The following is a 67,538-nucleotide window of genomic DNA, read 5'->3' on the forward strand; positions in this document are numbered from 1 at the left end:
GCCCCCAGAGGCTACCACAGGACCCAGCAGCCCCGCCGAGGGCCCCCGCAGCTCAGGAGCGGCCAGCCCAGGCAGGAGGCCCCGCAGCCAGCCTTCATGCTGGCGGAAGAACAGACTGCTCTGTCTTAGAGACTGGCGCACCCTCTTTTCTTTCCTTAGGCCAAACTGCAGCCACCACCCCTGGGAAGGTTCAAACCATACAAGTTCCAGCCCCAGGGCCACACCCCCCAGCTTTACCTACACCCTAGCCCTGCTCAGGAATCCACAGCTGATCGCTTTCTCCCCTTCCTTTCTTCCTGCCTCCTCCTGGCTGCCTAGGATCTAGAATTCTGATAAGGCATTTATTTGTTCAAGAGAAAACAAAGAGGGATTCCTCCTACCAGATCCGGAAGCAAAGAGCTGGATCCCAGAAGCCAAGACGCCCACGACAGACAACCACCATCAGCTGGCTGGATGCAGGTGGGGAAGGTGATGGGCGCAGGCTGCGTGGGGCCTGGTGGCTGTCCAGGACAACTAAACATGCCACTGCCTCCAGGCGGCCTCCGGGGGCCTTTCTGGGGAGGCCTGCAGAGTATGCATCTGGACACAGGCGCTCCTGACAGCAAGAGTTCAGCCTAGGTTAGAGAGGTCCCTATTCTGATGATTTCTCTTTAAGATCAATATGTATCTTTGAAAAAGACAAAGTGAACGTACGTGGCTGTCTTTTTTAACTAAAAGGTTTCACTGAGCCACTTAAAATCTACTTTACCTTTCTTTTTTTCTAACTTTTCATCCCATTTTATTGGAAGATCTGAAAACGAAGGCAAGTGTGGCAGCATCGTCAATTCCCAGAGAGTTTCAGGGCCCTCTGTAGCGAGACAGCACATGCAACAGGAGACTTGGGGTCCTCCCCCACCCCGCGATGCTCCACGGCTGAGCACATCTCACCCCTGATTCCGCACCTTTCAACGGCGAGTGCCCTCTCTTACTGCCCAGGGTCCCTGTAGCCCTTACATACTATGACCCTGTGCACCAGGAGCAGTAGGACGGGATCAGCGTGGACGCTCTTCAGAGCCGCGAGGGTCTCTAGGGCACTGACGGACCCAGGGCAAATGGAAAATTAAACCAACGATTATGAGCAACTATGGGAAGTGCTATGAGGAGACAGTTTGAGCCTGACTTTTTTGAGGGATAGGCCTCCTGTCTTCTGTGGATATGTTCCCCCAACCCCTCACCTTCACCTTACACCTTTGTTTCTCACACCTTCTTGGTCACCCCGGGGACAGAGAAACCCAACAAGCGCTGCCTTTCTGGGACTTCAGAAAAGAGAAAGGTCCCTCACTTTGCTTAGAGGATGGTTCTACCCCAAACACACAGCTCGCTTGTGGCCTGAGGCTGGAGTGGCCACAGTCCATAGTGTGATAGGGAGTGCGGGAGCCCCCCATGAGGATTTGCTGGTGATATAAAACTATTACAGCAGATTCCTCAAAATGTGGAGCACCTTCCTCGAACCTGGTTCATTCTGTGCCTGGCTCATTACACACACAGAGGCTGGCTCCCTTGGCTGTACCACGCTGCCCCTTTCGGCCACTTCACCATGACCCTGCATGGAGACCTGGGGGGACAAGGTGAGGAATGCCTCACCCCCACAGAGGGGGCCCGGGGATCTCTTCTCTTGTCATATTCTGCTCCCGTCAGGTACCCAGCACCCCGTCCTCCCCTTAGCCATGTAACTTTGAGATGGACACTTCCAGGATGTGCAAGGTTATCTGACCTACCTATATACTTCCAGCTCCTTCCCCTACTCCTGTATGGCTGCTGGGCTTCAGGATCCCAGGAGTTTGAGTGCCCTTCCTTACCTCTATGCTCTGAATATGCTCCTGTTAGCCTTCTGCCCCATACGACAGAGGTACCCCGATCTGTTACTTTGGGCTGACGTTTACACTGTCTCATCCACCTGGGCCACCGTCAGCTACATCCATCTGTTAGCATCTAGCCATCTCTAAATTCACTTATTTGTTGAGTACTTGTTCATTCATTCAACAAATATGTAGTGAGACCTACTATATACCAGGCACCATACCGGTGCTGGGAATGTAATGGCGAACCAAACAGACATTGTCCCCGCTCCCAAGAAGCTACAGTCTAGTGGAAATTAATAGTTTATGTTTGTTGAGCACCTACTACATACAGACTCTGTACTAATTACTTTATATGGATTATCTGACTTAACCTTTCAGAGAAACTGCTTCTTTTAGGGAGTACATCAAACGGGGCCATAGAGGAATGAAGGTTAAGTTAGCCACAGGCTAAGGGGCAAGACAAGATTCCAATGCCTAGGTTGATTAATGCCAAACCACCCTTCCTTAAGCACAGCGCTTTTTTTTTCCCCAGCTCCACTCAATCCCATCTCCTCCAAGAAGCTTTTCCGGATCCTCCTCCCAGACTAGAGGACTTCCTTGGTCCCTCTAAAGGAGACCTAGTATTTAATTCACCCACCTCCTTGTCCCATCAGGGGACCCAGACCACAGAATAGTAGCCGTCCTTGCGTCTTTCCTCTGGAGCAGTTGCTCCAACGTGTCTACTCAATTTGCTGATCTGACCCAGCCCTTGGTTCCTCCCCCTGGTGTGGCTTTTCATCTCACAGTATCACTGATCTTCCTCCCGAAGAGGTCTCCGCATAAGGCCCACCCATCAAGACGCCCATTTCACAGATGAAGGAAACACAGGTCCTGAATGGTTGCAAGTCCCTTCTACCTCCTTGCTGACCAGGTCAGCTCCCCTTTCTTCCTGGGAGTCTCAGGCTCTCAGACCGAGGCTTGGTGGGGGAAGAGAGCGGGACAAGGGTATGACCTGCCTACTGGATACCCGGAATATCAACCCCCCAAAGGCAGGTTAGTTCTCGGGGCGCTTCTCCGCGCTTGGCTGAGCGTGTTCGGCACTCTGGGCACCTTTACGCGTGCCCCATCCCATCTCCAAAACCCACGCAAGATGATCAACTTTTCTCCCACCGGCTCCGATGGCTGCCCTCGCGTGCCCACCTCAGGCCCTTCCTCCCACGAAAGTGGAGCAACTCGGGGAGCCCTCATACCCCACGACCGGGCTCTCCTGCACCTAGCGCGGTCAGCAGGTGGACCTGGAGCAGCAGCGCCCAAGCCTAGCAGCCCGCGCTCCCTGCAGCCCCGGGCGTCCCGGAGTCCCGCGACCTCTTACCTGCCCGGGCGAGCCGCCCGCCCTGCGCCGCCGCCCGCTCGCCCTCCCGCCGGCGCCACCGCTGCAGCCCGGGCTAAACCCGCCGGGGATCCCGCCCCCGGCCCCGCCCTACTCGGCGCAGGTGATCCTGGGGAGAGGCCGAGCTCGCCCCTCGGTCCCGGGGCCTTGAGGACCGCCCCCGGGGGGCGCCAGGGTCGGGACACTGGAGTGGCGGCGCCTCCCCGTGGTGTCCTCGCGCCTCTCCCGGATCTGGGTCCTTTTTGGGATTCCAGGTGGGGCACCACGGGGACGCTCCGTCCCGTAGGCCACCTATGCCAGGTCAGACTTTTCCAAGGGCCAAAAGGGAGAAAGGACCTTGGAGATACCCCAGGACAGATGGAGGTAGGTGTCTTTAAAGTGGGATTGCGTTAATCCAATTGAAAAATTTGGGGGCAGGTTGGGGTTTAGACCTGTCGCAAGGTGTTAGACCAGGTTTGATAGCTCACAAGGGTCAAAAACTCTGCCCTGTTGAATCAAGGCCCATTTCCTCTATAGGACTGTGTGGTTCATTGCTGTATATCTCCTCTTGAAACCCCAACCCCCCATCCTTCCCTCATCCTCACCACCACACTAAGCCAGCACACCATAGCCTTGCAGAAGGGGTCTTAGAAGAATCCCAAGCCCTCTCCTTATATAAACAGGGAAATTGAGGCCTGGGAAGCAGAGGTGAGTTGCCCAAAGTCACACAGAAGGTCAGTAACAGAACCAGGAACACAGTCAGATTTCCTCATTCTGTTTTCAAGTGATTTCCTGAAAGTGTAAGGTTCTGGGCCACTGTGTTGCCATGGGCCCGCTGTGAGATGCTATCCACACCTTGACAGTGTCCTCCCAAGTTGCCTGAGAATGAAGAGTCTACTGTGTTTTCACAGGAAACTCCATGGTAGTATTTATTAACAAAGATTAAGAAGTGTAATTCTGGGATTCTACTTCCTCACCAAAGACATAAGACAATCCTTGGCTTCAAATAGCTTTCCATGTGATGGGAGAGGCGGACCTGTCCACGAAGCAGGGACCATGAAGAAAGGAGGGGAGCCCAGGGAGAGACCGCTCAGGTTCTGAGATCTGAAATCTCTGGGGCTACTTCCAGATGCTATTAGAAGCTCTTGCTGGAATCTGCTTGGGGTCAAGGCTCAGCAGTCAGTAGTCTCAGGTTCCTATCCTGACTCCATTGCAAGACAGAATTGGTTTTTTAAACCTCGCTGAGACTCCGTTTCCTTTGGTCGGATGAAGATAATATACTCACTTCAGCACAGTTGTGATGGGACTTAAAAAAGATGATGTTTGTAAAATACTGAATAAATGGGAAACTTCATATGCTAAGTGATAGGGGCTAGGGAGGGGGGTGTCCTGACACAAAGGGGACTTTGGCATCCCTGGGTTGGTCCACCTGTATGGGATTTGATGGCCTTCAGCCTTCTGCCATCCATGACTTGACCCCACCTTCTGCTCTCTCTGTTAACCCAGGCTAAACCAGCCACAGGACACCTACCACATCAGAAAGCCTTGCACACACCTACAGTGAGGGATTTAGGAACAGAACCCCTCCCATCTCCAGCCTCCCCCCCCCCCCATAAAGAGTTGCCTAGGGTCAGCCAAGCCCAGTGAAGCAGAATTATGAAAGAGAATCTTCATTTTTCTGGGTATGCAATCATTAAGTCCTCCCGAATGTTCATCTCCGGCTGGGCACTCTGCAAGGCAGGCCAGAGTCAGTGGAGGTCGTGCCCCACCCTCTAGACCTCACCTTCCAGGGGAGGTGGGAGAAACAGCTGATACTCTAGCACAAAAGATGGCAACACAAGAGAAAGACAATCTGTGAAAAGTCCCTTGAAGCAAACAATAACATGCTGTCACTGGTCACTGTAAGTGGGAGACAGGGTTCCTTTAGAAAGGGAGGGAGGGTAAGGACCATCTGCCAGGGGAAGACAGGTGAGCTGGGCCTGAAGGGTGTTAAGAAGAAAACCACAGGCCCAAGATGGAGTCACTTATGCTAGGCCTTGTCACCGTAGTCAGGCTTAAACCTAACCTAACGGCAGTTTCAGCCTCCCCCAGAAATGAAGTCTTCACTGGTCTGTCAGGAATTTTCTGGTTGGCACCAGAAAAAGTGAGGAAATCTGTCACATGGGCCTTCTCTATCCCCCAAAGGAAGATGAGGTAATGTGCATGATAAAACCCCCTGTTCTTCCCCAAGCCCACAAGGAAAATGACCTTGCCTGGAACAATACTTTTTTTCTTTTGCTAATAATGTCCTTTCCCTACCCTCCTTCCTATAGAAAACTTCCGTTTTGTATGACTCCTCAGAGCTCCCCTCTACTTGCTAGATGAGATGCTGCCTGACTCATGAATCACTTAAGAAAGCCGATTACATCTTTAAATTTACTCTGTTATATTTTTATTTAAAAAAATTTTTTTTAAAAGCAGGACAAGTAAGGAGGTATAGGGAGCACTGGAGCTGGAGCATTCCTGGAGGAGGGAAAGTCCATAAGGCTGATGTGGTTGACCAGAGTGGGGGCTGAAGGCAGAGTGGACAGGATGAGGTCAGAGGCAGGCAGAGGTCAGATGTTGTGAGGTCTCACAGGTCACTGTGAGGAGTACATTTCATTTCATGGACTTGGAAGGCCAGGCAATGACCTGCTCTGACCTATGTTTGTAATAGACCTCTCTGGCTGAGAAGAACAGATCAAGGAAGCCCAGGTGGGAGGGTGGTGTGGAATAATGGAGTGGCAGTGGAAGTAGTGGTCAGATTTGGGATATATTCTGGAAGACGGGCACAGAGGAATTGCTGAGGGGGAGGAAGATTCGAAGAAGGCCATGGGGTGACTGCTGATGAGTCATGATGCCCTGAGCAATGGAGGCTTCCATGACCAGGATCATGGACCCCTCTTTTGGTTGAGCTGGACACAACTTGGAGACCTTCTCATCTCTCTGGGATAGAGAGCCCATATAGCCCCAGCCCAGAGAGTTGAGGAAGCATGCCCACATCCTGGGTAAAAACAGAGGTCTCCTAGCTCCCAGTCCAGAACTGGTCTGATCATGAGCTTTCATTTATTTCTTGGACAAAATCAGTGCAAACCTCAATAAAGGAAACCTCATTTGACGTGGAGTCAGGAGGCCAGAAGAGGAAGTTCTCACCCTTTACCATTCCTCATCAATTGCAGAATCAATAGAAAGACACAATACCTTGCATTCCCCACAGAAGGAAGCCTGTACTTTACTTCCCAGGCATGAAGAAGGAAGATTTTTCTCCTTGCCCGGCAACAGCCTAGCCAATGAGAGACTGCCACAGCTCATCCAGGGAAAAGCCACTACTCTTAGAACTCCCAGTTTCCTCCAATGGAATTTTTGTTCCTAACAGCCCTTCCCAACACCCTGCCCTTTCCTCTATAAAAGAAGGTTCTTCTTTGTTCATTGGACTTGCCTATGGTTTTTCCATAGCCTGCAGGTCCCCGAGTTGCAATTCTCTGCTATTATGGAATAAACCTTTTTTTGCTGGTAAAATAACTGACAGTTTTATTTGTGGGGTTAACACTAGGAACAGGGTATCTAAGGTGCCACATCAGGCCACATGTAAAAACTAGGAATGACCATAGTTCCAAATGATGGAGAATAACCAAACCAACTGTGCTTCATAACAGAGGCACCAATCATAGAAATACTCAGGCTTCTGCAATTTATGGAGCTGTGTGGGGGTGATACTGTGATTTATAATAAGAAATGTATATTTTGGTTTTCATCCATGGTTCCTGGATTGCAGCTCCCCAAACCCTTAAAATTTCCTGATTAGAGCCACAGTGTCATCTTTGGTTATAATAGTTGGCTTTGTCCTCAGTTCTTGAAATAGCTTCAGAGTAATAAGGGGGAAATGGATGTCATCTGTTATTCATAACAAGCCCCTTTCAACCACACCTGAGTGCATGCTTATGAAATGATTTTTGGAAAGTCCCTAGTTCACCTGAGGATGGAAGCTGGTTGCTGGAACCAGCCAAGTTAGAGAGTTGGAACTTTATTGCCCCTCCCCATCCAAAGAGGGAAGAGGGGCTGGAGGTTGAATCAATCACCAATGGCCAATGATTTAATCAACCATGCCTGTATAATGAAGCCTCCATTAAAATCCAAAAGAATAGAGTTTGGAGAACTGCCACGTTGGTGAACAAAAATATGTCCCCGTGCCAGGAAGGTGTCACACCCCAAAATTCCAAGGGGACAGAAGTTTCTGTGCTCAGGACCCTCCTAGACTTCACCCTATATATTTCTTCACCTGGCTGTTTATCTGTATCCTTTAATATCCTTTTTAATAAATAGGTAACCTAGTAAGTAAACTGCCTGAATTCTGTGAGCTGCTTTAGCAAATTAATTGAACCTGGGGAGGGACCATGGGAACCTCTGATTTATACCAGTTGGTCAGAAGCAGAGGTAATGATCTGGACTTATGATTGGCAACTGAAGGTGGGGAGAGGGAGATAGTTTTGGGGAACTGAGTCCTTAACCTGTGGGATATGATGCTAACTCCTGGTAGATAGTGTCAGAATTGAGTTAGATTATAGGACACCTATTGGGTGTTGCAGAATTGCTTGGTGTGGGGACGGCCTGCCAACACACACACATTTGGTAACCAGAAGTGTCAGAAGTAAAGGAGTTTACTGAGAGTAGAAGAGACACAAGAGTGTGTTTATCCATAAGAGAATCCATAAGTAGAGAATGAAAATGGCACAGGCCAACTCTGACAACTATATAAAATGTATGTCCATATACTGATTAAGATTTGAAGGGAGGGGCACCTGGCTGGCTCAGTTGGTATCTTAGGTGCTTGGAGATTGAAAAATAGCAAACAGGGGCGCCTGGGTGGCTCAGTGGGTTGGGCCGCTGCCTTCGGCTCGGGTCATGATCTCAGGGTCCTGGGATCGAGTCCCGCATCGGGCTCTCTGCTCAGCGGGGAGCCTGCTTCCCTCTCTCTCTCTCTCTGCCTGCCTCTCTGTCTACTTGTGATCTCTGTCAAATAAATATAAAAAAAAAAAAAAAAGAAAAATAGCAAACAGCTGCTCTGTCCATATGGAAAATACTCAAATACACCGAGTCATTCATTCTTCATTAGCCAGGTCATCCTTTCCTTGTTATTACTACAAACTAGCCTCCTGAGCACCTGAGATTGTACCCCGTTGGCCAGGACCGTGCAGCTCTCACTTCTCCCTTCAAAGCCTTAATCTGCTGTTTATGGCTTTTGGGATGGTTGCTGGGGGAAACCAGACAAATGTCATGTAGGATTAGAATGCAATTTCAGAAGGAGGGGGGAGACAAAGCACAGAGAATTGTGAATCCAGAGAAATTCAAACCCACACCAATTAATCCAGTACAAAAAAAAAAAAAAAAAAAGGAAACAAACATACCTAGGCCAATTGATTTTGAAATCAATTCCTTGTCTCTCAGTCAAGAGATGGAGAGAGCAGCAAAGTCCGAAAGACTCAGAAATAATACTTCTTACTTATCTACAGGGCACATACTGTGATTTTTCATGTAGCTGTTTCCCAGATAAATGACTGTGAAGTACCCAGGGATGCCATTGTGAAACTGAGTAAAGGAAAGCTCGTATGAAATGGGAAAGAGAGGCCAGCCGGGGTCGCTTTCACCTCCTACCAGAGTCCTCAGTTGCAGAGCAAGCAGGACTTTATTAACCCTGCGTGAGGAGGGAAGATTTTTCTCTCGGCCTGGCAACAGCCCAGCCAATGAGACTGTTACAACTCAGCCAATGAAAAGCCAGTACACTCGGAACGCCCAGTTTCCTCCAAAGGGCTTCTTCTTCTTCTTCTTTTTTTTTTTTTATTTATTTTTTTATTTATTAGACAGAGATCACAAGTAGGCAGAGAGGTAGGCAGAGAGAGAGAGAGAGAGAGAGAGAGGAGGAAGTAGGCTCCCCGCTGAGCAGAGAGCCTGATGTGGGGCTCGATCCGAGGACTCTGGGATCATGACCCGAGCCAAAGGCAGAGGCTTTAGCCCACTGAGCCACCCAGGCGCCCCTCCAAAGGGCTTCTTAATGACAGCCCCTCTAGACTACCCTCCTCCCTTCCCTTATGAGAGGGTGCTTCTCGTCTGTTCTCCAGACTTGCCTATGGTTTTTGTAGCAGTTTGTGTGTCCTGAGTTGCAGTTCACCTTCTGTTCCTGAGTAAGCCTATTTTGCTAGTAAAATAACTGACAGTATTATTTTTAAGGTTAACAGGATCCAGTAGAGGGAGGCATCCCTCCCCATGAGCTGTTGTTCTGCATTCAGGTTAGTTCCCATGTCAGCTCTGGGAGCATCTGGGTGATGGAGAGTAAGGGAGGGAGAGAGTTACAGTCGTTTGTAACCCCTGTAAGCCACCTGATTTCCCTGGGCCTCTTTTTCATCTGTAAAAAGGCATGTTAGCCTCTTTGGCCTCTGGGGCCTCTTCCATGGTAAGTTTGATGATCTTGACTGCCTCTTTAGACATCCAGCCTGGGTGATTACCAGGCAGCTTCCTCATTCTCATGCTACATTTTTGGGAAGCCCCATGATTCAGTGCATTAGCCCAAACCAATTGCAGGTAATTACAAGGGAAAACTTCTGTTCCCAGAATGAAAATGAGAGGCTATAAATTAAGTTAAGCCTTTAGTGGTGAGCAGAAGCTGCTCTCCCTCACCTTGGCAAGGAACCTGTACTTTATCTCGAGGGTTCTTGGAACTCTTACTGGTGGCAGCTAGCTTACCTGCAGCTATCTCAGCTTCTGAATTCCACGTCCCCTCGTACCTCCTGGGTCCATTCTAACACCAGAGTCACCCTAGGAAGCCCTGAACAAGGGCAGACAGAGCAGAAAGAACACAGAAGAGGCGGTTCAATAGCTACTCCATTTACTTGCTGTGTGACCTTGGGCAGATCTTCTAACCTCTCTGGGCTTTAGTTTACTCTTCTATGATTCATTAATTCATTCAACCAATATTTACTGAGTGCCTGCGATGTGCCAGCAGCAAATGAAAGAGACAGTAATCCCTGCCTGGTTGAAGTTGATATTCTTACGTGGAGAAGACAAAAATAAATGAGCCAATGATAAGATACGCTGGAGGGTGGTGAGTGCTCTAGAGAGAAATAAAGGGGAGGGGGGATAGTGATATCTGCCCACCACCCATCCACGGGTTATGATGAGGATTGAATGAGTTTTGATGCCCATAGAATTACTTCATCAAACAGTAATGGACTATGCAACTTTAAGGGGTAATTATAATACTGCAAACGGACATTTTATTACATGAAGGCATTTAGAGAGATTCTAAGGGCCAGAGAATGTGGTGATCCAGGGGTCCAGATCCCAAGTCTAGGGTTGACTCGTGGACTGGGGCTGGAAGGGAACGTGAACATCCTCTTGCCCAGGGGTCGCAGGCCTGGCCATCCCTTAGAATCACCTGGGTGCTTTGGAAAACAACTGCTGATGTCAAGGTCACCCCCACTGAACCAGGAAATAGTCATGAATGAATTGATGAAACACAGCCTTTGGTCTTGGTTTCTTGGATCACCAGATAAGGGCAAATAATAAAAATTGAAATTTTAGGTCATGTTTAGGCGGTGTGCATGATGTGCGTAAGTTACTTAATTGTCTAGATAATTCTATAAGGTAGATACTAGTATTTACTGCATTTTACAGACTAAGAAACTGGACAGGACATATCATTTGCCCAAGGTCACCCAGATAGTCTGCTCCCGGGGGTTTCAGGTATATCCACTGTGGGTCAGCACTATGGTAGGGTTTGAACCAGAAAAAGGTTTCTCAGGACCTGTTCATCTCTGTGTCCTCCATAGCACCACGCATAATTCCCTAAAAATTTGGTCTTCATTTTTCACCATCCAACTTTGATTTAAGGTGAGATATGAGGAGTAAATTTTAAGTGTGTCTTACAAATATACCCAAATCACTGGTGGTATAGACACTGATCTTCCATATTTACCACAGAATTTTATAATCTTGATGCTGAGTGACAGACAACACCAGCAACAGAGTCTTCTCTGTCACACTCAGAGACACATGCCATATAATCAGAATCCATAAAGAACATTATTTTATCACTCCCATAAATTTTTTTTTAATTTTATTTATTTTGACAGCGAGAGATCACAAGTAGGCAGAGAAAGAAGGGGAAGCAGGCTCCCCACTGAGCAGAGAGCCCAACCGGGGCCTGATCCCAGGACCCTGAGACCATGACCTGAGCTGAAGGCAGAGGCTTTAACCCACTGAGCCACCCAGGCGCCCCGACTCCCATAAATTTTTGATAAGGTAAGCCACTTTCTATTATGATTTCCTGGTATTGAATTTCTTTAAACACTTAAAGATCCAGAGAAGAAAATAACACCACAACTTAACTTTTCTTTAGATTTTCCGACTTTAGAAAATTTTACTCTCATACTTTATCCTTCCATTCCTTCTTCCCAGTATAAATTTTTATTCGCAGGATTGCAAGACCACCGTCAGTATCAAATTCCAGAACTTTATCACTTCTAAAAAAAATCCCCTATACCCATAAGAGGTCACTTCCCACTCTCCCCACCCTCCCCGCCAGCCTTTGACAATCACTATTCTACTTTCTGTCCTACAGACTTGCCTATTCTGGATATTTCTTATAAATGGGATCACACAACATGTGGCCTTTTGTGTCTGGCTTCTCACTTAGCACGTTCTCAAGGTGCATCCATGAATTCTTCATTCCCGTTTGTGGCTGAAAATACTCCATGGTATGGATTATATTTATTCATTATATTTATATTTATTCATTCTTGAATAATGTTTATATTATACCACATTATATTTATTCATTCACTGACTGATGGATGTGGGATATTCCCACTTTTTGGTTATTATCTATAATGCTGCCATGAACATCATGTACAAGTGTTTGTGTGGGCATATGTTTTCAATGCATGTAACTTCTTGAGGAATTGCCCACTGTTTTCCAAGGCAGCTGTACCATTCTGCATTCACACCAGTAGTTCATCAATGCTCAGTATCTTTTTTATTTTAGCCATTTGAGTGGGTATGAAATGGTACCTCACTGTGTTTGTGATTTACCTTTCCTTGATGACTGATGATGGTGAACGTCTTTTCACACACCCATAGGCTGTTTATCTTTTTTGGAGAAATATCTATTCAGCTCTTTGACGGGTTGAATAATGTCCCCCCCCCCAAAAATTCATGTCCACTTGGAACCTGTGTAGATGGCCTATGTGTGAAATAGGGTCTTTAATTACAGATGTAATTAATGAGAGGTCATACTGGATTAGGAGGGGACCCTGAATCCAATCTGACTGTGTCTAAGAAGAGGGAAATTGGACACAGACACACAGAGACAATGCTACACACACACACACACACACACACACACACACACACACACACACAGAGCGAGGAGTGCCAAGGAGTGCCAAGGATGGTCAGCAACCCCCAGAAGCTGGAAGAGGGGCATGGAACAGGTTCTCCCTTGGAGCCCCAAAGAGGAACCAACCCCACTGACACCTTGATTTCAGACTTCTGTCCTCCACAAGTGTGGAAGAATATATTTTTATTGCTGTAAGCCATCTAGTTGGTGGTGACTTGTTCTGTTCACCCTAGGAAACCATCAGCATCTCCTCTGCCCATTTTTAAATTGGATTATTTTCTTTTTATTCCCAACTTCAGCTTAGAGTCAGAGCATAATGCATGTGACTTAATTCCTTCCTTATAGTTATGTTTTTTCAACAAGAGTCTGCTTTATATCAGTAACTTCAAAAGCAAATTCTGTATTTTGGTTTTAAAAGACTACATATGTACCTTTTTCTTTATTTTTATCCCCCCCCCCCCCAACTTGGTCTCCTATTCTTGGAATGACTTTATGTATTTATTTTTCCTTGCAATGATTTTAAACACATATTCTTATATTTGTTAGGAAAAGTTACACAACTTGTAAGGAAACATAAGGGAGAAGAGGGAGGATGCATGTGGTCGAGTGTCTTTGAGTAAAAGGCTTTACTCTGGTCTTGGCACTCATCCATTCATTCAGTTATACAACAAGCATCTACTGTTTGTCTTCTCAATAGATGACAAAGGCATCCACTCTGCCCTTGAGCATGTATTCTGTGGGGGAAACCTGACCTATAGATAGATATTTTACCATCACTCCCAGAATTAGTTACTTCTATAGAATGAATATTTGTGACACCCCCCCCACCCCAATTCATCTGTTGAAATCCTAATGCCCAACATGATGGTACTAGGAGGTGGGGTCTTTGGGGTGATTAGGTCATGAGGGTAAGGGACTCAAGAATGGGTTTGGGTCTTCGTAGAAGAAGCCTCATGGAGCTACCTGGGTCCCTTCCCCATGTGAGGAGATGGCAGAAAGACAGCCTACTGTCCTGAACTAGAAAGTTAGTCCTCACCAGACACCAGTAGTGCTGGGACCTTGATCTTGGACTTTTGGTCTCCAGAACCATGACAAGTCAATGTCTGCTGCTGATAAACACCCAGTCTATAGTATTTTGTTAAAACACCCTAAACAGAAGAAAACTGTTACTTTCCCTCTCCTAGGTTCCTTTACTAAAACTAATGCATCAAATTTAGTACTAAGCTTTGAAGGTGGTAGGTCATGAGGTTGTTATCTGAACAACCTTTGAAAAAATAACAGACTTTGCTTTTTTTTTTTTAAATTTTTATTTATTTGACAGACAGAGATCACAAGTATGCAGAGAGGCAGGCAGAGAGAGAGGCGGAAACAGGCCCCCCGCCAAGCAGAGAGCCTGATGTGGGGCTCGATCCCAGGACCCTGGGATCATGACTCGAGCCAAAGGCAGAGACTTAACCCACTGACCCACCCAAGCGCCCCCAGACTTTGCTTTTTATTTTTTTTTATTTTTTTTATTTTTTATTTTTTTAATTTTTTTAATTTTTTTATTTTTTTAAAGATTTTATTTATTTATTTGACAGACAGAGATCAAAGTAGACAGAGAGGCAGGCAGAGAGAGAGAGGGAAGCAGGCTCCCTGCTGAGCAGAGAGCCAAATGTGGGACTCGATCCCAGGACCCTGAGACCACGACCTGAGCCGAAGGCAGCGGCCCAACCCACTGAGCCACCCAGGCACCCCAGACTTTGCTTTTTAGAGCAGTTTTAGGTTTACAGAAAAAAGAGCAGGAAGTATAGTTTCCATATATCCCCTTACCACTTCCTGCTTCCCCATTAATGCCTTTAAAAAATCTTATTACCTACTTGTCCACCCTAAAAAACAGATATAAACCAAAAGAAGATAAAGATTATCCATAATTCCCTTATTCAGACAGAACTATTAAAAATATTTCAACGGGGGCACCTGGGTGGTGTAGTCAAAGCATCTGACTCTTGGTTTTGGCTCGGGCGATGATCTCAGGGTTGTGAGATCAAGCCCTGAGTGGGGCTCCAGGCTCAGGGCGGAGTCTGCTTGAGATTCTCTTTCCCTCTGGCCATCCCTTCCACCAGCTTGCTCGCACTCCCTCTAAAAATAAATTAATTAATTAAAAAATATTTCAGTGTCTAGCCTTCCAAACCTTCCTGTGTAAATATGGCTTTTTTAAAATAAATGAAATACTATGATACATATTTTATAATCTAAAGCTAGCTTTATTGTACTTTTCATGTTTTCCTCTTTATTATTAGAATCCTAATTTCTTAAAAAAAATTTTTTTTAAAAGGTTTGCCATCCTGTAGAAGGGCCTGACCTATAAGCAAAACAGGATTATCTTAAGTTACCCATAACCAGGACCAAAGTACAAATGTCTTTTTTCCCCTGGAGCAACCATGGGAAATGCAGGGATTTACGGAATCAGAACAGGATAAAAGACAGTCTCCCCAATTTGAGTCTTGCTTCAGGGAAAGCAAGATATTTCATCATTACATATTTCCTGATTATATTTTGGCTATAGAACAAACAAAGAAAGATGTTGTCAAGACGTAAAAAATACAAACCAAACCAATCTGGCCAGAAGAATTTTCACTGGAGGCTGACTTGGTACAGATGTGGTTTTCCTAGGACCAGCCGAGGACAGGACCTGTCTCACAGGTTAACTGTTAAGAAAAAAATGACCCATGTCAATTATTTCTCAATAAAACTGGGGGCGGGGGATGAAGAAGAAGAAGAAAGAAGAAGAAGAAGAAAGAAGAAGAAGAAGAAAGAAAAGAAGAAGAAGAAGAAGAAGAAGAAGAAGAAGAAGAAGAAGAAGAAGAAGAAAGAAAGAAAGAAGAAGAAGAAGAAGAAGAAGAAGAAGAAGAAGAAGAAGAAAGAAAGAAAGAAGAAGAAAGAAGAAGAAGAAAGAAAGAAAGAAAGAAGAAGAAGAAGAAGAAGAAGAAGAAGAAGAAGAAATAATAATAAGGACACAAGAAGTAAGGACAACTTGGCAAACGTGGCTGGTCAGTGTCAAGATGCCCAAACTTGACTCGAACCCCCCAGTCCCGGCCTTTCACCATAACGGAGTCAGTGAGCCCGGTGAGTTGTTAAATGCTACAGAAGTGGAGGGTACCTGGGTGGCTCAGTGGGTTAAAGCCTCTCCCTTTGGCTCAGGTCATGATCCCAGGGTTCTGGGATAGAGCCCCGCATCGGGCTCCGCCGGAGCCTGCTTCCTCCTCTCTCTCACCTTGCCTCTCTGCCTACCTGTGATCTCTGTCAAATTAAAAAAAAAAAAATCTTTAAATGCTACAGAAGTGGAGAATAGGACTTGAACCTTGCAAGCTGCCACAGACGGGGTTCTCTCTGCTCTGTGACAAATTTAGTTCACCCTGTAGAGTGGGATAGAGGGAAGGAAAAGAGGCTCGCCCACACAACCCTGTAATCCGCCCACCCTGAGAGCGGTCTCCAACTATAGTTCTGTGATCTTCAACACCCTTGGGTGACTGGGTCATTTCCACCTAATCTTCTGGGTGCCTGATAAGTAAATCCCAGAACAAAAAGCAGCCAATATCTTTGACACTGGGAGAAGGTGGAACTGCTAAACCAACGCCCAGGGGCTGCTTCTCATTTGCAAAGGAGAAGAAACTTCCCTTCCAGACTTTCCAATAGTTGCCAGACATTTCTAATGGATAGTCTGGGAAGTGACCAAAATTATCAAGGAATTAATAGAAAATGAGTAAATTTGTCCCTCAAAGGTCTTTTATTCACAGGATTCATTCAGGCAACTTCCAAGAAATCATTTTTGGTCTGATTACCTCCTTTGGGGCCACGAGGCCTGGTAAAATCTCCTAGGACAGAAGATTATATAATTTTCCACTAAAGATCTCAATTATTTGAAAAACACATTGAAGGAAGACAGTACCAGGCCAAGGATGAACTTGATTACTTCTTCAAAGCAAAAGGAAATGACTCTAGAGTCGAACCACATGCAATGCTTATTTGTAGCTCAGAGAAGAGTGATGATAGGTACATTTCCCCCCTCCACATGGGATACATTTCATAAAGAATCTACATAACTTAGATGGAGAAAGAACTTATGTATATGCACCTACCAACAGAACCGGTGGTACCTGGTGTTTTTCTGAAATATTTATCCAAAAAGGCATAAACTCGCCAATAAAATCCAGATTTCACCTAAATAAATCACAGCAAAATATTTTGTTCTAAAGCAATAAGAGAGAAAAATAACACACAATTTTAAACTAATGTAGACTCCAGGGAGGAAAGAGAAGGAGGTATTAATAGTTTTTTAATGACCACAGAAAGATTATAGAAAGTCTAATAGTAAATCAGACTTCTCAGTTCAATTTTTTTAATTTTTTTTTTTTTTTAAGATTTTATTATTTATTTGTCAGAGAGAGAGAGGGAGAGAAAGCGAGCACAGGCAGACAGAAAGGCAGGCAGAGGCAGAGGGAGAAGCAGGCTCCCCGCCGAGCAAGGAGCCCGATGTGGGACTCGATCCCAGGACGCTAGGATCATGACCTGAGCCGAAGGCAGCTGCTTAACCAACTGAGCCACCCAGGCGTCCCAGACTTCTCAGTTCAGAGCACATTATCATCACTGATGCATAGGAGATGCCTCTAATATGTGCTCATGTGTGTTTAATGTATATCTTTTTGTGTATTCTTGTACCATGCACTACTCTGCATTTTATGTAACACAAGTGTTACACACATCTCACACACATCTCACTGATTACTTTTGTCCCTCGGGTCTATTTTTAAGATCCATCCATGTAGCTGGTATATGGCAACTCCGTGGTATTGTTCTCCATAGTTCAGTTTCCCAGGAGGGGACACCAGCTTGCTTCCGTAAATAATGATGAAATAAACATTCTCATTGTGTCTCCTGATGGACCTGAGAATGCATTTGGGATATTCTTGGGATATATAAATAAATAAATAAATAAATAAATAAGTGTGTGTGTGTGTGTGTGTGTGTGTGTGTGTGTGTGTATAAATATATATATATTCATTCATTCATTCATTCATTCCAGGAGCAGAGCTGTTCAGTCAGAGATCTCTTCTTACTGATACGGTTAGATCAGATAGTAACTAAACCAGTCTACACTCTCGCTTGTGTTACATCAGGTGTCCCATACCCCTACCCTTTGTCTATACTGGGCATTATTCGCTTTTTACATTTTTGAGGCTCTAATAGGTATAAAGTGGCATCTTGTTGCATTAATCACACTAATCGGATTACTGGGTTTGAATGTCTCTCCAAGGCTCACTTTACTTTTCTGTCAATTGCTGTTCATAGCCTTAAGCCATTTTCCTATTGGGCTGCTTTCCCTTTGGATTTGCCCAACTCTCTTGTATATTATGGTTATTTATCCCATATTAAGACTGCAAATATCTTCTCCCTGTTATCTGTCAACATTTGTCTGTGGCATTCTTCATGGACTCTAAATTGTTCATTTTGATATAATCAAATTATTACCATATAGCTTATGCTTTTTAAAGTTTTGTCAAGTCTCTCCCTTCCTCTAGGTCACAAAGATATTCTCCATTTTATTAACTTTGTAGTTTTATATTTTGTATTCGTCTTTTTTTTTTTTAATTTTTTTATTTGACAGATAGAGATCACAAGCAGGCAGAGAGGCAGGCAGAGAGAGAGAGAGGGGGAAGCAGGCTCTCCACGGAGCAGAAAGCCCGATGTGGGGCTTGATCCCAAGACCCTGGGATCATGACCCGAGCCAAAGGCAGAGGCTTTAGCCCACTGAGCCACCCAGGCGCCCCCCCCCCTTTTTTTAAAGATTTTTCTTTATTCGACAGAGATCACAAGTAGGCAGAGGCAGGCAGAGAGGGAGAGGGGTAAGCAGCTCCTCGGGGTGCAGAGAAACAGATGCAGAGCTTGATCCCAGGACCCTGAGATCATGACCTGAGCTGAAGGCAGAGGCTTAACCCACTGAGTCACCCAGGCACCCCTGTATTCCAGTCTTTAACCCATCGTGGAGTCCAGCTCTGTATGGAGTGTTTGATGGGGAGCCCAGTTTTATTGACATACATATATTAAGCCCATTTTCCCAACACCATTGACTAGGCAGTGTAGCCTTTCTCTGTTTATTTACGATGGCTCTTTATTGTACATTAATTCCCTGGTGTAGACGTGGGTGGTCTCTACTCTTTTTTAAAAAAAATTTATTTGACTTTTCTTGATTAAACTCATGTGAGTTTGTAGGTTGTCTTAGGATTTGGCAGGACAAGTCCTCCCATCTTTTTTCTTTTTAAGGTTTTCTTAACTTCTTGTTTCTTTATTCTTCCATCCAAGTATTAGAGTAAGTTTAATGAGCATTGTGTAAAAAATATAGCTGGAAAATTGACAGAGATTCCAATGCATTTATAATTTGGGGAAAAAAATTTGACATTCCTAAAATATGAAGTTATCCCCTTTAAAAGCATGTACTTAAATTATCCAAGTCTGTATTATAGTTTGAAAGTTTGTTTATGCTGATGTTTTGTTCTAATTACGAATGTTAACTTACTGCTTTTTTTTTTTTTAAGGTTTTATTTATTTATTTGACAGAGAGAGATCACAAGTAGACAGAGAGGCAGGCAGAGAGAGAGAGGGAAGCAGGCTCCCTGCTGAGCAGAGAGCCCGATGTGGGACTCGATCCCAGGATCATGACCTGAGCCGAAGGCAGCGGCTTAACCCACTAAGCCACCCAGGCGCCCTATCTTATTGCTTCTTATATTTTGGTCATTGATGGTATAAGGAAATGTTACTGATTTTTCTAAGTTATTCCTGTATTTGGCAACTTTGCTGAGCTTTTATAGATTCTAATAATTTTAACAACTTGGTTTTCCCATTTATTAAATCAGGAAGGCTCCTTCTGATGCCCATCTCATAATTCTCTTGCTTAGAGAAATGAATAAAGAAATTTTAATTCACAGACCTATCCTTCAGTCAGGCCCCAAGATTTTAGAATGTTTCTGTAAATGTTCGTCGAGCAGCAGTACAATGAAATGCTTCTGGGCAAAAGGGCTCCATAGCTAATTGGATTTGATAAAAACTATATCCTATTGGAGACGCAGAATGCACAAATTAAAAAGGTCCAAGGAACAGTGCAATACAGAAACCGTTCAACTTTTCCAAACATTTCGACCACAAGCTTTTCCCAAATAACATTATTATCTAAATACCTACTCCGCGAATTACTTATATGTACACCTTCTATGTCTCTGAAGACTGGGGGACGTTTGGCAAGATTTGAGATGTTGCCCGTGTGTTTAAGAATTTTAATCCTTTCTCCTTCTAGATTCGAACCATACCGTGATGTGTTCAGAGAAGGCAGAGGGAATTTCCGCTCAGTCCTGCTTTCTAGTTTAGCATGTGTCTTCATGATAACTGGACTCTGACACATACACTGTGGGCATTTAACTTTCAAGTCGGGCTATTTTAATGAAGCAAATTACTTAAACCTTTATTCTTGTATTTTTCTATTCTGCATTCAAAAAATCATTTTATCCTCAGGTTATGAGCAGCAGTTCCACAACTTGCTGTTTCAGCCCAGGAATCCTCAGCTCATGTGCAACTTCATGCCAAGACCATTGGGCACGAGAATGGTGCGGGGGGGTGGGGGGGGGCTTGAAGCCAGGTGCAAGGTCCCAGTGACCTGGAGTCCAGCTCCCCCTGGAGGCAGCGCCAAGGAACACAGCTTGGAAAAGCATCTTGTTAAAGGAGAAATGTCCCCAGGGTTACTCCAGGACCTCAGTGCAGCTGAAACAAACAAAAGACTGACAATTCTGAGAACCTTTGAATCCCAATACGTTTCTCCTGAAAAATGAAAGATTTCAGTTTAATTAAGTAGTGGAGCAGGGTCCACCTGGGATGGAGGCAGGAAACTATGTTTCTAGTCCCCGGTTAGCTACCATCCAGATGTGTGAATTTGGCAATGCCTCCTGGGACATTTACTTGTAAAGGTGCCTGTGGGGAGGCCCCAGGATAGACGGGTGTTTGGGACTGCGCTGTTGAGTTCTCACGGTGGGGCGGGGGGGGGGTGTTGGGAGGTACCCTCTGGGTCCCCATGTCTCCCTCACCCCCTTCAAAGGGAGCAGGTGCTTACCTTTTTGTTGGTAAAGTATATCAAACTTTATGTAAGATTTCATTTGAACAACAAATAGAGTTCTATGGCATAAACATATGTTTTAAAAAAAAATCACTGCACTAGATAACCTTTCAGTCATTTTTAGCTTCGATACTCGGATTTAGAGATTTTTTTAAACCGAGAGAAAATAAGCCTTTACCTGGAATGAATCATTTTTCACCGAGGATAAACTGGGATTAAAAACTTTTCTTGCTAAAGAACACAAACCATTGTGGTCATTTCCCGAGTTGGCAGGGAGCCACCACCTTTGGCACCGGTGCAGCTCCGTAAGAACACACACCTGGAAACCAGTTAAAGGAACAAACATCGTTATTTCCCTTTTCTGTCTTTTTTTTGGGCTATTACCTAAATGTAAATGATATTTATTGAAAATACTACAAAGAACTCAATTCAGCGGACTGATTTTTAAAAAAAAACCCTAATTTTATTTTTATTAGCTTTAAAAACAAAACTTGTTACAAGTAATCACAAGGATTCCAAAAAAATTACATTCTGCTTTTGTCCCTTTGCAAGGACGAGGAACATTTAAATGTCCTAAAAATACAGGAGAGCCAAAGTCGACAAATAACAAACTACTACAAACTATGGATTGTTACATCAGGCACACTAAAATACGGAATACATATATATAAATTACTAACCAGGTTTTTGAAGTACAGTGAATATTCACTACAATTTATAGTACCAGAAAAGCAATGTTCCCCCAGAATATAACACAAGATCACAAACATGTTCAGATAAAATAATAAATTCACCTCCTGGGTTCAATGAAGAGAGAAGTGGAACGAGTGAAAAACTTTCCTTCAAGTTGGAGGACATGCACGATACAGCAGAAACGTAGATGGCTTCTCTCTGGGTTCCCCACCTCAGGGGAGAAGCAGCAGGCAGAGGATGGCAGCAACAGAATTAGCTACCTTGGTCTCTCTCCTCAGTCTCCAGTCTGAGTTAGGAAGACTGGGGACTGCATGGGAAACGATATGGAAAAACACAATTTCTCTGCATAGATAGAGATCTTCCAGATAACAAGAATGAACATTCTGTCAAAGTTATGCAGGAACGTCCAAGAGTCTGCAGGACATGGTTTTGCTTCAAAAGGAAAACACAGGTCACAAGATAGACCACACAGCCTAATTTCATTAAAGGTCCTTATGCTTTTGTTTCAGTGGATGGAGACACTTTGACTCGCCCCAACGTTAGTTCTTCTTAACCTTGGCTGGAAACTTCTATTTGGAACATGACCATTTTTATCATCTTTTTGGTCAGTAAAACCTAGCCGTTGTCACCTTCTTCTGTTGCTTTGCTGCTTGTGTGTTCGGTATTAATAACAACAGTCTTTAAGTTACTAACATTTCCCGATTCCTGGGGGAGACAACAATGGCATTCCAGTGAAGATGTTCCCGTGAGCCCACCCCCAGGGGAGGTTATAAAACAAATGGGTATTTATTAAACTGTTGAACAAGGTTCATAAACTCATAAACTTACTAAGTTTATTTAACGTTTTAAAAAGTGAGTTTCTGTAACAATGGACTTCCCTCAACGAGGAGGCAACTAATTCCCTCAACTGTTGTTCCTTTATATTGTCACATTTGTAAGTAATTTGTTTGCTTTTATGCAGGAGGACATAAAGGCAAGTGTGTACACAAGGAGCACGGTGAGTGGGCAAAGGAAGGCTGACCAAGTTCACCCACGCGATAGGTATGAAAGTCTACGACTCCAGAGAAAAGAGAGACACCAGCAGACAGGGAACTTTGATGCACCAAAAATTTCATATATTTTCCGCTGTTTAATTATGTCTGAGATCTTCCCTCCTTAGAATAAAGCTATGGTCTGGATAAGAGTCTATATAGAAACACGAAGCACAGGTCCATCTTCAATCTTTCCCAGAGCTGTTTTACAAGCAGAGTGCCAGGGTCATTCCACTGCAAACGATTTTCAAATCCTAGAGGATCTCAGGCTCCTTTTTTTTTTTTTTTAATTTTAAAAAAGATTTTATTTATTTATTTGACAGAGATCACAAGTAGGCAGAGAGGCAGGCAGAGAGAGAGGAAGGGAAGGAGGCTCCCTGCCGAGCAGAGAGCCCAATGCGGGGCTCAATCCCAGGACCCTGGGATCATGACCTGAGCCAAAGGCAGAGGCCTTAACCCACTGAGCCACCCAGGCACCCCAATCTCAGGCTCCTTGCTCTACTAGACTCACATCTCGAGTCTGGCTACTTGTAATTTAATCTCACTACTACTAAACTCTAGGAAAGCCCCATAAACACGATTGCCGGCTACCAAAATAACATTATTTAAGTAGATTCCAATCCCAACAGTACAATGATAACAAAAACACAGAACATGGAACATTAATTTCATTCAAGAGACTGCTAAGTCACCGCCTTCATCAGCTGTCTCTTCTTCACTGTATTCCTCCAGGGGAGATAGAATTCTTTCCCCCTTTTTTGTCTATTTTCTTTTCTTATTATTTATTTTTGTCTATTTTCTTTTTTTTAAATTTTTTAAAATTTATTTGACAGACATAGATCACAAGTAGGCAGAGAGGCAGGCAGAGAGAGAGAGAGAGAGAGGAGGAAGCAGGCTCCCCGCTGAGTGGAGAGCCTGACGTGGGGCTCAATCCCAGGACCCTGAGATCATGACCTGAGCTGAAAGCAGAGGCTTAAACCCACTGAGCCACCCAGGTGGCCCTTGTCTATTTTCTTATGACAAAGATTCATGGCTTCTGAGAGGCCAGTGCAAGAAGAAAGGAAAAAAAAAGCCTAGCGCAGGAGCTGGAATGCCAACCCAGTCCCCGTGGCCTTCGAAGAAAGATGCCTCATCTCCATTTTGTCATCTGTGTCACACAAGGAGTAGACTACATCACCTTCAGCACTATGACTGAGATTCTGAGGAAATCTAGTCTCTTCACTTTTTTTTTTTTTTTAAAGATTTATTTATTTACTTGACAGAGCTAGCACAAGTGGGGGAGTGGCAGGCGGAGTGAGCAGCAGACTCCCCCGCTGAGCAGGGAGCCTGACACGGGACTTGATCCTGGGACCCCGGGATCTATCAAAACATTTTGAAGAGATGGAGTTGCTGTGAGTGGGAAACAAAAGGGCTGTTTTCTAGAAGAAGGATGGTGCTGCTCCCGCCCTGTCTCCTGGCAGTTCTGATTCAAACATACCATGTTCTGTTTAAGCCTTTATGGGGAACGTAAAACTTCTGGGCTCTCAATTCCGTGGCTAGGTTGAGTGTATAAGTGTGTAGAAGCAAAATGTGGGAAGATGAGTTTGCTTTCCTCCTGACATTCAGCTCCCCAAGGCTTCAAGGGAACTGTTTTTACTGATTCTTAGTACTTTCAACTAGCTGATGCTCACACAAGCACACTTTATAAATGGGCCTATTTTAAGTGCTAGATTTTCTTATTCTTCACGTATGCTTTTTTCCTAACACGAAACATCATCTTCTTTCCTCACAATGTTCTAAAGAATTTGATTCCCAAGATGAAGTAATGATTTCTGAGGAGAACAAGGCTACTATACTATCAGGGTTAAATCTGAGTAATAACTCAATTTCCAAAAAGAAAAACATAGCTAAACTTATTTAAGGAACTTTAAAAAAGTACACAAGACTCACCTCTTATAAGATGGTTATGTGAGCTGGATAGAAAGTAGCTAAGAAAGGACGGAGTCCATACGTAATACTTGCTGAGATCCTGGTTGATTTCACCATATTTAAAAGTTAATGGGCATTTAGTACTTTTCCTTTTATTTGAGTTCACCTTACGGAAACAGTATACTAGAAAGAATGAAAATATTAATGTTCTCCACTCAGAAAAGTTTAATATATGTATATATTAAATAATATATATTTTGTATTTAATATATATTTATTTTGGTTTAAGTTTTTCTTCAATTTATTCAATACTGCCAAAAAAAAATACAGAGAGGGGCACCTGGGTGGCTCAGTGGGTTAAGCCTCTGCCTTCAGTTCAGGTCATGATCCCAGCCAGGGTCCTGGGATCGAGCCCCATGTCTGGCTCTCTGCTCAGCGGGGAGCCTGCTTCCCCCTCTCTCTCTCTGCCTGCCTCTCTGCCTACTTGTGATCTCTGTCTGTCAAATAAATAAATAAAATCTTTAAAAAAATACAGAGAAAAAGAAATACCTAGGTAATCTGCACTGCTTGGCTTTAAAAACAGGTTATGTAAGGTAGGGGCAGACTATTCTTTAATTGGAAGGAAGACCATGAACGCCAAGCTAATAATAAGACATCATAGATTTTGATCACTTAGAAAATTATGGTTAATAAATATTACCTAAAAGGAAAATTTTAAATCCTCAACTGTTGAAAATACATACATTTCCTGATGTACAGGGTCCATTCTGCAAATGATAAGTTAGTGCAACCAGATAAGATCAAACACTAGCAAAGGGGTGAATTCAGAGTGCGAAGTAAATTGATTAAGTTGCTGTCAGTTAAAGTGCCAAATGATCTGAATTTAATACACTGCCTATGGAATCAGATTTCAACTGTATTTATATAGAGGCTGAGCGGGGGTAGACATATATAAATAGGAGAGCTTATCATCTCAGATTATTTGAGGGCAAGGAAAAATAGAAAAGTTTTTTTGGGCAATATGGTTTAAGTCCTCAGAAATACATTCTACCATAATAAGAACCTCCAAACCATGAAACATGCTACCAAAAATGGACAGACACCATGGCGTGAATTTCTGCATTCTTCCTTCTGGGTAGTTTGCTTTATGAGTGCAAACTCCTATGTGCACCCCCTTCACACACATCCCGGGGAGCTCCAGACATGTGACATACAGAGAAGACAGCACAGCGAACAGAGATCAGCAGAGCCCTCCGACCTAAGCCAAGTTTTCTTCATTATGAGACTTTTCTACAAAGGGACTGCCAAGTCTGAACAGACCACAGAAAGGTGAAAAGATGCTTGTTTCTGCTTCAGGAGCCTCAACCATCCACTCCTGAAACACAGGTGAGGAAGAGTTCTGTTTTAAGGAAAAGGCCAACTGTCAGCCAGGGTAAAGTATTGCACCAAAAACAAGGTCTGATGAATGGAATGATCTCAATTTCCCACATCTTTCCTGGATTCGTAGAAAAAGAGTATGTGTGCCTTTTCTTTCAGAGCAAACTGGAAAATGTTTCAATCGACAATTAAAAAACAGTCTTCAGAGAATCTTATTATTACCTTTTCCAATTTACAGTCTCTGAATGACACACATAGCATGTATAACATTAAAAAACTCAACTGGTGGCTGAGGATGGTTGGGGATGCCACGGGCTAGCACACGGTCACAGATGGCAGACCACGGTGGCCCCCAGGGGTTATCATCAGTCAGACTTACGGGTGGCCTGTCCAGCTTCCAAAGTGGCAGTTCTCTGGGAGGGACGACGCATCAGGGACAGTGGTCTGTACAGCACTTTCCTCTTTCAAGCAAGAGTAACAGGGAAGAGAGTCACATGCACACAGATTTGTGCCACTTGGGTCCAATGGTCAAAGAGAATTTGGCATTTCCTCCCCAAAGCTAAAGAAAAAAACAACACGAGAAAAATGACTCCCTATGAATTAGTCTAGATTTCAGATCTCTTCTCGCACAAAAAAAATTTCATGTATGTTGAATAACCACATTTGATCAACAGATAGAGTAGCTGGGAGCTATCATAGCATTACTGAATGTCCATGTTAGATTGTTAAGGTTGTGAGACTGTTTTTTGAGGTCATAAAAATGGCACTCGGGACTACAGCTTTAGTTTTTGGGGACCCCATAGGTATATGGAATCAGGGAAATGAACATTGCTGGAGGAAGCCAGGAATCAGAGACATTTCCTACTGCTTAAAAAATGGTCAAGAGTTGCAACATGTTGAGGGCTAATCCTTTCCTTTAAAGTGCTGTTCAGAATCTCTGTGAAAAGGTGTGACAGGTAAAGTCATCTGCTACTCTCTAGGCCGTGTCTGCAGCCGGTGGGCGGTGGCGACACCCAGCCTCCCCTCCACCCAGGCTGAGCAGCGCTGTGCCAGGGAGGACACGGACCTCCAGGGCGGGGCCCCAGGGGGGCAGCGGCGGGCACCCCAGCCAGACCCCTCACAGTGCCCCATCGAAGGTCTGGGGCTCACTCAGTGCTGCGGCTGGAGGTTCGGGGCGCCTCGTCTGGGTAATTTTCTGTTTGGGGTTTTTTGTTTCTTCTTCCTCTTCAGTTTCACTTTCGCAGACGTGAACCACCACGCTTGGCGTGGACTCCGTTCCTGCGTGGAGCTCGTATTTCTCTCCTGGGGAGAAAAGTGGCAGAAAGAGGGGTTGGTGTCTCGAAACTTTGTTCTACTTGTCTTTTAATTGCTGCTGATTGGCTTTTAAATCCTATGTCAGAGCACTTAGCTTTGGCCTTAGAGATCTGATTCTGTAAGGTTCTTATACAGTTTTGCTCTTTGAAGAAATGAGCTGGTGCAGAGGACTGACATGTCGGGAGGTAAAATGGAAATGCTAATTACTGTTCTACAGACAGTGTGAGTGAACCTGCTTAACTCCAGAACGGTTTCAGTTTTCCCTCGGGAGACACCTGTAAGGTTCCAGGCAGCCATCTCTTCATTACAGGACCGCACACATCCATGACATTGCTCTGATGTATACGAAAACACCTCCCCTCCCCTCAAAATGCCTCTTGTAACCCCTTCTAAGAGATAACATTACTGTAGGTGGACAACTAGTCTGAACTAGCCCAGTACTGAGTTCCTAGATTATTTTAAAGGGATGAGAGAAATCAAAGAGAAGAAAAAGAAGAAATGAACAATAACTCTAAGAGAAGGATTTGGAAGGAGTAATATAGTATCGCCACCAGTTCCTTGAAATGAGTACTCAATGGAGAAGTCTGTCTGGTACTTTGATGGGAGGTGGGAGAAGGTAACTAACATTCACTAATGGCTGGCTGTGTCCTAGAAGGATGTATAGCAATTTAAATTGTTGTTATGTTTATTGAGTATCACATTTAATTCTTTTTTTTTTTTTAAGATTTTATTTATTTATTTGACAGAGAGAGATCACAAGTAGACGGAGAGGCAGGCAGAGAGAGAGAGAGGGAAGCAGGCTCCCCGCTGAGCAGAGAGCCCGATGCGGGACTCGATCCCAGGACCCTGGATCATGACCTGAGCCGAAGGCAGCGGCTTAACCCACTGAGCCACCCAGGCGCCCCTCACATTTAATTCTTATTAACCACACTGAAAGGTAGCTATTATGATTGGTATTTTATTTATTTATTTATTTAAATTTTTTAAAAAGATCTTATTTATTTATCTGACAGAGATCACAAGTAGGCAGAGAGGCAGGCAGAGAGAGAGGAAGGGAAGCAGGCTCCCTGCTGAGCAGAGAGCCCGATGCAGGGCTCGATCCCAGGACCCTGGGATCATGACCTGAGCTGAAGGCAGAGGCTTTAACCCACTGAGCCACCCAGGCGCCCCTATGATCGGTATTTTAGATGAGAAATCGGGCTCAGAACCTGAAGCTAAATAACTTGCTCAAGATCACAAAGTTAGCAACTCTTGGTCTCTGGGTTGTGGGTTCTATCCCCACACTGGGTGTAGAGAAGACTTAAAAAAAATCACAAAGTTCCAACACTAGAGTTAGAACCCAGGTTTGTGTGACTTTATCCTCCACTCTGATCATGCTGCCATTGGCTGGCTAGCATGCCAATCGCCGAGTGTGGTCTTTAATACAAAAATTTCTTGGGAGGGGGAAAAATAGGGAAGGTAAGAGTTTATTACCTGGTCCCAGTTTGGAAACTGCACAGAGTAAGTCATAGTTTATAACAGGCGTGGCGTCCTCCCCCTGCTTCCACCCCACAGGCGGGGAGGCGGGAGGGGAGATGAGGAACTGTTTGACGGGCTGCGGCGGCAGTAAATAGGACTTGTGCCGGGTTTCGCTGGACATCTGGACCTGCGGGCAAGGAGAGGCTCAAAACCAGCGCGTGACTGGGTTGTTTCTTCATTCTCATCGTGAGGCTAACTGTGACCTCTTTGGAGAAAATGAAAGCATTTTCCCTGGCAGCCTGCATCTCCGGGTGGCCGGAGCTGGGTCTGTGTGGCTGACTGCCCAGTGCAGGGGGCTCAGCCCAGTACCCAAGCCCCCGGGGGCCAGTAAACCAGAGCCCAGTGAGAACCTGAACCCGTAAGGAGATGAACAAACACTGAATGGCACTAAACCTGAATCCCAATTTTACTTACCTATTTTCTGAATTCTAGTTTTAAAACAAATTAGGTTTTACTGTCTCCCTCTCAAGCAGCTCTACCAAGAAACATCCCGACAACTTTCATTTATATTTTCATTTGGAGCATGAGACAATGGACAAACCTCCTTTTTCAAATTTGGTTGAAAATAAAATACCGCACTTAATAAATGAGTTAAGGTCGAATGCTTTTATGTCGTCAATTCTTCAGAGGAGAAACTGGTTCGCCAGCGCGCGACCCAGCAGGATCCAAATAGTAAGCAGAGCAGATTGGTGGAAACCAGCAGGCTCTTCTGCAACTGCAAAGGGCCAGCCTTTCCGCGGAGCCGGGTCCCTGGTCAGCCCCAGGCTGGCAGCGATCTTCAGTGGGGTGACATGACTTCAGCGACTATTTTCTCAATTCTCCCAAAGCTGTCACATCCCAAATGCCCTTCTAGACGCACAAGAGGGAAGTCAGCTCACTGATCTTTTTTTTTTTTTAATTTAAATTCAATTAGCCAACACATAGTACATGATGAGGTTTTGATGCAGTGTTGAGTGATGCATTCGTTGTGTATAATACCCAGAGCTCATCAGGTCAGGCGCCCTCCTTAATGCCCCTCCCCCAGTGACCCCGTCTTGAGGAGTTAGGGCTTCACCCTTACAGAACCCCAGTGGAGAAAAGCTGCCAGAAAGATGAATTCCTTTAACGTTTAGCATAAGCACAACAAAGTCAGGAAGGCAAATATCCTTAATATTTATATATCCGTAAAACAAAGAAAATATGTTTTTACATCCCTTGCTGATTGGGATTATTTCAAAGACATATACTCATCAAGAAAACGGAGGACGGAGGGTATTTCGGGATGGAGGAAAAGGTTGAGAGAACAGCATGGCGAGGTACCTGTGCAAAATACAGCTTCAGCTTCTTCCCGTTGAAGTCTGTTTCGTTGAGTTCTATTCGCGCTCTTGCTGCTGCTTCTGGTTTGCTGAAATTTATTCTGACTCTCCGAAAGCTCTTAAATAACTGAAATGTCACCTGGTCATCATAGATAGTGAAAAGTGCTTCAAATCTCTCCTAAAAATTGAGGTTTAATAAATGATCAGTTTAGAAAACGGAATGTAACAAAACAGACCTAAGAAAATTCTCAGTACCTTAAGAAATACTCCTTAGGCTTGCCCATGGTAACATAATAAAGGAATCTGTCAATTAGCTTTGTTTTTGGTTTCTGCAAAGATCCTGCAACTATTTGTTGATACTGACGTAAAAATAATTTGTTAACTTTTCTCAATTTGAATATTTTCCTACTGCTTTGCAACATTTCTCCGGTTTGACAAAATATAAAGTGATTTGTGATCAAATATGTATTCTTCTAATGTTCAGATATCCCTTATAATTCAGAAAACATCATCTGCTTAAAAATTATATTATTTTTGCTCATTCATTTAAAAAAATACATATTAAGCAGCCAACTACATGTGAGACCTTTACATTAAGTGCCGGGCTTCCAAAGTATCACAAGCTGCTTCAAAGGAAGGTGAACAGATCAAGTCTGTTTTTATTTATTATCTCTATGTATTAAAGTAATATGTACAAATACTTATTATAGATATAGTAAAGACTTTTACATGGCACTTCGGTTCTTAAAAATAAATGTGCACAGGTAAATGTATTAAATCCTAATAATTATTAACACTTCTAGGTATATTTCAGTTTCCTCAGCATCCATTTCAAAGATGGTTGGCTTTGTCACTCTTAAAAAAAATTAGAATTGAGACTTTGTGAAACTGCATTTCATTTAATTCTTGGCAGATGCTAATACTTTGAATATTAAGTATTAAAATTCCCACATGAGATGGTTAAGAAATGTCAACCCTGAGGGGCACCTGGGTGCAGTAGGCTAAGGATCTGACTCTTGACCTACACTCAGGTCATGATTTCAGGGTCATGAGTTCAAGCCCTGTGTTCATGAGTATAAGCCTACTTGGAAGGAAGGAAGGAAGGAAGGAAGGAAGGAAGGAAGGAAGGAAGGAAGGAAGGAAGGAAAAGGAAGGAAGGGAGGAAGAAAGAAAGAAGGGAAGAAGGAGGGAGGGAGGGAAAAGAGAAGAAAAAAAGAAAAGAAAAGAAAAATATCAATACTGAAGGCAGAGGAAATGGAAAGTAGGGAAGAATGAATTAAGCATGGTTTATGTTAGTATTCTGTCATTCTGTACATTAGTTTCCCTTGCTGAGGGTAAAGGACCATGTATTTATTCCCAATTCCCACAACAATGAATTTTTTAAAAAGATTTTATTTATTTATTTGACAGAGATCACAAGTAGGCAGAGAGGCAGGCAGAGGGAGAGAGGAGGAAGCAGGCTCCCTGATGAGGAAAGCCTGACATGGGGCTCGATCCCAGGACCCTGAGATCATGACCTGAGCCGAAGGCAGAGGCTTAACCCACTGAGCCACCCAGGCGCCCCAACAATGAATTTTTTGTAGTCACAATAACACACGATCTCGCAAATGAAACAGCTACTTGCTAATTACAACCTTCTTCCTTTCATAACATTTTTTTTCTCACTCCAGAAATATACCGTCACTGAACGTTAACAGGCAGGTGACAGCCATAGGTTCTATGGGTCTCTCTCTTCTAAATTCTAGTATCTGTGAATGGATTCAGCATTATACAAAAACAAAGCCATGCAAAAGCCAATCAGTAAGCATCTTCTAAGTTTTGTCAGATCCTTCTCTTTCTTTCCCATTTTCATGGAGCACAAAACGGTTTGAGAAATGTGTGACTTCTCATTGTGAGGTACAGTAGAGCACAGACAGAATTAATGTGGAGGCAAAATGATCACTGTTTCCGTGTGACGAACAACATGAGCCTTTGGCTGGTAGCTCCGCCCTCCTGTGAACCCACAGGTTCCAACAGGTAGACTCCTGAGGGGGTGCCCCCGACAACCAGATGTGGACACAAAAGGGGTTCGGACAACTGCAGGGAGGTCATGATCTGCCCACATGCACTGAAACTAACTGGCGAGAAACATAATTCATTCAGAAACAAAGTATTACTTTTCTCCTTAGAATTGTTTTAGAAATAATGCACTTTTATATGTTTCTGATTTCTTGAGTATTAAAAATGAACACCGTCCTGTTCAAGGGTGAGGCTTGCACATTTGCTTCTGACAAAAGGAAGATCCCAGAAAATCCCATGGCCACGAACACTCTTTCTCCAGCGGTCTCTTAGTATCCCTTCAGGCAGTACATCTATAGGAATAAGACAGTTAATACTGCCTAAAAATCAATCCCTAGGGCTTTTCCTGTTATAGAAGTTTTCCACCAAATATAGATCAGAAGCTGCCTTCTATGCTGAAATCACCCATGCAATTAGCAGTAAAAAGCACGACAAATACCTTACATCTAAAATATGCAAAGACAACATGTAACGGATAGCTTTCTTGGGAATTCCAGAAAAGTACTTTGCAGCTGGGTAACAAGCCAACTAAAATCATGAGGCGAGAAAAGTAGAAAAGGTTTTATGGGAAGGTTGGTTTCAGGGAGATGAGGGTAGCAGCTAGGTGTGTATTTCTTGACCTTTCTGGAAACACTACTTCCCTATCTTCTCTTCCCCCTCCCAAAGCAGCAAAGGCGAGGCTTATCAATTTCACTGAGGAATTAATTATGAAAATAATTTTGTTGCACCCCTTTGCCTTGGACATAAGAGCCTGAGGGGCCCACCATGTCTGCACGTTAAGGACAATTTCACTGTTGGGGCGCCTGGGTGGCTCAGTGGGTTGGGGCCTCTGCCTTCGGCTCAGGTCATGATCTCGGCGTTCTGGGATCGAGCCCCGCATCGGGCTCTCTGCTCAGCGGAGAGCCTGCTTCCCCCTCCTTCTCTCTCTCTGTCTGCCTCTCTACTTGTGATCTCTGTCTGTCAAATGAATAAATAAAATATTAAAAAAAAAAAAAAGAACAATTTCACTGTTGAGAAGCAGCAGTGTTTCAACCCATTCAGCTGTGAAATTATCTCTGGAGTCCTACGGCAAAAGATTTTTCATGTTCTATGTCTGTCTGTAAATCTGAAATAGAAAATTCCGTCTCTCCAGCAGGTTTGTGGATGTCAGAGACAAGGCCTCCATTTCCACCTGGGGAAAGGCAAGTGCCTTTGGTTCTCCTCCATATCACTGCTGACTACCAGGGAAGAAAGCCCCCAAACTCCTGGGTGTGGTAGATTTAAAACTCTGATCATTTGAGCACTTGTAATAGTTCTGGGCCCTAAATTCAGAAGTGCCAGAGGGGAGCAGAACACATAGAAAATGTGAAAACCTTCTTTAACTGTTTGCCCATAGTATTCATGTTGCTTTCAACACTGTTCCAGATCAGAAAGAGGCATGAAACTGAATTAAAATTCAAGGAAATATGGAAGACTAACTGTTCGGTATTGACGTCTAGGTTTTAGTGGTTCATATGTTTATAGATGCATACTCTGCCTTATTGGAACACAAGTTCTTAGAGGGCTATTTTTCCCCCCAATCTATGATATCCCCTATTTACCATGTAGAAGAAAAGTAGTCAAACCAACGATAAATCGTTTTTGATGGTAACAAACTACAAACTGGTACTAGGGTGGAGACGGAAATATTCTTAATGGGAGTGTTGACTACATAGGCAGAGACTGTCAAAACTCATTAAGCTGCACACTTAAGACCTGTACATTTACTGCAGCCAAGTATCATCAAATGAGAAAAAAAGAATAAGAAGAAAAAGAGTGACACGAGGAGGGGGATGAGAGAAGGTGGCAACTGGAGTGACCTGTGGCCAGCCGTGGAGGTGGCCCCTGGGCCATCATCACTGCTGCACGCAGCCTGTCTGGGCCAGAGCCTTGCACACCAGGGTCAGTCCCCCGACCTGGCTGGGGGCACAGCAAACCTACTGTTTTCATCTTCACTTGGGACAACACATCCTTAGTCATCGGTAATCATTCTGACTCTAGGAACTTCTTTTTTCTTCCATGGCTAGTTGCAAAAGATGCAGATGTGTGACTGTGCCTTTCCAGAAGAGGTGTGCCCAACGCAGAGCCCATGTTCAGGCAGGTTGGTGGCCAATCACCAGCCTCAAAACACGTAGAAAATAGGGTGCCCCTTTAGGAGAATGAGATCCACAACCACACTATCACACCTGTGACTTTTTTTTTTCCCTAAAGATTTTATTATTTATTTGACAGACAGAGATCACAAGTAGGCAGAGAGGCAGGCAGAGAGAGGGGAGGAAGCAGGCTCCCTGGTAAGCAAAGAGCCAGATGTGAGGCTCAATCCCAGGACCCTGGGATCATGACCTGAGCGAAGGCAGAGGCTTTAACCTGCTGAGCCACCCAGGCGCCCCCTAACTGTGACTTTAACAGTGAAGCTGACTGGGTGGCAGGCAGGGCCCCTACGTCTAATGAGATCCCAGATCTTGACAGTCCCCAGGCAGCAGCGATGGCTTTTTCTCTTTAGCCTGAAGGTTGGCTGTTTATTGAAGAGCAGAGAAGACAGAGGAGCAGACTGCAAGGCCTCCTGGAGGAAAGGGCAGATGGAACAAGCCTGTGGCGTGGGCAGACAAAAAGAGAAAAGCAGAGAATTCTGCCGCTGCTCAGCATGTCCTCTCCTGCCCCACTGAGCACCGTGCTGCTGGGGATCTAGAAGTGACAGTCCGGTTACGGGCGGGCATTACCTAATCCAAGGACTCAAGATGGCCCATGCAACATTTCAGGTTTGTAAGCTCATCCAGGTGCTGGAGCTCAAACATTGTTTGGATCCAAGACACCAGAGATGAGAAAAAAAATCACACAAGTGGGTTCTTCCCGGAAGACCATATGAATTTTCCCAGGCACGAGTGAAACAGGGTAGGTCATCCAAACTGCTGTTCAAAGTACCCAGGCTTCAGGGGTCAAGGTCAGGATCCTACGATTCATGCACAAGGAAACCCATGACTGCTCACCAGGAAGTCCTGTCGAATCTTCACTTCCTTCTTCCTGGTCTCCTCACTGAGGAAGTTGCAGAGATTAGGGAAGTCCAGCCTCAGGCTTCTTTGGGAGTCAGGAGGAAGGGGGGGGCAGCCTACAGGTGCTCTGTTGGCTCGTCACCACGATGGTCTCTTTCCTGTGACTTTGGTGATGGAGCACTGGCTTTGATGAGCATACCAAACCCTTCTCTACATCTGATAGGAGGACATGAGTAGACACCACCCATTCCTGAGCAACAGAAGCTCTCTGCTCACTGGCCTTTATCATGGGTAAAATATTCCTTTCTCCATCCAGTTAATAGAGACCGGTCCCGGTCCCATCTTCAAACATGAGACCACAAAAGCAAGACTGCAGGAAGAATCCACAACCTGGACAGAAAACTTTAGGAAGGTCTGATGGCTTCTACCAACAATTTATGTTCTCAAGGAACAGAGCTCTCCAGCCAGACTGTCTGGATTTGACTCCACGCTGTTACATAGCTGTGTGACCTTGGGCAGGTCGCTTACCTTTGCTGTGCCTAGTTTCCTTACCTGTTCCTTGAGGACAGTAAAAGTACCCACTTCACTGGGTTATTGTGGAGGACAGAGTGAACACATGGCTCTTGGAACGACAACAGTGAGTACTGTTACTGCTGCTAACAGAAATAGGGCAGGGCTTTGCCAACAGTCCTCTTGCTATTCTGTGGTCGCAAAAAATAGCTGCTCTTCTGTATGATGTCGATTCCCCGAGAAGGAGGTGAATGCATGGCAGCAACATGGCATCAACGGATGGCACTGGCATGTACTCTGGAGGTCACCACTGGAAAGCTGGAATTTGCCCTTCTTGATAGTCCTTTAGTGATTCAGACACAGCAACGCTGCTGGAGCAGTCCCCTGGGGACACGCCTTCCCAGGAGAATTGGCTGTGCTGGAGGACACAGTGCACCAGTGATTAGTGTCCATCCTTGGGGGATCTTCCGAACCTGACCTGTGACCATGACCCTTTGAAGCAGAGATGGCTGCTTCTCTGTTAGGACACTGAGGAACTTGGGTTCCTCTGCTATGAACTTGGGACTTGAGGGTGAGAAAAGAAATTTTTTTTTTTTTGGTAGTTATAGCAGAATTCTTCATATTCAAAAAATACATAGTTTTCATTTCCTTGGCTTTTAATCCTTATTAATTTTATCTTTTTGTTTTGTTTGCTATTTCTTAAAATTAACTGGAGATGGTCTTGAAAATACTTTGCTATGCACGTATTCACGGTGCTAAGCTAGCACAGGGGAATGAAAAACCATTTAAAACAAATGGAGGGGTGCCTGGGTGGCCCAGTGGGTTAAGCCTCTGCCTTCGGCTCAGGTCATGATCTGAGAGTCCTGGGATCGAGCCCCACATCCAGGCTCTCTGCTCAGCAGGGAGCCTGTTTCCCCGCTCTCTCTCTCTGCCTGCCTTCCTCGCTACTTGTGATCTCTGTCAAATAAATAAACAAAATCTTAAAAAAAAATTAAACAAATGGAAACAGCTGCTATGAAGTTATTGAAGTATAGAAGGAAAATGTGAAGCAGAAAGACAGGATTCTCTTTAATTGAGGCCAGTTATGCACAAAGATCAAGAATGTTCTATCCTCGGGCTTGCCCATGTGACCTCCATCTAGACTCTTCCTTGCTGTTCATCCACACTCCCTCATTCAATAAGGCTCGTCCGACCCTAGCTGCTGAGGCTACAGCAAGGACCACATACTGACTGTGATTTGTTCCAGGGTACAAGTTTGTTTTCTTGTGGTGTTTTCTTCAAGGACATTAGAGGGGGAAGGTCATTTTTGAAAGCTAGAGACCCATCTTTCCAAAGACATATAAACTTGAAAGAATGTCACAAACAGCCATGGGAAGGAACTTATGTGTGTTACTTGTTCTTTAAAATAAAAAAGGTGGGGGGGGCGCCTGGGTGGCTCAGTTAGTTAAGCGACTGTCTTAGGCTCAGGTCATGATCCTGAAGTCCTGGGATCAAGTCACACATCGGGCTACCTGCTCAGGAGTCTGCTTCTCCCACTGACCTCTCTCCTCTCATGCTCTCTCTCTCTCTCTCTCTCTCAAATAAATAAATAAAATCATTAAAAAAGAAGAAGAAAGAAAAAGAAAAAGGTAGGGGTGCCTGGGTGGCTCAGATGGTTAAGCGTCTGTCTGCCTTCACTCGGGTCATGATCCCGGGGTCCTGGGATTGAGTCCCGTGCCCTGCTCAGTGGGGAGCCTGCTTTTCCCTCTCTCTCATGAATAAATAAATAAAATCTTAAAAAAAAAGAAATAAGAAAAAGGTAGCCTTCTTCTTGCTGAACATTTTGTCTAGAAGCTTTTAGGCAAAGCCAAGTAAAGTTGGTGCGTCCATGCTGATGGGGAGCAGGGAGCTACAGTGTCAGAGGGTGTCAGAGTCCCAGCAGGTGAAGAAAGTGGCCAACTGGGAGGCAGGCCTGGCATGGGGTGCCGGAACCCAAGAGTCTCAGGTCAGTGTGCCCATGAGGGGCAGCCCAGCACGGGCATGGGAGCTCAGGGGGCTGAGGAGGGTGCCCGGGCGGGAAGACTGCCCAGAGCAGGGAAAGAGGGAAGGCATCTCAGCAAAGGGGCAGGCTGACAGGGTGTCGAAGCCCAAGTGAAGGGAGAAGGGTGAGGAGGGAGGTCTATGCAGGGAGGCCATCCAGTGTGGGGTCCTGGCGCCCCAGGGGGGTCAGCATGGTCTGTGTGGGAGGGTGGCCCAGCACAGCATCCTGGATCCCAGGCAGGGTGAGCTTGGTGCTCTGGGACTGTGAGAACCTGGGTGGGGTGTAGAGGACTCTCATGTGGGGGGGTCCGGGTGCAGGGCGTTGGAGCACAGGGCAGGTAAGGAGGGCATTCACATGGGAAAGAGGGTGGACTGTGGCAGTTACATACAGACCAGTGACTGTATAAGTAATTAATAAGACAATGGAAGCTAGTTTTCTCTCTGTCAAATAGGACTTACAAAGCTGAAACGGGAGAAAACTAGAAATGAATTCTTTAGTGCTGGCCTGGACTTGGCAAGTATAACCAGAAACACACAGATGCACGTATTTAGATAATTCCTGACTCTGTCCGCCAAGATGCCCAGGGACAGTGGTAGCTGACTCGCACGCATATCCTGGTTTCTGGAACTCTGGAAGGAGGCAGGGCTCCTCGGAAAAGTGGCTGGATCTAGGGCTGGGCAGGCAAGGTACATAATAATTCTGGAATATCTTGTTGTGTTTGAGAGTTTAAAGGCGTACTTAGGAATGATGCGCACGTGTCAGAGACACAGAAGCCATCTTGAAGGAGCCACCACTGGCTGAACCGAGGACAAATCAAAGTTGTGACAGTTAACAGGTTACGACCAAGGAACAAGATCAGAGACCATGAACTGTATGGATATAAATAAATGAATAAGTTAAAACTCTGATGGGGGAAACAGGACATTTACAAACACCTCCCACAAAATAATTACTAATTACAAGGAGAATGAGAATAACTCGACGGTGATCATGCCTGGTAGACACCACCTTAGTCAAGGGCTCCAAGTGAATTTTGTTGGGAGTGGGTCCAAGGTCACCACCTGACAGGACGCAATGACAAGAGCACCACTTCTGTGACATTCCTGCCAAAGACGCACCACCTCAATCTAATCCCGAGGAAACATCCCACAACCCCGAATTGAGAGACATGCAATAAAATAACCAGCCTATAACCTTTGAGTGTGAACCCCAAGACAGACCCGGGGAGACCAGACATCCTCCCAGACTGAAGGAGACTAAAGGCGTCTGACAGCTAAATGCAATGCTTCAAAAGGAGCTGGATATTTTGATATAAAGGCCATTATTGAGACAACTGGCAAATCTTGAATGGGAGCCTGGGGATGAGAAGGGTGTAATACACCAGTGTTAATTTCCTGAGTTTTGTGTTTTCTGCTAGGCAAAGGTCCTTCTTTGCAGGAAAAACATATTGTAGTATTGGGGTGATGGCCATCATTGTTGGCAACTTAACCTCAAAATGGTTCGGGAAAAAAAAAAGAGTTCTTTGTGCTCCCAAACCAGTAAAGATATCTTGATATGTACTCCCAATATATTTTAGTTACCTAAACACACACACACACACACACACACACACACACATACATACGTTACAGACATCTTGTGGTACCCTTGTATCGTCTATAAAACTCATAAAAATAGAATGTATATCAGATTAGGAAATAAAAATAAAAGGACATGGTCTTTAAATTAGTTTATGAAGCTTCCACATACCAGGATACTGGTATCCTGACCCCGTAGATGATTCTCCCAGGCTTATTCAGCACATACTTAATAAGCAGCAAGTCTTAAAAGCCGGGCTCTGGGCCAGGCAGTGTGGCAGTGACACACGTGCCCATTCAGAGCCCGCTCACTCCCGAGTTCTCCTCACCCATGGGAGCCCTGCTTTGGACAGATTAGGAACGTCCACACTGGGATAATCCAGCTGTTTCTTAGAACCTGAGAGCCTTGAGTCCTGCCTTGGCTTGGGGTATGGTAGATCTTTCCCAACTGAAATGAGATTATTGGGGGGGAAAAAAAATCTTTGATGTAGGATAGATGCCACTGTATGCGCTGATAAAGGTAAACTAGAAGGCATTTTGACTATCTGTACACATTAGAGAAAAGTTATTTGAATGATGGTAGGATAAATTTCAATTAAATTATAGGAAGCCAAGGATGACTCACTATTACACTGGCTCTTTCTCATCATTCAGGTTTCGGCTCAAATGCCACTTTTTCAGACAGGTCTGCCCTGACCACTCTTGTTAAAAATGACCACCCAGCAAGCCACTCCCTATCCCTCTACTATTTTATTTTCTTTGTGGTACATGTTATATTGGAACGTCTTACTCACTTGTTTGCGTGTCAATTTTTCTCTCCCTATGCTCCACGAGGGCTGGCACTTTTTCTTGTTCACCGTGGTCTCCCTAGAACCTGTAAATGACCGTGGCTGGCACAGTGTTCAACGATACTGCTTACATGCACTGAGCCACACTGAGGAACCTGCAAACCCATGTCTAAGACCATGATAGCAAAGCTCCTTATAAGTTGGTGATATCTTAATACCGCCGGTCATTAGGATACCGAATTACCTAATGAACTGATTCCAAGTCCTTTTTAACTCTTGGTTTTGAGACGATATATTCACAATGGAAACCATAAATATAACTGAAGGTAACTGGAGATACCTTTTTCATTTCAGAATATCCTAAGGTATCTAAAAATCCCTAAAATGTTATAATACACTGTGGTGTGTGGTCTGAGGACCCAGCGCGAGTCCATGAATTTGCTACTAGTCCATGATAAAGCTCAGCAGAGAAATTGAGAAAAAGTGTCTAGAACCATTCTGGCAAGCTTACATTGCTGTGACATAAGTGCATTTTACGAAAACATCAGTCTGCGATAGTTTGGAGGAAAAAAACTGGTCCTCCACTGAGCAGTGAGTCTGAGAAGCATTCGTTTAGAGTTTACCCAGAAATTCATTAAAAAGTAACAAAAACGTGAATGACCAGACTGGCAAAAATCTTAAATTCTGAGAACAGAATGTATGGGAGATGCTGTGGTACACTGGAAACTCTTCTAACAAGGGGCTGGCAGGAATGCAAACAGGTACAAGCAACTTTAGACACCACTGGACAGTATTTGCTGGCACTGAAGAAACTAAGCCAGAAGCATCTGTCCTGTTATAACCCCTAAGGAACCCCCTGCACCCCCACCTACAGAAGACATACACAGAACATTTAGCATCACAGCACCTGTCAAAAATAACCTAAATGTCCAACGTAAGAAGCTGTAAACAAATTATGGTAATTTTATAGAATGGGACACTATACAGCAAGCGAAACAATACGTATTTCAACATGGATTATTCTTACAGATAAAATGTTGAGGGGAAAAAAAAAGAATTCATACCATATGCCACTTATATACAATTTAAAATAATGTAAAATGTGATGTATTTCACTAGTGTTTTAGTTTTTAGCGTTCAGATCCTGAATGTATCTTCTTAGACTTATACTTCAATATTTCATGGTGCTACTGTAACTGATAACGTTTTTTAAATTTCAGTTTCCAAATGTTTACTGCTAGCATATAGACGGTACAACTGATTCTGTGTATTGACCCCATATCCTACAATCTTTCTGAACTCACTTACTAGCTCTGACAGTCGCTATGTGGATTCCTTTCCAAATGGACAATCATGACAATTGCAAATAGAAAATTTTGAAAGTACAGTGGACCCTTGAACAACAGTTTGAAGTGTCAGTCCATTTATATGTGGATTTTTTTAATGTAGTATAGTCCTGTACATGTGATTTTAGTAACATTTTTCTTGTGATTTTAATAACACACTTTCTTGTGATTTTAATAACATTTTTTTCTAGCTCACTTTATTGTAAGAATCCAGTACATAGTATGTATAACATATAAAGTATGTGTTAATCGACTATGTTATTGGGAAGGCTTCTGGTCAACAGCAGGCGATTAGTTGTGAAATTCTGGGGGAACTCCCAAGTTTTTAACTCCATGGAGGGTGAGTGTTCTTACCCCCAGCATTGTTCAAGGATCAATCATAGTATATGCACACACAGTTAAGCGGAAGCAGAAGAAAGACCAATATTTGATCACTGGACCTACAAATATGGCAATTTCATATGCTCAGACTTAATAAAAAAGTTGAAATTACACGGGAAATCATAAGCACCGAGTTCAGGGTAATGGTTATCTGTAGGAGGAGACACAAGGGGTTCAATTACATTAGTAAAATTTTATTAGTTAAAGTGGGTGGCCACATGGGTTTTCTTTACGTTAGTCTTTATCCTTCTCGCATGACCCAAAAATTGCCCTTCGTTTAGGAGCTTGGGATGGTGCCTTCACACAAGATAAATAAGCAAATTTGGAAGTTATTTGCCTGTGTCTTACCTGGACTCCTTGGGTGAGCAGAGGCCAAGGCAAGGTCGCACACAAGGGAGCCTGTTTGGGGAACTGAATGCATGGGACAGAGAGGGAACCGTGAAACAGGGAAGGGCGGAAAGCCAGTCCTCCTTCTGTCCAGGTTTTGTTATCAAGCCGGTCACCTCTGTGGCCAGCCGGGGTGTGATCTGGCCGGGAGCCCTAAGAAGGCGGTAAGAAGACCCTCAGAGCTGGCTACAGTGTCAGAAGAAGGAGGACTTATTCACTGGCTCTAGCCTCCCACTGGTCAAGGGTTGCCCTGTGGGATGCAGACTCCCTCACATTTTCCCTTCTGCACAGGCGTCAGGACAGCCCAGCCACTCCACACAGGCAGCAGAGAAACGCTGGGACGATATGCAATGTTATGATATAGTGGAGGCCGGTGGCTGAGGTTATACCTGCGCACAGCTGGCTGCTTGAGCAACATCTGGAGTGAGGAGGTGGGCCAAGAGGATGTGCATGGGGCAACAGAGGGGCCCAATACATACAAATCACATGCACACACGCACATGTGTGTGTGTAATATGTATGTGTGTGTATATGCGCATGATATACGTATGTATATATAAAAGCATATTACGGAGAATGTTAAGCTCAGGACAAAAGGGTTCTTTTTTTAAACATCTTTTTACATACTTTTACTGTGGTAAAATATACGCAACACAGCATATGCCATTTTAACCATTTTTAAGTGTACAATTCAGTGGCATTAAACATCGTCACACTGTTGTAAAACACCACTACCCATTTTCAGGACTCTGTCGTCATCCCCAACTGAACCTCTGTGCCCACGAAACTATAACTCCCCACTCCCTCCGGCCCTGGCAACCACCTTTCTACTTTGCGTCTCTCTGAGCCAGGCTACCCTCTCTCACAGACGAGGAGTCATACAATACTTGTCCCCTTGTGTCTCTTATTTCACTCTGTCTGTCTTTCAAGGGTCATGCATGTTATCACATGTATCAGAACATCATTCACTTTTAAAGCTGAATAACATTCCACTGGATCTACACACCGCCCTTTATGCATTTATGCATCGATGGACCCATGGGTTCTTTCTGCCTCTTGGCGTTGCAAAGGAGGCTGCTATGAATACCGGTGCATGAATACCTCCTCGAGTCTCTGCTTTTTATTTTTAAAGATTTTATTTATTCATTTGACAGAGAGAGAGAGAGAGAGAGAGATCACAAGTAGGCAGAGAGGTAGACAGAGAGAGAGGAGGAAGCAGGCTCCCTGCTGAGCAGAGAGCCCAATGCAGGGCTCAATCCCAGGATCCTGAGACCATGACCTGAGCCCAAGGCAGAGGCTTAACCCACTGAGCCACCCAGACTGAGCCGCCCGAGTCTCTGCTTTTCAAACGTATCCAGAAGCAGCGTCCTGGACCTTATGGTAATTCTATGTTTAAAATTCTTTGAGGAACTGCCCCGGTTTCTGACAGCAGCTACACCATTTTGCATTCTTACCAACAACGCACAAAGGTTCCAATTTCTCCACATCCTTGTCAACACCTGCTCTGTTTTTAGGATAGCAGCCATCCTAATGGGTGTGAGGTGGCACCTCACTGTACTTTTGATTTGAACTGCCCTAATGGTTAGTGATGGTGAGCATATTTTCATGTGCTTATTGGCCATTTGTGCATCTTCTCTGGGGAAATAGCTAAGTTCTTTGCCCATTTTTCAACTGGGTTGTTTGGTTTTTGTTGTGGAGTTTTAGGATTTCTTTATACATTCTGGATATTAATCCTTTACCAGATAATATGACTTGAAAATATTGCCTGCCATTCTGTGGGACTGCCTTTCCTGCCTTTCACAGAAGGTGTCCTCTGATGTCCACATTTTAAATTCTGATAAAATCCAACTTGTTTTTTTCTATTGTTGCCTGTGCTTTGGGTGTTGTATCCAAGAAATCATTGCCAAATCCAATGTCAAGAAGCTTTTCCTCTGTTATCTTCTAAGAGTTCTATGGTTTTAACTTCTGAGAGTTTTATGGTTTTAACTGTGACATTTAGGTCCTTGATCCATTCTGAATTAAATTTTGCATAAGGTGTAAGATAAGCGTCCGACTTCATTCTTTTGCATGTGGATCTCCATTTCCCCCAGAGCCTTTTGTTGAAAAGACTGTCCTTTCCACATTGAATGGTCTTGGCACCCTTGTTGAAAATTATTCAACTATAAGTGCCAGGGTTCATTCTGGGCTTTCTATTCTATCGCATTGGTCAATATGTTCATCTTTATGCCAGAAAAACAATGGCTTTTAAAAAAATTTATTGAAATATAACTGACATATATGTACCCACACCGTTTTGATTACTGTAGCCCCGTTATAAGGGACATATCTTAACATAATAAAGGCCATATATGATAAGCCCACAGCTAACATCACATTCAATGATGAAAAGGTGAAAGCCTTTCCTCAAAGATGAGGAACAAGACAAAAATGCCCACACTCACTACTTCTATTCCACATAGTACTGGAAGTCCTAGCCAGAGCATTAGGTGAGAAAAAGAAATAAAATGCATCCAAATTGGAAAAGAAGTAAAATTGTCACCATTTGCAGATGACATGATATACACAGAAAACCCTAAAGACCTAAAAAAAAAAAACCACAATCTGTTAAAACTAATAAATTCAGTGAAGTTGAAAGATATTGAATACACAAAGATATGTCATATTTCTTATATTTATAACAAACTACCAGAAAGAGAAATTAAGAAAACAATCCCATTTATACTTGCATCAAAAAGTGTAAAATAGGGGCGCCTGGGTGGCTCAGTGGGTTAAAGCCTCTGCTTTCGGCTCAGGTCATGATCCCAGGGTCCTGGGATCGAGCCCCGCATCGGGCTCTCTGCTCAGCAGGGAGCCTGCTTCTTCCTCTCTCTCTGCCTGCCTCTCTGCCTACTTGTGATCTCTGTCTGTCAAATAAATAAATAAAATCTTTAAAAAAAAAAAAAGTGTAAAATATGTAGGAATAAATTTAACCAAACAGGTAAAAAAAAGATTTGTATATTGAAAACTACAAGACAGAAATGAAAGAAACTGAAGAATTTATAAATAAATGGAAACATATTCATGCTCATGGACTGGAAGAATCATTATTGTTAAAATGTCCATACTACCCAAAGCAATCTATAAATGCAATGAAATCGCTATTGAAATTCCAATGGCATTTTTCGGAGAAATAGAATATAGAATCCTAAAAATTGTACAGAACTATTAAAATTCCTGAATAGCCAGAGCCATCTTGAGAAAGAACAAAGCTGGAGGATCACACTCCCTGCTTTCAAATGATATTACAAAGCTATAATAATTAAAACACTATAGTACTGGTATAAAATTAGACACACAGGTCAATGAAACAGAATTAGAGTGTGGGGAAAGAAACCCACATATACATGGTCAATTAATTTTCAACAAAGGAGCCAAAAGCATATGATGGGAAAAGAGCAGTCTTGTGAATAAATGGTGCTGGGAAAATTGGACAGCTACACACAGAGAATGAACTCCAACCATTATCTTACACCGCATACAAAAATTCATCCAAAAATGGATTAAAGCCTTGGTGTAAGATTGTAAACTATAAGAAATCCTGGAAGAAAAAAACAGGTGATAAACTCTATGTCACAGGTCTTGGCAATGATTTTTTTTTTAAATTATTTATTTATTTATTTATTTATTTTTTAAAGATTTTATTTAATTTTTTGACAGAGAGAGATCACAAGTAGGCAGAGGCAGGCAGAGAGAGAGAGAGGGAAGCAGGCTCTCAGCTGAGCAGAGAGCCCGATGCGGGACTTGATCACAGGACCCTGAGATCATGACCTGAGCCGAAGGCAGTGGCTTAACCCACTGAGCCACCCAGGCGCCCCATGATTTTTTTTTTTTAATCTGACACCAAAACCAAAGGAACAAAACAAAAATAAGCGGGACTACATCAAACTGAAACACTTCTGCACACCAGAGGAAACTGACAAAATGAAAAGGCAACCTACTGAACAGGAGAGACTAGTTGCAAGTCATGTATCTGGTTAAGGAGTTAACATCCAAAATATATAAAGAAACTCATAAACTGAATAGAAAAAACCCACGCAATCTGATTTGGAAAATGGGCAGGAGATCTGAATAGCCATTTTTTTTCCAAAGAAGACATACAAATGCCCAACAGGTAAGCAAAAAGATGCTCAACATCACTAATCATCAGGGAAATGCAGATAAAACCACAGGATATCACTCTCACACCTGATAGTGTCAAAAAGAGAGGAGATAAGTGTTGGCGAGGATGTGGAGAGAAGGGAACCCTTGTGCACTATTGGTTGGAATGTAAATTGGTGTAGACACTGTGCAAAACGGTATGGAGGCGCCTCAAAAAATTAAAATGATCCAGCAATTCCACTTCTGGGTATTTATCCCAAGAAAACAAAAACACGAACTTGAAAAGATATCTGCACCCCCATGTTTACTGCAGTATTATACACAATAGCAAAGACATGGAAACGGCCTCAGTGTCCATCGATGGATGAATGGATAAAGAAAATGTGGTGTGTGTGTGATCTTGTACATACACACACACGCACACAGAGGCACACAATGGAGTGTTATTCAGCCGTTAAAAAAAATGAAATCTTGCCATTTAGGACAACATGTATGGACCCTGAGGGCATTATGTTAAGTGAAATAAGTCAGACAAAAAAAGGCAATTACCATATGATCTCTTTTAGATGGGGGACTCAAAAAACAAAACAAACAGAATGAACTCACAGATACAGAGAAGAGAATGGTAGTTGCCAGAGCCATGGGGAAATGGGGTGGCAAATGGGTGAAACTGGCCAAAAGGTAGAAACTTCCAGTTATAAACTAACATTCTGCAGATATTACCAGTAAGGCTTTTATACAAAATTTACCATGACTAAGAACCGTATATAAAAGGAAGTCCACTGACTGAACTGCTCCTAGAATTTCTAATGATACGACTTCCAATTTAATTTAGGTTAGATATAATCCCAAATGGTTTTTCAAATGAAAATAAATCAACAAGAACTTACCACTTTGGCAACTAAAAAAAAAACTTCCTAGGTTACACTTAAAGAAAAAAACAAGAAGCTGGAACGGATACGATTGTGAGGTTTTTTGAATGAATCCTTAGGAATATAATTTTAAGATAAAACTAGTAATATGTGTGGGTCTTTCATGGATCACAAATAAACAAGGTCTACGTAATTATTATATAAAAATGCAGAGCTCTTAAAACTTTTGAGAAAACTAGGAAGGATGATTTCAAACGGTCTGCATCATGGCTGAGCTTGAGAAAGAAACGAAAACAAAGCTGAAAGGTACAAAACTGGCGGTTCCCCTTCACTCTACCCCCACCCCCTTCTTAACCCAGGCCCCTCCCTTCGGACTCTCCTTCCACCTCCGCGGCCCTGCTCTTCACACGTTGTCCACAGACATTCCCAATACGTACTTCTGATCACCCCTTTGCTCAGAAGACTATTTCCCGAAGAAGGGCAAGCCCCTTGAACTTTGCAGGATATCCCACGCTCATCTTTCCAGCTGGATTTAACTTCACCTTGGCTGGTCTCACCTGTGCACCTGCCACAAGAGTTCCTCCCTAAAGTGTCCACACTTCCTAGAGTCAGCTCGTGGGCTCGTTCTGTTCCCTCTGGCCAGAATTCCCCTACCCTTCCCTGCTAACCTCCTCCCCGGCTCGCTCCGCTCTTCTCCAATGCCATCTCCCCGGCAGATCTTTCCCTCCAGCTGGCTGTCCTACTGACCTCTGACACCTCAAGTTACTAAGTGCCTCGAAAGCCACTAGGGTTCCATCTTATGCCGGAATTACTTATCATCTCCCGGGCAGGGCTGTACATGGTCTGAGGCAGAAGCTGTTTCTATTCCTACGCTATCTCTGGAAGCAAGTGGCACAGTGCCTTACGCACTTGAGTGCGTAGTGAGTCAAACCATATGAAGTTCTCTCCAAGAAAGTCACCGGAAGGAAAATTCTCTGGGTGTGCAGACAGAAAATTAAAGGACTGGTATGTTGAGAAAAAAGTGTCAGCACATGCAAAATTTCTACCAATGACAAGAATATTTACTTTGGTACGACTGAGACCTATAGGCTTTTGTGAGGTCATGATGGGGGAAAAAAAAAAAAAAAAAAAAAGCCACACACAAAACCTCTCTTTCCAGGTAAATAATGAATGAACTAAAGGAGAGTAGCCTTTAAAAAATAAACTCAGTCATTTTTCTCCAAACTGTACAAAGTAATACAAGAAATGCTAACAATTCTGTTATAATGAATTTATAAATAATCCTAATTATGGAATCAGCCTCAGAAAAAAGCTTAAAATACTTCTGGCTTGTATGAATTTACTCCCGAGTAATAGGAAGCCAGGATAAAAATCACTAGCTTTTCCTTAATCACAGGCTTCAAAAACTGAATGAATGAATGAGTGAATGAATCAGGACTTCATAAGACCTGGTTCAGAGTTCACTATAAACCAGTGCTTCTCAAAGTATTTGTGGGAAAAGGACTAATTTTGAAATACTTCCTATGTCTTACAGACCAGGACGCTCATAAAATACAATTAAAAATGTTGTAGCAATGTCTAAGGGTTGATGCATGCTTTTCGTACATGTCACGGGCCAGGAACGAACTCGGCAAATGCGCAGCGGCGATCTGCTCTTTCCCTGAGGCCCCACTGAACCCGCTACCACATGCAGGGGAAGGCAGGAAGCGTGCCTACCTTCTGCTGTTGCACCTCAAACACCGCTTCGTGGACGCTGCAAGCAAAAAGTGAGGTAGGCAGATCACTGAAATCCATCATCTCTTCCAAATCATCTTCATTTTCACCAAAAACCATCTCTTCTTCCTCTTCTTGGTCACTGCTACAGAGGTCTGACTGGCTATCACTCCAAGATTTCATAGTGTCCCCCAGCATTCTCTCCTAACAGCAGGTCTTCTCTGTTTTTAAAGTCCTAAGGTGTCTACAAGGCATCTGGTGTTAAAAAAAAAAGAAAAGAAAAGAAAACAGCATAAAGATAAGATTGGGAAGGCCAAATACTGTTTCAGTCAATTCTCAAGACAGCAATTCATCAACGGAAGCAATCTTGTTCAGCAAAGATAAACCAGAGTTTTAAATCAATTCATTACAGTCCTCACAAATTCTACATGTTCTACTCTGCTTATGTTCTACTTTGCTTAGCATATTTTATCTCGTATATTTCACTGGCAATGACATATGACCAAAAAAAGGCAAAAAGTTTTCTAGTGGAATTGGGGAAAAAAAAGGGGGGGGGGTGGGGGCAATACAAAATGAGTGAATCTGTACACTAGTTTACAAGCAGTAGGAAGGAAAATGTGAACCAGAACTGCCTTCACATATTTGTTTTGGGTTTTTGGTCTACAACACTGAAACTGGCAGCGTTTAAAAACCCACACGATTCATTCACCATCTGCACCGTGAAATCTGTCTGCAATGACATGACTTCACCTTTCTTAACCAGTCTGTTCTTTTTGACTATACTCCCGAAGAATTAAGTTCAACAGAACCAGAAGTTCTATATAAAGTAGGTCTTTGTTAATATTAGAAATATTTAGGATGCCTGGGTGGCTCAGTCGGTTAAGGGTCTGACGCTTGATTTCGGCTCAGGTCACGATCTCAGTGAGAGCATGGTGAGATCGAGCTCTGCATCAGGCTCCATGCTGGGTGTGGAGCCTGCTGAAGATTCTCTCTCTTCCTCTCCCTCTGCCCCTCTGAAATAAATAAATTAAACAACAAAAAAGAAATATTTTAAAAAGGCAAAATCTGACAGACAATAATCAAAGAGATGTCCTTTTTCTGAGCATTTAAAAATTAATAATTTTAACTCCAAGGCACTGAGCTGATAGTGTCCCTTTGTTAAATAATGGAACAGAGTCTGTCCTCTATGGACCTCATGTGCACGTCTGTCTCTTCTGATGAACTCCAAGCACAGTGCCTTGAGCATAACATATTTCAATATGCGAAATGGAATTTAAGAAATACCAATCAGGCACAGAAAAATTAAGTAGTCATGATTACTAGTAGTTTAATACTACTTCATTTGTAATCTCCCATGTTATTTCAAAGAACAAAATGCTGTAAATATATTGCTTATATAGAGTGTATGACAGATGTTAATGATAGGCTAAAAACAGCAGAGTTTTTTTAATCTTTTCATTTTTCTACTACGCCCATCAGGAAAGACTAATCCCCAAAAGTAAAATCCTTACTCATTTTAATAAATGTTTTCTGGGGGTGCCTGGGGGGCTCAGTTGGCTAAGCATCAGCCTTCGGCTCAGGTCATGTTCCCAGGGTCCTGGGATCAAGCCCCGCATCAGGCTCCCTGCTCGGTGGGAAGCCTGCTTCTCCCTCTCCCACTCCCCCTGCTTGTGTTCCCTCTCTGGCTGTCACTCTGGGTCAAATAAATAAATAAAAATCTTTAAAAAGAGAGAGAGAAAATAAAAAAAATTAAATATTTTCTGAATGCCCATTGCATGACAGGTATTATTAGGGATATTAGATGAGTAATAAATAGTTCTTATCCTCAAGGAGCTCCCACCAAAGCAGAATTTCTTCTCCTCCACAATGCTAACCGCTCCTAAAGGAATTCTGTTCCACGAATTAGCTCCTATACTTTCAATTTCTCCTTCTCCATCTGTTCCTTTTCCTCAGCGAATACACCTATTTAAGATTTCCCACCCCCACCCACCCAATCTTAAAAAAAAAATAAAAAACAACACCTTTCCTTGTGGATTCTACCTGCCCCTCCATCTACCTCTCCACCTGCCTCTCCTTCACCTTTCCTACCAATTCCCCTTCTGCTGTGTTGTTCCTCAACCATGGTCTCTGGCAAATTGGGTGCCACCAGACTCCTCCCACTGTCGTCGGGCTAACACCGCCCTCACAGGCCTGCGTCTGCGGCACCAGGCACTGCTGCCCACCCACTCACCCCACAACCTGGCGGGGCCTCTGCCTTCCTGGCGCTCCCTCCTCCCCCGCTCTTTGTCGATGGCTCCTCGGTCTCCACCTACCCTCTTGACTTGGGCTCTTTGAGGTTTCATCCCCTTCCTTCCTCCTCCTCTGATTCTTCTTGGGCGGTTTCACCCACACTCCAGCATTTAACCACTTAACCACCCAGGCTGCTCAGCTGTGTCTCCTGCTTACCCTAAGGTTCACACACACACACATACACCGCGCTCGGGGCTGAGGCTGCCTTTCACTCTCCACAGTCAACTGTACGCTGGGAAGGTTGTCACCAGGACAAGAACAGAATCTGGGGCAATGAAGGGGAGGAGAGAGCTTGGAAAAAGTACAGGACCCCAAGAGATTCTGATCTGCTCCTGGCTCTTTCCGGCCTACACACACCGAAAATCACTGGTCTGTATGATTCATATATCCAGACTCAACCTCCCTCTCCTGAGTTCCAGACTTGTCTTTCTGGCTTTCGATTATACATATCTACCTGGGTAGCAAACAGGTACTGCCATTATTTTAAACATTATACCTCTAATTAGATGATTATGCCGGAAATCTCCAATCTGGAAAGGGGCCTGGTGGTGGGTGGGGGGGGGGAGGATGGTATCTCCCTGGAGCTTTCACTGTCATCTTTTATTGAGACCAAGCTGTCACTTAGCGTTCATAGCTCTCTGAGCACTTTGTTCACTTCTCTATTATACACTTATTCACAACTATTTGTTTACAAATCACTCCCAGCTACCAGACCGGCAGCGACTTTGAATCCCAAGTCCCTGGCAGTTTCTGGCTCACAGTATACGCTTAGTAAGGACTGCTGAGTGAAAGCAGATAGCACTACGTTTACCCCACTGATATGGCAGCACAGATGAAGAAACATTTATTACTTTTTTTAGATTTAAGTTATTTATGTGAGACAGAGAACCCAAGTGAGGAGGAGGAAGGGACAGAAGGAGAAGCAGACTCCCCAATGAGCAGGGAGCCTGATGTAGGACTCTATCCTAGGACCCTGGGATCATGACCCAAGCTGAAGACAGACACTTAGCCGACTGAGCCACCCAGGCGCCCCGGAAAATTTAGTTTCCCCATGGATGTTATGGACAGACTTAAAGATGAACAGAATCTCAGCAGAAAAATGATGGGGTGCATTCCAGGCAAAGCTAACAGTTCATGGACAAAGACAGGACAGACTGGCATGCACAGAGATCTGATGTGGCCACAGGGTACCATATTTGTGGGGTGGCATGACACAGAGTTAAAAAGGGGGCGGGGACCAAGCTCCTTGAAAGTAGAGTTACAGAGTCCTGATATAAAAACCAGTCAATGTCAGCATGCCAATGAAGGCCTTCAGGCAGGGAAATGATATAACCAACCCAGTTTAACTTTTAATACCACTAAAAGTAGACTGTCTTTATATCTTATCTCTTATAGAGGCACTAATATTTTTAATCTCGCCCTACTCTCAATCCATTAAAGAGGTGAAGAAAATACTCTGCCTGGTAATTTGGAGGCTGGAAAGCTGGAGAGCAGTGAATGTCTAGATTTGGAAATATGAGAAAATCAACCAAATTTTGATAAGATTTTTTTGTTTGTTTCAAGATCCTTCCTCCAACCCCTAAAAAGGGGTTAAAAAAAAAAAAAAAAGAAAAGAAAATCAGAGCACAGGAAACAATCCCTCACTTGACTTAAAAAAAAAAATTCTTAGAATGTTACACCTTCATTTCCTGTTTTCTACCTACACTTTGGGGTAACTTTCTTTTGAAAAAATTTCAAAAAGAAAAGTAAGAATACTACAAGGAATTCCTGTACACTCTTTACCCAGAGTTATCTATTAATTAATTTATGCCCATTTTTAAAATCATTCTATTTCTAAACATATACTTTTTCCCCTGAACCACTGAATGTAAGACAAATGTGCTGTTTTTACTCTTAAGTATTTCACTGTGTAAGAACAAGACCATTTTCTTACACAATCCACAGACACTGGTAATACTATTACCTAAATCAGCATCTATATTCAAATTTTGTCAGTTATCCAAATAATGTCTTTATGATTATTTTCTCTTCAAATTTTTTAGGCTATTGTTAAATAATCTGCCTTTTGTCCCAAGAGATTTCTTTTTTTTTTTTTTAAGATTTTATTTATTTATTTGACAGAGAGAGATCACAAGCAGGCAGAGAGGCAGGCAGAGAGAGAGGAGGAAGCAGGCTCCCCACTGAGCAGACAGCCCAATGTGGGGCTCGATCCCAGGACCCCGAGACCATGACCTGTGCCGAAGGTAGAGGCTTAACCCACTGAGCCACCCAGGTGCCCCGTCCCAAGATATTTAAATAACCTTTATAGTATTGCTACATTTTTTTCACTTATACATTACTGTATATTTGATACAGTAATTTAAAAGACTGGATTTTGGGGTGCCTGGGTGGCTCAGTTGGTTAAGTACCCAACTCTAGATTCGACTGGGAGCATGATCTTAGCATCAGGAGATCAAGCCCTGCATCAGCTCTGTGTTAGGTGTGGAGCCTGCTTAAGATTCATTCTCTCTCTCTCTCTCTCTGCCCCTCCCTGTGCTCTCTCCTTCGCTCCCTCTCTAAAAAACAAACAAATAAATAAATAAATAAAATAATCATAATTTTTTAAAAAGGAGGATTGATGATTTATTATAGTAACTGCAAACAAGTTTGAACAGTCGTTAAGTATATCTCAGGAAGAGTCAGGCTCCATTATTAATTTTCTAGATTCAAACTCTGGCTCCCCCAGTACTCTATATTAGGCAAATTATTTTGCTTCCCTTCCTGTTTCCTCAACTGTAAAACAAAATTATAAAATAATAACCCTTACCCAATAAGGATGTCAGAACGGTTAAATGCTAAGTGCTCAGAACAATGCTTTGCATACAGTTACTGCTCAACCATTATTTTTACACAGGCACAATGTACGTCAGGGCATTGTTGGGTTGAAATGATGCCAAGAATACCAGAACCACCAGTGGAACAGATATTAAAACAAAAAAGTGAGAAAAATACATAACCAAATAATTTAATTCCAAGCAACAAAAAGGCTACAAAAGATAAAATGAATACTTTGTATCATCTCAAGAAAACTGTTCAGTGGCAGATGGACAATGAAACAGGCTCAGAGCAACCCCTGGCAGCAGTAATAGGGCCCCAAGAAGAACACATTCAAAATTTAAAAACAGCTTGTTGGAAAAAAAAATAAAGGCCACAGTGCCTTTTTTATGGGCTTCATGGAATTTTATGTTGTAATTCAGTGCCCACAATATCAGAGATATTATCTTTCAGATGATAGTTCTCTTGCTGAACTTGCTGAAGGGAAACCAGGACATTTTTTTGGATATAGCCTAAGACAACACCTTCAACCATTTCATAATTTTCTGACATCATAACTGCAGATAGATTTGAACAGAAAAAGAGAGCTGATCAAAATCAACCAGTGGACATGACAATCTAGCACATCTGTAAAGAAATCATCCTATAAGGTGACTTCCCTGGTAGTAGCTTGGTTTTATTAAGACAAAGTAGAAAGTGACAAAACTACATTGTTTCTATGTTGTTGGTCCTGGAGTTGTTGCAAATTCTATCCCACTCCAACTATAATAAGATCAAACCTTGGTTTAACAGAAAAGGCTGAACCAATATCCTCCAGCTTCTGTAAGCAAAGGTCTGTGCTAATCAGGGTTTAGCATCATCTCAGGGCAACTGCAGCTGTGGCTGGCTTCTGGTAAATGGTTTCTTCATGGAAATATCAAATGAGTGGAAAACTAGTGACCATCTGCTCTACTACAAGCCTTGTGACAAAAGTAATCCATCAAGACAAAACATCAGGCACGTGCATTTGACTTCGTATTTTAAGTTTTGATAGGAAAAGGTAAGTTCCTCCTCCTCCAGGATTTTTTAAAAATAATTTTTCAAAATAGTACACATATCAACTTGCTTAACTTTTAAAATGCCTTAGCTAGATGCACTTTATTATCTTTTGATGTATTCAAAATGATACTGACCAATACTGGAAACAAACAAGTACTCCCTTTCCAGCTCTACACATGCCTGAAAAATAACCTTGCAATAAGTATTTGGCTTCTTACTTGTTCTCTCATATATAAAATAAGGACAATACTTACAGATGTTGTTGAACTACTAAATTCTTTTTAAAAACCTCAAAATTAGAATTTGGACTAAATTTCTTTTATCAAAGAAACCCCCAGAATTGTCAATATGGGGGCCCTGAGCTATCATGTAAGTCTCCAACTTCTATTCCCTCCTCATTTACCACTTCTAGGTAGACTTTTACTGCTTTTTAGTAGTTGTGGCAAAAAGAAAAAGAAAGAAAACTGATGCAAAACTAAAGTAGGTGAAAATCAGATTTCTTTAATTTTTATGTTTCAATGACCTATGCCCTCTTTTCACAGATAATTTAGAATCTGTCCTATTACAATCATTGAGCTTCAGTGCTCCACCAGGAATAGTGGTATTTCTTGGTGTGAGAGACAGAACAGAAACAAACAACAGCAAAAGAATCAACTGTGGGATCATATGAAAATAACAGGTTTTTAAAGATCTATTAAGGTAGAGATATAAAAAGCTGATGCTATTTTGCTGTATATAATGCATTTTCCCTCACTATAACCTCTACATTCTAGAGGGAGAGTGGAGATCCACTGTCTGACCCCCACCTTCTGGGGGTTTTGGGGGGGTCTAAATAACAAATGGTATTGAACTTTAGACCTTCTGTTATTTCACAGGCTTCAGCCTAATGGATTTCCAAATCACACTGTTTATCACTATGTTTTTCTTAAGTCTTTCAACCAACAAATCCTCTGGCACTATATAAAATGTGCTTTCATTTGTAACCCCTGACATCCCACATGTTTAAAAGCTTTACAAATGTTACAACTCAATAATGGGAAAAATCTCGTTTTCCCTAAAAGCGATGAAATCTCTTCCCACGCGAGGAAAGAAAAGGTTTGCGGAGGCAGTTAAACGTAAAGCTGATGGCACCGCTAAAGAAGGGGTACAGTCCTCAAGCCTTTCTTCCTCCATCAGAAATTCCTCAAGACCAACAAAAAGTCCCTGCCAAAAAGTACAAATTTGTGTGAGGCACAAAAATCTATACCCCGAGTCTCCATGTTGTATTTTTTATAATTAAATAAATTGAACCAGAGCTAATGAAATAGTCCTAAATTATTCTGAATCCTATGCAACCACAGCTACAAGTAAGTCAGTTGCTTCTCTTACCAAGGAGCACATCATAGACTTCCATGAAATGCAGAGAATTCTATGAAAAGTGTAAATAACGTGGTGTGCTAGGTAATTTTCAATTCGGGGGGGGGGGGAATATTTCTGGCTTTGAGCAACACACTAAAACACCACTTCAAAGAATCCTGGTTTGTCCCTGAGACACGGGTCTGACCTGCTCCCTACACCAGACTCGTAATCCCTAAAGGAGATGATCAGATTTTGCACGGAAGCTGGAGTGAGGCAGCCTGCAAACAGACCACTGTCACTCTACCGGTCCAGGCAGCAGATGGAAGCAGACAGACAAGTTCCATGAAGTTAGCGAGTTAGTAAAGCGAAGGCTAGTCGTGCATTATCAAGGGGGTGGAGAGGGGCTTCGAACTCCCGGCCGTCCCAGTTTTACCAACGGCACCTTTCCTGCCTTAAGGGGCAAAATGGGCCTGTGAGCTATGCAGAGTCGAACTGTTGCGAGAAAACCGCCGGTGGACAGGAGAGAACAATTTTCTTGGTTCTGTTTTCCAAGGCACCACCCCAGAGCTGCCGGAGAAGACGCTGGGCACGAGAGGGGCAGGACCCTGGACGCGCAGCATCTCTGGGGTCTGGGGCACCGGAACGCCCACCTCTCTCGGGTATCTGCGGACTGTCTCCTTCTATTTTTCTTTAACTTTCTGCACCCCGCGCCCCCCACGTTCCCCGGTGCTGCCTGCACACCGTGCTGGGAGAAGCCGCGCGCCAGCCCCACCCTGCGAAGGGGACTCACCTGCGCGCTCCGCCGCTGCAGGAAGGAGGGAAGGCGGGAAGGGGCGAGGCCCGGGCGGCTCGACCGGCTAAGCGGGAGCCCGGGCGCCGCGAGGAGCGGGGGCCGGGGAGACAGCAGCGGGCGGCAGCCGGGACACAGTCCGCGCGCCTCCGGCCGCCCGCAGCCTCGCCGCCACGCCCTCGACGCTCGCGGGAGCCGCAGCCTCGCCGGGGGTGCTAGCGGCGTCAGGGCCCAGCCGGGCTGCCGGCGTCGCGCGCGCGTCCCCGCTCCGCCCCCTCCCCCGGCGGAGCGCGCGCGGCGCAGGCGCCCGAGGTCGGCGGCCGGCAGGGGCGCGCCGGGCCGGGACGCCGGCAGGAAGCGGCCCCGCCCCTCGAGCGCGGCCTTGGGGGCGGGGCGGGGGTCCGACCGCGCGCGCGCGCACTTGGAGGGCACAGCTGGGGTTGCTGATTCCCGGGCCGCGGGGAGCTGGGGCTGCTTTGCTGGAGCTGGGCTCTAAGTACCCGACGACAGAGCCTTTGGCGCCCTTTTCGTCTCCCACCGTGGCCAGAAATAGTTTCTCTCCTTCTCCCGTTGGCTCCGTGTGTCGGCCACAAGAGGAGTTAGTGGGAGTATTAGACTATGTACAGTGCGCCGCGTGCTTGGCGAGCTTTACCTCGTTTAACCTCAGGGTCACCGGCGAACCGGATATTATTAGCCAGCTTTTACAGACGTGCTGGCTTGCCCGAGGAGAGGCGGCGGCTAGATGGGAGCTGAGCCGCAGGTAGCACCGAGGGTGCAGCTCCGCAGCCTGGTCTCTTCCTCGCAGTGGGATTCTGCTCCCGAATCCCGCCGCTGCCGCAGCCTCCTTCCACTCTGCCAGTTCCCCGGTCCCCGCTCCCTTCCCTCTTCTTCCTGTTTTACAAATAGAGCAAGCACCTAAGCTAGTCAGTGAGTTGTCCAAAGTTACAATGGTAGGCCTGGGGCTCTTTGGCCATCATCATCATCATCATCATCATTGTATTTCCTTTTTCTTTTATCTTTTTACAAGGCATCTGAGCCAAGCTTGGAAGTGAACCTGTGCCTCTTCCCTTAGCTCCCAGAGTGGGAAACAGAGGCAGAAAACAGGAAAGGAATTTGTCTTAAGGATGTGCAACTGGAAGAAAATCAGTTCTGATCATCCACCCCTAGCCCCCTCAGAGGCAAGGTAAAGCAAACCGAAGGTCAAAATCCAGAAGCCAGCGTTGTCAGGCACTCAGCACCCTAGACAGGGGGCAGGAAGAAGAGTTAAAGTGTCTGAAATACATCTAATGGCTGTTAGATTCACATTAAGGAGATGGGGTTGGATTATGGTCCCAATCACCCTAACGACTGACCCTGTGCCATCAGAGAGATCACCCGGTCTGGTTCCTGCTCATTGCTTCTGTTGTTGCTGCTGCTTCCAACCCTGCTGCCCCTGCTGGCGACCTTGACCTAACCAAGTTCTTCCCTTTTATTCATTTCACCAATTTTTATTGAGAGCCACTTCTTTCATCAAAGACACCCAAAGAACTGCAAGAATTTTTCTTCTCTAGATGCCCCTAACCCAGAAACTTGGGCAAAAAATTGAATTTTTAGGTGAAATGAGTTTGGGAATTGCTGCATTTTGCAAGGCTGCTTGAGGATCCATGATGCCTGTTAAGACAGAAACGGTTCTGGGAGGTCCTCATGTAAAAAGACCCTACAGCCTTGTTTAACCCAGCATTCCCCTTGAGGTATTAGGCTGCGCTCTGGGCTGTTAACCATAATGTCCACACAGATCTACCCCTTCAGGGGCTCACAGAGGAGACAGATGAGCAAATGCAGTAATAGAGCATTTGCAAAGTGCTGACAAAGCAGAGGAAGAAGTGAAAAATTCTATTGGGAAAATGGAGGGAAAGATTTGCAGATAAGACAGTATTTGAGGAGGAGTTTTCTAGGAGGAGAATATGGGAAAGGGCATTTCATAGTAACAGCATATTTAGAGACATGTAAATAAGTATAACTTCGTGTTGGTCTTTGGGGATCGGTATTAAGTATTATTCAAGAGGATTTGTTTGGTTTGGTTTGGTTTTTGCATGTAGTAAACCCAGCTGAGCTAAGCAGCAAATGGAATTCATTGCTTCATGTAACAGAAAAGGTATGGATGGGCTCCAGGCAGACTGGATCTGGGGGCTTAAAACTATGACATCAGAACTTAGTCTTTTTTTTTTTTTTTTTAAGATTTTATTTTTAAGTCATCTCTACACCCAACATGAGGCTCGAACTCACAACCCCAAGATCAAGAGTCGCTTGCTCCACTGACTGAGCCCACCAGGTACCCCCAGATTCAGTCTTTATTTACTGCTTCCTGTTTTCCTTTGTGTTGATTTTTCATTTTCAGGCCGCCTTTCTCCATGAGATGGCAGAATGACTGCTTACACTTCAAATCACGTTCCTACCAACAGAAACAGAGCTGATTTTCCTCGCAGCTGTCAGCAAGAGTCCTGGGACCGCCTCTTGTTCGGACTTGGGTTACTGGTGCATCAGTAAACCACTCTCTTGAGAGGGGGGCCTGGGATATTCTGAATGCCCAGGCCTGGGGCCCATCTCACCTCTGGAGCTGAGGTGCAGTGAGTCAGCAGCTCTCAGGTCTCAGAAGCTGAGAACTGAGGCAAGGCGGCTTCCTGTGAGAGGGTGTTTTCTGTTGGTCCCTCTAAGGGATGTACTCTCCACCCTTTTCCTTCCTGATTTGTATCTCAGTAGGCCGACCTGTGTAGATGGCTTCAGCAGGTCCCTTCTCCTCCGGCTTCCAGTTGAATTTTTCCAATAGAATATGTTAGTAGGAGATCAGAGGGGTTGGAGGAAGAGGAAATGAGGGTGTTAATCTACAGACCTCTTCCCTCCCAGGTTCCTGCAGGTTGGCTGGCTGCGTACATGTGCTGAGGCTTCTGTCAAGTGTCCTACAGATCTCGCCTCTAGTTATGCTAAGGTCTTTCTTTTGGTCTTCTCTCTGCGGGCAGCTTCAGGGTGCCATAACTCTTCCATTCCTTCTGGTTTCCCTCAAGCCTGCCCGCACGCTTGTGAACAACTTTTACCGAATGCCCCTCAGATTAATCTTTTCCTGGAACCCTGATAGTTACGTTCACCAAAGGTAAATCAAGTGTCTATTACCTGCTCTGTCTATTACAGAGCAGGCACTGGCAATTAGAGAGTCATACTGGTTTGGTAAAGCTATGACAGTATTGCAGACCAGGGGTGATAGTACCTTTGACCAGGGTCGCAGGGAAGCATTTATGAAAAATAGTATGATCCTGACTGTATTCAATTTTTTTCTAGATTTTATTATTATTATTTTTTACTTGAGAGAGAGAGAGAGAGTGCGAGCACACAGCTGGAGAGGGGGGCAGAGAAAGGGGGAGAAGCAGACTCCTCGACAAGCAGGGAGCCCGATGTGGGGCTCGATCCTAGAACCCCAGGATCATGACCTGAGCCGAAGGCAGATGCTTAACCGACTGAGCCACCCAGGCACCACCCTGCCCCCGCCACACCACTGTATTCTAAAGGGAAAGTTAACAAAATTTGCTGATGAATCATGTGTAAGTAAGAGCCTTTGAGAGGAGTTGAGGATGGAAGCATTTGGAAGACCTAGGTCTGGAGCCCAAGGAGAGGTCGGACTGGGCGTGGTGATTTGGAAGGGAGGTGTGATGCGTAGTTGAAATCATGTGCTTGGATGAGATGAGAAGAGCTAGTGGAGTAGAGTGCAGCAAGAGCGAAGGACAGAATCCAGAACAGTGTCAGGTCTTCACGGGGTAGGCAGAGAAGGTTGCCACCTCGTATCCATCAGCTAGGTTGTGAGCAACTGGAGAACAAGAATGGAAACTTCCACATCTTTCCTCTTTTCCATTGTGTCCGGCAAGGTGCTGGGCACACCCCTAAAATAAGTGGTTCTTATGAATGAACTTAACACAGTTTCGTATTTCTTTCTTTTTTTTTTTTTAAAGGTTTTTATTTATTTGACAGATCACAAGTAGGCAGAGAGGCAGGCAGAGAGAGAGAGGAGGAGGAGGCAGGCTCCCTGCTGAGCAGAGAGCCCGATGTGAGGCTCGATCCCAGGACCCTGGGATCATGACCTGAGCCGAAGGCAGAGGCTTTAACCACTGAGCCACCCAGGCGCCCCCACAGTTTCATATTTCTGACACTCCCTCCTTCTCCTGTGGTCTGAGTCACAGGCGGAGGAAAAAAAAAGAGAACGAGAACCTGATCCCTCGTGGCTCAGTTCATTGAAGGCTGTGGCAAAGTGGATAAGCATTTTGCTGTCCTGGAAAATGCAAGCAGAACCTGTTGATTCTTTTTAAAGTTTTTTTTAATTTAATTAAATTAATTTATTTATTTGACAGAGAGATCACAAGTAGGCAGAGACTCAGGAGGGAGAAGCCGGCTCCCCGATGAGCAGAGAGCCCGATGTGGGGCTCGATCCCAGGACCCTGAGATCATGACCAGAGCCGAAGGCAGAGGCTCAATCCACTGAGCCACCCAGGCACCCCAGAACCTATTGATTCTTAGCAGCTTAATGCCTGCCTTTCAGGAGAGTTTCCAGACAGGCGATTTCATTCCAAATTTGTGAGTCTCCTTTGATTAGATTTAAAAGTCAATACTTTTAAGAAGTCATTATGGAGGTAATAGAAGTAGTCAAAGATCTCTTTCTCACACTCATGCATTGCTGGTGGAAAAAATACAGCCATTCTTGGAAATCGTTTGCCAGTTTAACAGTCTACATGTACACCTCCCCTATGACCCAGAAATTCTGCTCCTACTTAGACACCCAAGAGAAATGTAAGTGTAGGTATACACATGGCACCACTCTTAATATCTTTATTTGTAATATCCTCAAACTGGAAATATTCCAAATATCTGTCAAAAGAAGAATGGAGAAACTATGGTATAGTCAAACAAGGAAATAGTACATAGTCATAAAAAGGAATGAACTACTGATACCCACAACAACATAGATACATCTCAAAAAAAAAAAAAAAAAAAAGGTTGAGCAAAAGAAACCCGATACCAAAGAGTTGTGGATGTCATTCCATTCATAAGACATTCAAGGCATTCAGGCAAAACTCATCTCTGGTGATACAATCAGAATAGTTTCTACTTCTGAGGGGTTGGATTGAGTAGAAAGGGGCATGAGAGCACATTCAGGGCTTATGGGAAATTTCTTTCCACACTGTACATTCAACACATATTTATTGGATATCTGCCACTTGCCAGGCACTGGTCAGGGCATTGGGAATATAGCAGTGAATGAAACAGGCCAAGGCCCTGCTTTTATACAGATCTACCTTGACTCTTCGTTGGCTGCACGGTATCAATGGATTCTTTTTTTTTTTTAACTCCCTTTAAAAAAAAAAAGATTTTATTTACTTATTTTTAGAGAGAGAGAGGACACAAGCAGGGGAAGCATCAGGCAGAGAGAGAAGCAGGTTCCCCGCTTAGCAAGGAGCCCAAGGTAGGACACGATCCTAGGACCCTGGGATCATGACCTGAGCCAAAGGCAGATGCTTAACTGACTGAACCACCCAGGCGCCCCCTCAATGTATTTTAAATAGAAAAAAAAGAAGTGGCCTGCTTTAACTATGGATAATGACAAGACTGAGGAACTTTCTTCAACCCTTTGAGTTGCTTATGGAAATGTAGCAAAATATAGCGGAAAGAGCCTGGGATTTAGGGGATCAGCTCCACTATTACATAGTTCTGTGGTCATTGAGCAGGCTCATTAAACCTACTAAACCTTACTTTTCTCATGCGTCAAATGGCATCGATGATACCTGCTTTGCAGGGTTGTTTTATAAAGTGCCAGACACAGAACAGATGCTCAGTAAATACTAGTTGGTTTATAATCAGTTTATAATTAAATTTTATTCAAGGCAGGAGTATTTTGCCTCCTTTGCAACTATGTATGAGTTAATTTTGCTCAATGAGATATGAGCAAAAAGAAGCTGACTTAGCTGGGAAGAGGTCCCTCTTTGTTCTTCTACCATTTCTCTTTCTTCTAGCCTGCAATGTGAATGCGATGGCTGGAGCCCCAGCAGCCATTTTGGATCAAGAAGTAACCCTGGGGGAAAAAAAAAAAAAAGAAGTAACCCTGAAGATTGAATGCTGAGATGGTGGATCAAAAAGATGAGGAGCCTGAATCCCTTGTGATACTGGAACTGCCATGCCAGCCCTGAGTTGCCTATATCTAGACTGCCTTCACTTGGGAGAGAAATATTGCTAGGTGTCTATCATAGCCAAACCAAATCCCCACTGATATACCCTTTAAGTCGTCCCACCATCTAGTCTGTTCATTGATATATCCTTAGCTCCTTTAACAATATCTGGTTCTGATACTAGTAAGTGCTCAATAAATGTGGAAGAGAGGAAGGGAGGGCAGAAATAGAGCTGCTTCTGATTATGGGAGAGCACATAATGAAAAAGGAAGAGGACTGAATATAGAAGCCTGCCTGCCAATTCAATTGGTCTCTCTCTCTATCTTCTCCCTTCCACCCTTCAGGCTCATTAATGTGCATCTGGGTTTACTAGATATTCAAATTCCCAGTCTGCCACACACTCTAGATCTCCTATGGGATTTGCCTCACAGATGGTACCTTTTGCTGAAGAGCCTTAAATTAACCAGCTTCCTTCATAACATCCTCATTTGTCTCCCGCTCCTGGAAAATCAGTCATGCCCCCAACAAGAGAGTTGCAACAGGATCCAGTCCCTTACGGGAGGAGTGGACCTCCTTACTAGCACCACATTCAACATTGGTTGGGCCATGCATCGTGTACATTTTTGATACTTTTAACTTTCCCATTATAAAAATTAGTCTTGCCCTATATAGATAATTTTGAAAACAAAGGATAAATACGAAAATCACTCAAAACCTCATGGTCTAGGGAGAACAACTATTCAACATTTTGGTATATTTCCTTCTAATCTCTTTAGTAAGATGAGGTATATCATTAGAATCGTTCAGTTTGGATCTCCCACTTATTTTGCTTCGCATTACATTGCAAGGTTTCTTTGTGTTGTAAGATATTATTCTGAAGTATGTTTTTGATGGCTATGTGATACTGCATTGTGTATATTCCATTATTCATCTAATCGTTCATTGTTGGAATCAAGTTTTTTTTAGGATTTTCTCTTCTATAATTAACTAAACAACAAGCGCCTTTTAAAAAAAGATTTATTTATTTGAGAGAGAGAGTGAGAGAGCACGAGTGTGCGCCCATGTGGTGTGGAGGAGGGGCAAAGGGAAAGGGAAAGAGAACCATAAGCTGACTCCCTGCTGAGCACAGAGGCTGATGGAGAGCTTGATCCCAGGACCCTGAGATCATGACCTGAGTGAAATCAAGAGTCAGCTGCTTGCTTGACCAACTGAGCCCCCCAGGTGCCCTGTATATAAGTATATAAGTATATAAGTATACTTTATATATAAATATATATATATATATATATTAATATATATATATATATTATATACAATATACAATATATATTATATACAATATACAATATATATATAAATATATTGTTACATTTATGATTTTTTTCCCTTAGCAAATTTCCCAGAAGAGGTTACTAGGCAAAGAGGCATGAACATTTGTAAAACTCTTCTTGGAAATTGACAAAATGCATTTCAGTAAGTTGTACAAATCATATACTCCCACATCCTCAGTGTACATCTTACCACATTATTAATAACATCGTATTTTGTATTAAATTTTAAAAGCCTTTCCTGTTTGGTCAGCAGAAACAACTCTGTGACATCTTGCCTACTGGAGAGGATGAACATTTTTTCATGTGTAATTATGAGCTATCAACGTTGTATGATTGATTGTAAGAACATCTATACTGAAGGTAGTAATCCTGTGATGATCATACTTGTTGACATTTTCCTCTTTTTTTTTTTTAAGATTTATTTATTTGAGATAGAGAGAGTGGTGGACGGGAGGGGCAGAGGGAGAGGGAGTGTCTCAAGCAGAGTCCTTGCTGATCCCAGAACCTGACACAGGGCTCAATCTGATGACCCTGAGATCATGACCTGAGCTGAAACCAAAAGTTGGACACTCAACTGCTTGTGCCCCCCATGTGCCCCTGTTGGCATTTTTCTTAGTTTGTGTCTTTCCTTTTGAATTTTTTCTTTCTTCTCTTTCTCCTTCTTGTTCTTCTTCTTTGATATATAGATGTTTTTAAAGTTTCGTTTGAAGGTAAATGTATCTTTTACCCTCATAATTTCTTCCCTCTCTTTCTTTCTTACAGGCATCTCATTAATAGGGACCTTCATTTTGGGGGATGATTTCTATTTTTTATATTTACCACTTTAGTTCAAGTGAAATTTATTTTAGTATAAAAATATGAGGTAAGACTCTGACCTAAATTCTTTTTTTATAGATATTTTTAAAATCTTTAAGTAATTTCTACACTTAACATGGGGTTTGAACTCATAACCCTGAGATCAAGAGTCCTATGCTCTACCTATTGAACCAGCCAGGTGCCCCTTAAATTCTTTTTTCAATGATTGTAACATTAATGATTAAAGGATCCATTTAACCCACTGATTGTATGTATACAATTTAGTATATATAAAAACACAGGGCACCTGGGTGGCTCAGTTGGTTAAGCAACTGCCTTCGGGTCAGGTCATGATCCTAAAGTCCTGGGATTGAGTTCCACATCTGGCTTTCTGCTCAGTGGGGAGTTTGCTTCTCCCACTGACCTCTCTCCTCTCATGTTTTCTCTCTCTCTCTCAAATAAGTAAATAAATAAATAAATAAAATCTTAAAAAAAAATAAAAATAGGGGCACCTGGATGGCTCAGTGGGTTAAGCCTCTGCCTTCGGCTCGGGTCATGATCCCAGGGTCCTGGGATCGAGCCCCGCATTGGGCTCCCTGCTCAGTGGGGAACCTGCTTCCCCCTCTTTCTCTGCTGGCCTCTCTGCCTACTCGTGATCTCTCTCTCTCGTGTCAAATAAATAAATTTAAAAATAAATAAATAAATAAAATAAATAAAAATAAAAACACAGTACATATATATTTCTGGTTATTTCTTCTGTTTCATGGATCCAGCTGTTAATAGAAACTGTTTTGATCATTGTAGTTTTCTTTTCTGGAAGAGAATGTCAGGGCATGGATATTTTCAAATACATTTCAGAAAAGTTTTACCATTTCATACCACCTCCTTCCTGTCTCCCCCTTCCCACACCCCTCAAACTGCAGCAGGATTCCAGAGAGCCAATCTCAGGACGGCAGGCATTTTCCCTAAAAGTCTTTGGAAAACTGCACTCACATCCGGCTTGTGCTACTGACTAGTTGTTGAACCTTGAGCAAATCTCACACACTTTTCTCTTCAGCTACCTGGAAATAACAGTGGTACCTCCCTCCTAAGACAGTTTTGAGGCTCAAACAGTTTATTGAAAGGCTCAGTGGGTTGAGCCTCTGCCTTCAGCTCAGGTCACGATCTCAGGGTCCTGGGATCGAGTCCCACATCGGGCTCTCTGCTCAGCGGGGAGCCTGCTTCCTCCTCTCTTTGCCTACTTCTGCCTACTGTGATCTCTCTGTCAAATAAATAAAATCTTAAAAAACAAAGCGGGGGAATTAGCAGCTCCTCATACCAGTAGGATCACACAGTATTTGTCCTCTTGTGTCTGGCTTATTTACTCAGCACACTGTCCGCAAAGTCTGGCCATGTCCTGCACGTGTCAGTATGTCCTTCCTTTTTAGGCTGAGTAATCCACGCATGCACCACATGTCATCTGTCCACTGGTCCGCTGATGGATGGCTTGAGCGCCTTCCATCTTTAAGCTGTCTTGAAGAAAGCTACTCTGAACCTAGGTGTGTTCATATCTGAGTCCCTGCTTTCAGTTCTTTTGTGTATATGCCCAGAAGGGGCCTTTCTGGATCACCTGGCAATCTAGTTTTAGTTTTGGGAGAAATCACCGCAAGGTTTGCCACAGAGGCTGCACATTTTACATTTCCCCCCCACGAGGGTTCCCACGGCTCCACATCCTCACCTACGTGTGTGCATTTCACTGTTTCTTTTGGAGGGGGTGAAAATGTTCTCCAATGGACTGTGATGACAGTCGCACATATTTGTGGATAGACTAAAAACCATTGAGGTGTATAATTTAAAAAAAAAATTTTAAAGATTTTATTTATTTATTTGACAGAGAGATCACAAGTAGGCAGAGAGGCAGGTGAGAGAGATCGAGGAGAAGCAGGCCCCCTGCCGAGCAGAGAGCCCGACGTTGGGACTTGATCCCAGGACCCTGAGATCATGACCTGAGCTGAAGGCAGAGGCTCAACCCACTGAGCCACCCAGGCGTGTATAATTTAAAGAGCGTGTTGCATGGTGTGTGAATTATGTCACTAAAGCCATTGAAACAAAGCAAGAGGAGGGTCCCCATCAAGGTTGGGCCCCCAACCTGGAGGAAGACATGCTGATGTCTCTGGGGAGTGGGGGCCACGAAGCTGCTCGTGCAAGTGTTGGAAAGAACTGGAAAACTAGACTCCATTGCTGCTCTGCGAGGGGAGGAAGTGTCCCTGGAAGATGCGCACAGGGACAGGAAATAGGAAGGAGCGAGCCC

The 67,538-nt window shown here is 43.8% G+C and overlaps 1 protein-coding gene across 1 annotated transcript; it reads right to left on the reverse strand.

Moving 5' to 3' along the window:
- Nucleotides 1–24,899: 24,899 nt before the first annotated feature.
- On the reverse strand, nt 24,900–56,999 carry LOC111154899 (RCAN family member 3). Its single transcript, XM_022514849.1, has 5 exons — nt 56,941–56,999; nt 48,675–48,926; nt 29,879–30,052; nt 28,535–28,706; nt 24,900–27,049 (listed from the first exon to the last, which is right to left on the reverse strand). The coding sequence occupies exons 2-5, from the start codon at nt 48,867–48,869 to the stop codon at nt 26,865–26,867; spliced, it is 726 nt and encodes a 241-aa protein (XP_022370557.1). The 5' UTR covers nt 48,870–48,926; nt 56,941–56,999; the 3' UTR covers nt 24,900–26,864.
- Nucleotides 57,000–67,538: the final 10,539 nt, after the last annotated feature.

This window comes from Enhydra lutris, unplaced genomic scaffold (genome assembly GCF_002288905.1).
Source record: "Enhydra lutris kenyoni isolate GAN:26980312 unplaced genomic scaffold, ASM228890v2 scaffoldscaffold38, whole genome shotgun sequence".
Taxonomy (NCBI): Eukaryota; Metazoa; Chordata; class Mammalia; order Carnivora; family Mustelidae; genus Enhydra; species Enhydra lutris.

What these genes read in the sequence shown, in the direction of transcription:
- LOC111154899 (XM_022514849.1), bottom strand. Translation starts at nt 48,869, where the DNA reads ATGCTGGGGGACACTATGAAATCTTGGAGTGATAGCCAGTCAGACCTC. An exon ending in TGAAGCTGTATTTTGCACAG is followed by an intron (nt 28,707 to 29,878) that starts GTACCTCGCCAT and finishes CCTTGCCCGCAG; the next exon opens with GTCCAGATGTCCAGCGAAAC. An exon ending in AGTTTCCAAACTGGGACCAG is followed by an intron (nt 27,050 to 28,534) that starts GTAATAAACTCT and finishes TTTTCTCCCCAG; the next exon opens with GAGAGAAATACGAGCTCCAC.